The sequence below is a fragment of the Cryptomeria japonica genome, chromosome 6 (genome assembly GCF_030272615.1).
Source record: "Cryptomeria japonica chromosome 6, Sugi_1.0, whole genome shotgun sequence".
Taxonomy (NCBI): Eukaryota; Viridiplantae; Streptophyta; class Pinopsida; order Cupressales; family Cupressaceae; genus Cryptomeria; species Cryptomeria japonica.
In genome coordinates this window covers 108,184,094-108,256,182 of record NC_081410.1, presented here as the reverse complement: position 1 = coordinate 108,256,182, position 72,089 = coordinate 108,184,094, and the positions used below count along the sequence as shown (strand labels likewise).

The following is a 72,089-nucleotide window of genomic DNA, read 5'->3' as shown; positions in this document are numbered from 1 at the left end:
TTGTGTGATTGTGCCTCTTTTGTGCTCTTTCCATTCTTGTTGCAATGAGTCCTAATAAGTTTCCACCATTAACTCCACATAATTATGCATCATGGAAAATTAAAGTATGGAGTAAACTAATGGAAAAGGGTCTCACACACTACATAGATGGAACAATAACAGCACCACCTGATCCTAAGGCTGATCCAAATGCTCACTTAGAATGGCTCACTAAGAATTGCATGGCTCTTGGAACCTTACGCAAGTATGTATCAGATGACCTCATTTTCCACATTGAGAAGTGTAAAACAATTAAAGAGGCTTGGGATATGTTTCAGAAATTGTATGGACAAGTTGATGAAATCAGAGGCTACCAGATTGATAATGAGCTCACCAACTTAGATCCCAAGAATTTTGATACAATCCAAGATTATGTAACCAAAGCAAATGAGCTAAGAGCAAAGCTAAAGGATTGTGGAATAGACAAAAAGGATGCTCAATTGATATTCAACTTGTTGGACAAGCTTGCACCAGAGTATGCAGCATTTGTATCAAGCTTCCAAACTCATCGTTTGACAGTGGGGAGTTCTTATGTTATGCCTTCTTTTGAAGCTTTCACAGAAATGTTGATATTGGAACAATCCAAGTTGTTGAACATGGGGCTTCTCAAGTCTTCAAAGTCCAAGGCTTTGGTAGCAAATCAAGGAAATCAAGGAAGTCAAGGCAAAAATTCCAACAAGAAGAAGAAGCAATCTAAGTCTCAACCACAACAAGAAAAGGGACAATCATCCTCTCCATCACAAGGCAATCAACAATCCTCTTCCAAGAAGGGGACAACACCTAAGAAGGATAAACCAACTTGTGCATATTGCAAAAAGTATGGTCATGATGAGCATCGATGCCACGCAAAGCAAGTTGATGAGTTAACCAATCTTCTCAAGAAAAACAACATCAACTTGCCATCCGCCTACACAAAGAAGGATTCATCTTCTTCCTCCTCACAGTCAAAAGGAAAAGGGCAAGCATTTGTGGCTAAAACAGGTTCTTCACAGCAATGGATACTTGACTCGGGTGCCTCCTATCACATGGGTTCTACAAAGGAGCAGTTTTCTTCATTAGAGCCATCTAAGGTACCTCACATTTACATAGGTGATGATACACAAGTAGAGGTTGAAGGGAAAGGTTCAGTTGACATGGATGATGGAACATTTGAGAATGTTCTCTATGTTCCTAACTTGTCTACCAACCTTCTCTCCATCTACCAAATCACTCACTATGGGAATGGGAAAAAGGTTGAGTTTACACCAGATTCGGTTGTGGTAAAAGAACTTGATGATGATGCCTTGGTAGCAGTGGGACAAGTCAATGACAACTCAAGGCTTTACTCATTTTCCCACTTTGTGCCATGTTCACCTTCTAGGGCCTTGCTTACTCATTCAAATTCAGAAAGTAAGCTATGGCATGAGCGGTTTGGTCACCTCAACTACCGCTATCTACAGCAGCTCAGTACTAAAGACATGGTCACAGGTCTTCCTCGAATCAGCTTTTCAGAGGGTGTATGTTCAGGATGTTCCATGGGCAAGCATCCCGAAGAGAAATTTGATAAAGAGAAAACTTGGAGAGCTTTGGAAGTTCTTCAACTTGTTCACAGTGATGTAGCGGGTCCATTTCCAGCACCTTCATTTAGTAAGGCCCGCTATGTTCTTACCTTCATTGATGACTACTCCCGCTTCACTTGGGTCTACTTTCTCATTCATAAGAGTGAAGTATTTGACAGATTTCAGGACTTCAAGGCTCGTGTGGAAAAGCAATCAGGGAAAGTGATCAAGATTCTTCGTACAGATAATGGCAGGGAATATGTGAACAAGAGACTTGAGGACTTTTGTACATTTGAGGGGATTGATCTTCAGCATTCTGTTGCATACACTCCACAGCAGAATGGGGTTGCAGAACGCAAGAATCGAACTCTCAAAGAAATGGCTAGCTGTATGATTCATGCACGTTCTCTTGATCCCGCCTTTTGGGCAGAGGCTATCAGTTGTGCCACACACATCCAGAATCGGGTTCCTCACAAAGCTTTACAAGGTATTACTCCTTTTGAAGCTTGGGTTGGTAGAAAACCGATTGTGAGACATTTCAGAGTCTTTGGGTGTCCAGCATGGGCTCGCATTCCGCCACAGAAACGCAAGGCATTGGAACCACAGAGTCGGCCTTGCATATTTGTTGGATATCCTGAGGGTGTTAAGGCATACAGATTGATGGATCCAGAGACACATGAGGTATTCATTGAGAGGAGTGTTCACTTTGAGGAAAGCTCTCCTAGCTTAGCCTCTCTTCCTCCTCCACCTTCCTCCATTGTGGATGGAGATGTTAGTGATTCAGATGATGAGACTCCCTCAACTCCGACTCGCAGGGTTACACCTCCGCAGGGTCCATTTGTAGTTGAGGTGCCTCATTCTCCACCTCCACCTAGACCTCGTTGGGCTCGACAGACACTTGAGTCCGCGGGTTCTCTTGTTGGGGATCCTTTGGATACACGGAGAACACGATCACAACATCAGGAACATCCACATGCATTTATTGCTACCGCTTCCGATCCACAGACATTCAGGGAAGCATCAGGGGTTCCTGAGTGGGACCAAGCTATGGAGGAAGAGTATAGTTCCTTGATGAGGAACAACACATGGGATCTAGTACATCTCCCTAAGGGGAGAAAGATGGTTCGATGTAAGTGGATCTATCGAACTAAGTTTGCAGCGGATGGTAGTGTGGATAAGTATAAGGCACGGCTTGTTGCCAAAGGTTTCTCGCAGGTTGCAGGTGTTGACTATACTGAGACCTTTGCACCCGTAGCTAAGATGAACTCCATTCGTTTGACACTTGCTATAGCTGCAGCTCATGGTTGGGCTGTACATCAGATGGATGTGAAGAGTGCCTTTCTTCATGGTGATCTAGATGAGGAGATTTATATGGAGCAGCCACAGGGTTTCATCCAGGATACTTCTTTGGTTTGCAGATTGAGGAAATCTATCTATGGCCTTAAGCAGGCCCCCAGGGCTTGGTATGCCAAGATGGACTCCTTTCTACTCTCTGCAGGTTTCACCAGGTGTCATTCCGATCCGAATGTCTACATTTTGCGACAGGATGACTCTCACTTGATACTAGTACTCTATGTTGATGACTTGATCATTACAGGGAGTACTGCATCCATCATTAGCAGGGTCAAATCTGCTTTGCATGACAGATTTTCTATGACTGACTTGGGTCTTTTGCACTACTTTCTCGGGATTGAGATTTCACAGTCATCTTCCGGGATTACTCTATCGCAGCCCAAGTATGCTCTTGATCTACTTGCACGCTTTCATATGGCTGATTGTAAGCCTGCCCCGACTCCCTTTCTTTCAGGAGTCAAGCTTGAGGCTCAGTGTTCTTCTCCACTAGTTGATGCCACTTTGTATCGTCAGCTTGTGGGTAGTCTCATCTACTTGACTCATACACGCCCTGATATTTCATTTGCAGTTGGCATGGTTTCCCGCTTCATGCAGGAACCACATGAGCTTCATTGGAAAGCCGCCAAACGCATTCTACATTACATCCAGGGTACACATCACTATGGGATTCACTATGCAGCAGGCATAGGACTTCGCTTGGTTGGTTACACAGACTCCGATTGGGCTGGCGATCTAGTTGATCGTAAGTCTACTTCTGGTTACAGTTTTCACCTTGGTTCAGGCCCCATTTGTTGGCAGAGCAAGAAGCAACATGCTATTGCTCTCTCTTCGACTGAGGCTGAGTATCGAGGCGCTGTTAACGCAGCGACTGAGACCATTTGGCTCCAGCAGATTCTCACAGAGTTTGGGTTTACTACTCCACGGCCGACAGTCCTATATTGCGACAATCAGAGTGCCATTGCCATCTCGAAGAACCCGGTCCAGCACCAGCGGACCAAACACATCGAGATTCATATGCACTATATCCGAGAGCTCATCCAGGAGCAGGTCATTGATTTGCAGTATTGTTCTACAGCAGAGCAGGTTGCTGACATATTCACCAAACCTTTCACCGAGAGTAAGTTCCAGCAGTTGCGAGCTCTCTTGGGGGTGCGGGATGTGTCATTAGGGGGGGTCAGCTGACCTCTCCTTCCTATCTTCTGGGGGGGACTTTTTCCTCTTTGAGGTTTTGTCCTTCCTCCTTGAGATTCTTTTGTACATTCATCTCTCTTTTGGGGGGGAGTTTTTTCCCACTGGGTTTTCTCCTTTTCTCCGGTTGTGAGAGATTGCATTGCATTGTTTTGCTTGCATTTGCATGTTGTACATGGGTACCTATCATGGCCTTGTAGCCGGGACCCATCCTGCTTAGTTGCATTGTAGACTTAAGTGCATTCCCCTAAGTTGCACTTAAGGGGGGGTGTTGGTGTAAATAATTATTCATCATGGATATTATTACACTTACTTAAGTTTACTTAGGATAATGCATTTCATAGTAGTTTGGATATGAGACACTTGGGTGTTTGTGCCTCATTGGGATAGTGTGTGTAGGAGAAATTCCACCTCTTATGGTGTTGATCTTGTTATTACACTATCATATCCACTTATTGTGGAGTGATAATTCCACCTTCGGTGGGTGATCCACCTCATGTGGAATATTATATTATTTCTCCTACCTACCCACACCTATTTCCTACCTACCCTTGTTTCTCATTGAGCCACTTGTCATATTTGTGTGCTCATACATCCACATGGCCTTGCCTATATAAGCAGGCCTCTATTCATTGTATTGGTTAATCCAGTTGATCATTTTTATATTGATGAGAATACAGTTTGTTCTTGTCATTCTATTGTCTCTTTTATGCTTTTCATTGTGCCCTTGATCTTGGCAAAATCCAACAATACCATCACATGTCCAATAGGGTTTGGATCTTCATTCTTCTTATCTCCATTGATCTTGCTTGATATATTTGCTCTCAGATTTTATGTGCACAAGAGCTCAACAAAGAACGGAATGTGGTTGCAAGTAGGATCGCCTATGTTCAAAAGCATAGTGTAGTCAATTGATCAAGTAGTTAGAATGATTTATTAGCTCATTAGGGTTTGATAATGAAGTAAGCATCTCCTTATATAGAAGACACTATATGAAATGGAGGGATAAGATTGAGAGGTGTAAAAGGAGGTCGACTATGATTAGAGGGTAGGTAAAAGAAATAATAAAATAATGAAAGGGGTAGGTAGTGTATGAATTAAGAGATGAATGACATGTGTCATGGGTAGAAAAGGCTAATGAATTAATTAAATAAATAAAGATTTATTTAATTAATAGAAGAAGTGGGATCAATTAAATAAATAAGATATTTATTTAATTTAGGAAAAGGATAATTTAAATAAATAAATGTATTTATTTAAATGAGAAATAAGGCTAGAAGAGGATAAATGAATTAATTAAATAAATAAATATTTATTTAATTAATAGAAGAATTAAGCTTAGATAATTAAATAAATAAAATATTTATTTAATTAGACATGACAATTTTGGGTGTCTACAGTTGCCAAACTAGGAGATGTATCTATAGTATGTGTAAAGGCAGATAGGACCATGAAAAGGATCTGATCAAGCAGAGTAGTACTATTCACTAGATCAACAAACCCATGTTGTTCTCTAATAATTACAACAGTCAAATCCCTTAACCGGGTTAGCTCTGACAAGCTTAGTGTTATCTAAATCCTCTAACCAAGTGATCCATTAGCTTGGATTTCAAATCCTCTACCGAGGTTACTCCTAACAGGGTATTGCTTCTAATAGGGCATTATAGTCAATCCCTTAACCGGGTGGTCCCTAATAGGATTTGTTCTTAACAGGACTTATTCTAAAGCTTTAACAGGCTTGGCTCCTAACAAGGCAAACTTTAGAAGAGTTTAGAATACTTGTGGGTATTCATCCCCACCGTGGTTTTTCATTTGGGTTTCCATGTCAAAATCATTGTGTCAAGTGGTGATTTTTTTTGTGGTTATGTTTACTATGGTTAATTTGCTTAACTGCTAAATCCACTTAGTTATGATATGATGACCGACAACAATCTGAAATGTGCATTTACTTTTGTCAGTAAAGTATTTGGATGTTTTGGTTAAAAGGTTTTGAGAGTTTCAGAGTTGTTTTACTATTATTCGGTTATGACAGCCAACTGGTATACTTGACAGTGATATTGCAATTTGTTAGTTCATTATTTGAACCAGTCAGTTTTGAGTTTGACTTGAGAGGTTGTTTTTGTTTGGTGAAAAGTTTATGTCATTTTTCTATCTACTAATTCACTCCCCCTCTCAGTAGTTCACCAGATCCTTATTGATTCATCATACTATAAATTGGTATTAGAGCATTTCAGGTCCTCTAGTGTCTAAGCCTTACAGCTTGAGGTAAAGATCTTGAAGAACATGATGAAGAAAGAAGGTCTGAAGTTTAATAGGGAAAACTACATAATATGGAGTGATAGAATGAAAATCTATATCAAGGGTCTAGGAAGTCAATACTGGGAACATATTGAGTAGTCAATACTGGGAACATATTGTTACTCAATATGTTGCACCCAGTGGGACTATGTCTAATGATCAAAAGAAAGAGTAACAAAAAAATAAAGCAGTGGAGGCCATTATCAATTCATTGTCTGATTTAGAGTATGTTGATGTCCATGGTCTAGAGACTGCTTATGAGGTGTGGAAGAAACTTGAGGAAATCTATAGCGGTGGTGAGCATGTGAAGATTGTCAAAGAAGAGAGTCTGAGAGGTAAATTTGATGACATACAGATGGCTAAAGGTGAGAATATTCAATAGTATGTTCAGAGGATCAAAGAGATAGTTGGTGACATCAAGAGTGCTAGTGGTAAAGTGGAGAATGCCACAGTGGTTAGTAAGGTATTGACAACCCTTCTACCAGTCTACGCTATCACAGTTGCAGCCATTCAAGAGTTAAAGTCTATTGATAAAACTAAGGTAACTCTTGACTCAATCATTGGTAAGCTTACTGCATTTGAATTAAATGGTTATGATGGTAGTGCTCAGAAATCTGAATCTACATTTAGAGCTTCAGTTTCTAACCCTCCTATGAGCAAAAGTAGAGATGTTAGTCACACTTATGAGTCTAGATACAACAGAGAAGTTGATGATGAAGACAATCTGATCGAGCTTGAAGCATTGTTGGCCAAGTGGTTACCTAGAGGTATCAGTAAGTACATAGGTAAATTACCTTTGAAATGTTTTGCATGTAACAAGATTAGACGCATTGCAGCTAACAGTCCTAATGGTGACAATGAAAATAAGCCTGAGAAGTACAAAGGAAAACGCAAAATAGATTGTCTCATTGCAGTTGATGGTGGTATCACTGATGAGGAATATGAGAGAGATGCTAATGAAGGCATTGTATTTCTAGCCATTAAAGAGGATACATCTGATCAGAAGGCATTAGTTTCTCACATGGATAGTTTCGATGATTGGATCATAGATAGTGTTTGTCAACACCACATGACCGGTGACCGGAGTAAATTTCTTACTCTGAAGGAATTTGATGGAGGAGTTGTGAGATTTGGAAATGACTCACCCTACATGGTAAAAGGAAAGGGAACCATTTCTCTTAATGGAAAGAGCAGTGTAGATGATGTTTACTGGGTTGAAGGATTAAAGCATAATATTTTAAGTGTAGCTCAGCTCAATGTCAGAGGTTATCCATTGGAATTCAAGAATGGAATGTACAAAATCTATGGGAGAAAAGGTGAACTGATTGCAATCGACAAGCAGACAAAAGGTAACTTGTTTCACCTGAATCCTAAAGTCAACAACTATTTAATTGCTAGAATAGATGATAGTTGGCTTTGGCATCGGAGATTTTGTCATATAAATTTTGATAACATTTTTAAGGTCAGTAAGTCCAAGTCGGTAAGAGGTTTGCCTCAGTTGGACAAACCGGTGAATGCTCTGTGTAAGGAATGTCAGATAGGAAAGATGACATCCTCAACTTTTAAGAGCAAATATTTCTCAGGAGAACATTTGTTAGATATGGTTCATATAGACCTCTATGGACCAATAAGGACTAAAAGTATTCAAGGTGATAGGTATTTTATGATCTTCACTTATGATTGCTCAAGAATGATGTGGATCACATTCTTGAAGGACAAAATAGAATCCTTTAGTAAGTTCAAGGCATTCAGGGCCTTAGCTGTAAAGGAAAGTGGTAAGAAGATAAAGTGTCTAAGGATTGATCGAGGTGGTGAATTTACTTCAGATAAATTCACTAGATATTGTAAAGATAATGGAATTAAAAGGCAACTTTCTGCACCGAGGACACCACAACAAAATGGTATTGTAGAGAGAAACAACCGGTTAGTTGTTGAAGCTGCTAGCATGATGCTTATACAAGGAGGAGTAGCAAAAAATTTCTAGAGAGAAGTTGTTAGCACAACTATCTACACTATGAACCGGATATTAGTAAAGAGAGGTAAGGATAAAAATCCTTATGAATACTGGTATGGTAGATCACCTAATGTCAGTTATTTTAAGATTTTTGGCAGTAAATATTTATCAAGAGAGGTGACTATGTTAGTAAGTTTGCGGCTAAAAGGGATGAAGACATATTTCTTAGTTACTCCACCAAGAGTAAGGCCTACAAATGTTACAACAACTGGACACAGAGAACCATTGAAAGTGTTGATGTTCGAGTGGATGAGTGTCCTGAAGTTTCAGGAGAAACTAGTAAGGAAAAGAAGGAAGATGAACCTTGCATTCTGATTTTGGAACCAGAACCGATGAAACCAGAAGCTGGTGAAGTGAATGTTGTAGTACCAGTTCAATCGGAAATAGGTAGATTCAGAGAAGATGATGATAGTGAGGAAGAAGAACCTGAAGGTAATTATCATGTCATTCCAAGGTATGTGAGACTCAATCATAATCTTGACCAGATTATTGGAGATAAAGATGCTGGAGTGTTAACTAGAAGAAGAATTAGAGAGAATTATTGCATGATCTCCACTATTGAGCCTAGAACTGCTAAGGAAGAATTTGGAGATGATCATTGGATTAAAGCTATGGAAGAGGAGCTTGACCAGATTGAGAAGAAAAATACATGGACCCTAGTACCCAGACTGGTGAATAAAAATATGATAGGTACTAAATGGGTATTCGGGAACAAACTAAATGAAGATGGAGTAGTAGTCAGAAACTAAGCTAGATTGGTATGCAAAGGTTATGCACAGGAAGAAGGAGAAGACTATGGTGAGACATTTGCACCAATTCCTAGATTGGAAGGTGTTAGGACTCTACTTGCATTTGCAATATATAAGGGATTCAAAGTATATCAGATGGATGTGAAGTCAACATTTCTGAATGGAATACTGGAAGAAGTATACATTGAACAGCCAAAAGGATATGCTTTGACTGATGCAAAAGATATGGTGTGTAAACTACACAAGGCACTATATGATTTGAAGCAAGCATTGCGAGCATGGTATGAAAGGATACATTCACACCTGATGAAGATAGGTTTTCAAAGAACCAAAGAAGACAACAATATATATCTCAAATATGAAGGAGATAAGATACTGGTTAGTGAAGTGTTTGTAGATGATGTCATATTTGGAGGCAATGATGACATGAGTGATGATTTTGCAAAAGAGATGAAAAGTGAATTTAAAATGTCTCTAGTAGGAGAGATAAAATTCTTCATAGGTTTGCAAATTCAGCAAATGAAGAGTGGTATTTTTATCACACAGTCTAAGTATGTGAAAGAGGTATTGAAGACATTTGGAATGAGTGTCTGTAAACCAATTGGGACACCAATGGTTACAGGTTGTAAACTGTCTAAGGAGGATGAAGCCGCATCTGTTGATGAAAAAGAGTATAGATCAATGAAAGGGAAACTGCATTATGTTGTTCTCAGCAAACCAGATATTGCTCATGCAGTTGGTTTAGTTGTCATATTTTAGAAGAATCCAAAGGAGACACACTTGATAGCAACCAAGAGGATATTTAGATATTTGAAAGGTACTATTGACTATGGATTATGGTATCCATATGTAAGTAACTTTGATTTGAAGGTTTATACGAATGCAGACTGGGAAGGTAATGTTGATGATAGGAAGAGCACAACTGGTGGTGAATTCTTTCTTGGAGGAAGACTTGTATCATGGAGCAGCAAGAAGCAGAATTGTATATCACAGTCCACTGCTGAAGCTGAGTATGTTGCAGCATATATGAATTGTACCCAAACAATCTAGATGAAACACATTGTGGAAGGATTCAAGCTGAAGATTACAGAACCTATAAAATTTTTATTTGACAACACCAGTGCAATAAATATTTCAAAGAACCCGGTGTTGCATGCTAGAACCAAGCATATTGAGCTGAAATATCATTTCTTGAGAGATAAAGTGCAGAGTAAAGATGTGTTATTGGAGCATGTATCTACCAAGGAGCAGCTAGCAGATATCTTTACTAAACCTCTACCTAAGACTACTTTTGAGTATCTTAGAGGTCAGCTAGGGGTCGTGCCCCTACATGAGGTCAATTGAGCAAGATGTGGAACACATCAGTCCTGGAGCTAATTGAAGAATCTTGTAGCAGGATTGGTGTAGAGTGGAGTTATTCCACAGGGGGAGCATCAAGTTGCATATTGTTAATGTAGAACAATGAAGTATGACACTGCATGTTTTACTTTCACTTTGGCATTGTTGTCAAAGAGGGAGAAGAACTATATGATTATGGGGAGAAGAATTGTATGATTGGCAGAGAGAAGATCTATAGCCAGTTACCAGCTGAAGATATGGAGACTCAATTGAAGGAGATTACATGGTAAAATGTATACCAGGATTCCTATTCACAATCATAACAATCAAGGGTATTGATACTTGTATTGGCATCAATGCCAAAGGGGGAGATTGTTGACATTTGCATGAAGATTGCATTGATGAACTATTATGTTGTCATTGATGTCAATTATAACTGGTAATGATGTTGTAACAATGTTGTTTTGCAACCGGTATTACTAGAGAAGAAGTGAGATCAATTGGTAACCCTACCTATTGATGTGCCAAACCCTAACCGATGGAGCTTGGTGAATCGGTTGTATTGGTTTATGATCAAATGATGAGTGGTAATGATTATGCCACATATGCATGTTGTATGTGAAGAATTTCAAATGGTTTTTGGCGCGTAGAGATAACGACGTTATCTTGGGAATGAGCAAGTACATTGCATGTAATGGAAACCGTGTAATGAGTTACAAGGATCGATGAAGCGGTGATCTAGGAGTGGTCTAGGTTGTCTTGAATGATGTGCAATGATTGCTAGGTAATCCAAAGGTCATACTTGAACCAATTTGTTTGTAATCTCTATTAGATCTTAGGTTTGTGATGTGTTATTGACCTGTTGTTTTGCTTATAAGGTCGATGAGTTGTTTTGTTGTAGTGTTGGTAATTTTGGTTGAATGTAAGAGGGATTGGTTTCCAAACCAAGAGATGTGTCTACAGTATGTGTAAAGGCAAATAGGAGCATGAAAAGGATCTGATCAAGCAGAGTAGTGCTATTCACTAGATCAACAAACCCCTGTTGTTCTCTAACAATTACAACAGTCAAATCCCTTAATCGGGTAAGCTCTAACAAGCTTAGTGCTATCTAAATCCTCTAACCAGATGATCCATTAGCTTGTATTTTAAATCCTCTATCGAGGTTACTTCTAACAAGGTATTGCTTCTAATAGGGCATTATAGTCAATCCCTTAACCAGGTGGTCCCTAACAGGATATGTTCTTAACATGACTTATTGTAAAGCTTTAACAAGCTTGGCTCCTAATAGGGCAAACTTCAGAAGAGTTCAGAATACTTGTGGGTATTCATCCCCACCATGGTTTTTCCCATTTGGGTTTCCACATCAAAATCATTGTGTCAAGTGATTAATGTTTTTGTGGTTATGTTTGCTATGGTTAATTTGCTTCACTACTAAATCCACTTAGTTATAATATGATGACCGAAAACAATCTAAAATGTTCTTTTACTTTTGTCAGTAAAGTATTTGGATGTTTTAGTTAAAAGGTTTTGAGAGTTTCAGAGTTGTTTTACTGTTATTCAGTTATGACAATCAACCGATATACTTGAAAGTGATATTGCAATTTGTTAGTTCATTGTTTGAACCAAACAGTTTTGAGTTTGACTTGAGAAGTTGTTTTTGTTTGGTGAAAATTTTATGTCAGTTTTCTATCTACTGAAACACCCCCTCCCCCTCTCAGTAGTTGACCGGATCCTTAATGATTCATCATACCATCAAATGCCAACATAATGATCAATTGATGAAATACATCATCATAATTATACATGGAGCCACATAAATCTCCAATATGCTCTCATGCTCCATCATGATACCTTTAATAAAAATAGTTACCACCATCTTAAGAAATAACTCCTCTCATCCTCCAACATGCCACCTATGTAAGGAAAGGAACAAGCCAAGAAAAATGTGTACCAATCTAAGAACACAAGCATAAAATCTAATGTCATAACAAAGGCTCCAATTTGTTATCATAAGGAAAACACCCACATAATTGGAATGACATCCACAACACATGCCAATATATCTTGTGGAATTTTTACAGTAGTTGGTTTTCTAACTTCAAAATATGAAAGTAGTAGCAACTTTCTTTTATCAACTGCAATGCATGGTGAGTTATTCTCCCACACAGAATAGTCACACTTATTTAAAGAAAACACCTCACTGCCTACCACGTGTCACAACCGTAGGGAATTAAAATCATCTCATGGAGCTCTTTTAAAGAAGCCTCATGGCTCTCCACATGTCTTTGCCATAGAGAAGGACCACCAAGGCCCACAACTATTAAACACACGTGTCAGTTACATATCCACCATTGGCGAACAATGATCCTCAACCATTAAGATACGACAACCATGCAAGATCAGTTATGGTAATAAATCAAAAGAAAAGGCACACATGCATGAATTAAGAATTTTTTTGCAAGCAGTTATCCCTCAATCATGACCTAAAGCACATATGTTTTCCATGTCAACAATCAAGGAAATATCCACAAGTCAAAGTTCTCCAACGTATAGATAGTTAGTAGTCCCACTCTGGCCTCGTCTTTGCAAGGCCCTATTGCCAAGCAATGATGCCTCTTGGAAATAGTTATAAAATTCAAATGATGATTTATAAAAGGGGTATTTTTATCGGTGAGCACTTTGGGATGCAATTATGAAATCTTCTTTTCTAGACTTCCAAGTAATGAATTCCAAGCTTTTATGAATGTAATATTTTCAAGGGAAAATAAATAATTCCCCTTTTCGTATTCCTACATGAACAATGATCAACATTGGAGCCTTAGTGTTATTTGTCAATGACAAGTTGTGTCTTTGTCACCTTTGGTGTTATTATAAATGATACTTGGTGTCGTTTATGAATGCATGGTTATTTTTCTTAATTAACACTTTTCTAGTTCCTCTATTTATGAAGTATGGATCATGTACATCAACTCTTCCAGTTTTATAAAAAATGGGTGATGGATTATGTCGTTTACATAATATATGAAAATGAGCCATTTCAGAATAGCTAGGTTATCAATTTTGTTTGGATTTTGCGAATACCTTCCATAGGAAGATTTGAAAGTTATGTCCTATGTTTGAGCCACTTTGTACATTTTGTTCTCTTCCTAGTGATCAAGGAGTTCATAATGTATTGTGCCTAATCCACAAAATAGGTAATCCATGTAGCACGCTTCCCAAAGGACAACTAAACACTGGACAAGATTTGCATACATTGAAGCTTTCTTTCATTTTCCTCAAAGTCTATCAATTTGGATATTATTTATCTTCTCCCCTTTCCATCCCTTCTAAAATTTGAAGAATCATCTAAAATCTTGAAGTTTGTTTTATAAGTCGCATTAGATCCCACACTTGTGAAGCTTCTCAAGTGCCCTTATTTAAGGAAAGAGCCTTATTAGGGATCAATAATATTTTTTGGCACACTCGTTGGGACCTGAGTTCTCTTTCTAATAGAGGATTTTGTTTGCTTGATGATGTAATGGATGGCTTATTTTGCAGACACCCACAAATTGTCACAAAGGATCCATTTATGATACTATGGTTTGAAGACCATGCCTATCCAACAATAAGGGAATGATTACACACCTTTCAAGGAAAGTTGGAGGTCATTGAGATGGAAAAGATGCAACACCAGAACCTGTATGTGTATCATGCCCAAGTGCAACAACAATATATTGAAGGAGAAAAGAAGGGAGAAATGCCAACCTTGGCTTCCTGATTCATGAACACAAAGGATTCAAGTGAGGGGGATTATGTCCCTAAACTAACGAACCTTGTCCAAGATTGGCATTTCCCTCTTCCTTTCTTAGAGATATTTCTACCATCTCAAGTCCCTTGTCTTAAAACAATCTCACTATACATAGGTGGGCCCATAGTTTAGAGTTCAAGTTGTTCTTACAAACAACAAGAGAAGACTCTACAATTTGACATTATATTAGAGACCCTTGTTGTAGATATGATGCAAGATGAGTCATTCAAAAGAACCACCTACCTAAACCCACAAAAGATTTCTCCCCAGAAACGCATGACAGTTTTTCCCATAAGCTGCGACAACTAGCAACCTTACAAGGAAAAGGAAAGGTTGCAAGATCATCAAGCTAATAAAGTAGATGATGATAATTTCTAGGATGAGTTGGAGCCTTTTTTCTCATCTCTTGAGGTTGAGTGTCAACAAGAGTAGATAAGATGCTATCAACCCCTTGGGAGCAATATCAAAGAAGAGAAGTTTGAAACGTGCCTAAATTCAACCTACGAAGAAGAGCATACTCTGAAAAGATGTGTCTCTTATGACAAACCTGTGGCACGTTATATTCAACCCTCTCGTGGGTGCCTAAGAAAATACCTCGTGCAACAAAAAATGAAACAATTAATCTTAATTACCACCTCTTCCGTTTGTGGTCAGGATTCTTTGAAGGTAAGGTCATCTATCTTATCATCTCTAGGAAATGTTTTCTCTATGTTTATATATATCGATATCCCTAGTATGTACAAATTTTTGTGTGATGAATGTTTATCATCTATCTCTCTTCCCATGCAATTCTAGGAGCGTGAAAAGAAAAAGGGGTTGGGGCATAACAAAAGTTATTTTGAAAACCCAGTAAATGTTTTTGTTTAGCATGCAAATAGTTGTTGGTTGGGGTAGGTTAGTTTAAAAGTTTTTGCTTTCAAAGAAGCACTATGACACATTCACTTATCCTTTTGGGGTAGGCATGTACAACCTTGTTTTCCCTAAGTGCCTTGTGCACACATTTTGTTTTGGTGGAAGCTGGCATTTTTGTAGGACATCTTAGGTGTGGTCTTAGATACCTTGGATTTCTTCAAAACAAGAAGTAATGTGTAATGTAACATGGTGTGTAAATATCTAAAATTACTTGAAAAGCATAAAAATGATTGTGTGTAACGGGTATTTCCTTCCCATTCATTGGTTGTTGTATACAGTGGATGGTGACCATTATTTCAATTAATTGTTACATAGCATAAAAAAGAAAAACAAGGGATAAAAACATGATCTAAATAAATTTTTCCTTATGCACCATCTTAATTTCAACTCATTCTTCATAAAAAATGTAAAAAAATCAAAGGAAATGATACCCATTTAATAATTTGTTAAAAGTTGTGTAAGATTTGTTGGGAAAATGGTGTCTCAACCTTGCATTTACATGAGGTTACTATTTATAGTAAGTTTTTATTTGAGCGCAAAATGGTGTGAAATTCTACCCTAAGCTTCAGGTTGGCTAGATAAGCATTATGGTAAAGTTACATCGCAAGATCACAACTAGTTTTGAAGATATTAAATTTTCCATTTTGGAGGGGTCTAATGAAAGGTTTAAATTTAATTTTGAGGAATTTAGAGGCCCCAAAAAACTCTAAAAAGTGGGAATAAATGGAATAGTTGTTTATGAGGCAATATAGCACTTCATGAGCTTTCTAACGCTTCAAACGGTTCATCAATCAGACACACGGTTCAAGGGTTATGGCCTCCAAAAGTTTGTACTCCTGAAATAGGAAATATAAAATACATCGAACACATAAAGGAGCTGCAAAAGGGAGGGACACGTGTTGATATGTGTTTTACCACGTCATAAGGCATCTAGAAGGGAGATAAGGTCAGATACACCTTATTAGGTGGTTTTATCCCATGGTTTTGTAATATCGTTTGATGGTTTCTTGTATTGTATCTCCTATATATGAGGTGTGTGAGATAGAGGTTGTGTGTAAGAGTCTTATGGCTATTGAGTTACCTCTAAATCTCTTATTAGTGTTACTCCTGCGAAGAGCTTGCTCTGCAAGTATATTGTAATCTATTTTTTATTGCTGAATAATATATTGGGCGGCTTTTGGAGTGTGGGGTTTTTCTCCCGAAAGGGTTTTCCCCGGGTAAATCATTATGTTATGGTTTGAATGTTATTATATCTATTTATGTTTTCTGTAACTGTTGTAATGATCTGTAATTTTTTTTGCATTACCCTGCTCTAAAGGTTAGTGTAGGAAGTTGTTCCGCTACTTAACTTCCTTACAAGTGGTATCAGAGATTGATCACCTTTTGTTTCAGTTGTGGGTTGTTAGGTTTTTTGAACTAATCCAGATTTGAAAGGGAGCTTGTGTAGAAGACACTTTTTGATCTTGTTGTAGAAATTTTCAGATGATAAGTTTGTCAAGGAAAATATAGGTGGAGAAATTTAATGGAACAAATTTTGAGATATGGAAGTTGAAGATGGAAGATTTGCTAATAGATCAAGATCTATGGGATGTTGTTGATGTAAATGTCCAAAGGCCCTCAGATCCTATTACAATGACTCAGTGTGATGTTACGGACCAAAAAGCCAAGGGTCTAATCTGACTGTGTCTGGTAGACTCTATTCTAATCAATGTCCATGAAGAAAACACTGCAAAGAAGCTACAGACTAATCTTGGTGAAATGTATCAAGCGAAATCTTTATTAAATCAGATTTTCTTGAGGAAGAAATTGTATTTCTTGAAGATGGAAGAGGGTGGATGAATTGCAGACCACCTGGAAGCATACAATATGTTGGTGGCTCAATTAGTATTCGTTGGTGTTAAGATGAATGAAGAGGAGAAATGTCAGATCTTTCTTTGTTCTTTGCCTGGGATTCTCTTGTTATGGCTATCAGTAGTACTTATGTTGTTTTGAAGTTTGAAGATGTGGTGGGTGCCCTACTTGGTGAAGAGATGCGGAGGAAGGTATCCCTCAGTTCAAAGGAAGCCCTAATTGTTCGTAAAAGACCTAAGGAGAAAGGCAAGAAGAATGAGAAGCACGATAAGTCCAAATCGAGAGGGAGATCAAAATCTCCTAGAATTTCAAAGTCATTTGCTGGAATTGTGGTAAACCAGGTCACATCCATAAGGACTGCAAAGAAGAAAAGAAGAAGAAAAAGAAGAAGATTGATTCTAATTTTGAGTCTAAGAAGGAAGATGGTGATGCAAATATTGCAACTTTGATGACTCATGCAGGTAATGATGCTTGGTTAATTGACTCATGTGCATCTTTTCATATGACTGCCAATAGAGTGGTTTTTTTAATATGATGAATTTAATGGAGGTAAGGTGTACTTCGGTGATGATTTACATTTAGATATTGTTGGTCGAGGTAAAGTTAGAATAAGGTTTTCTGATGGTAGAATAAAAAAGATTAATGGTGTGATGCATATCCCTGGTTTAAAATGAAATATGTTATCAGTGAGCAAACTGTTAGATGCGAGTGTGCAGGTAGCCTTTTCTGAAGCAGGATGTAAGATGATTAAGGATGCTATGGTAATTGCAAGAGGTGTCAGGTTTGGCACTTTGTATAAGCTAGATGCATACACTGTTGAATGTAATATCACTTTTGTAAACGGTAAATTTGTGGAAGATTTGAGGGTTTCACCTTCAGCAGATGGAAATACCTTTTGGGTACCTAAGGGTGCTCTTTCTTCTAAAACAAAGTTACCTGCAAAGAAGACTATGTTATGGCATCAGAGGCTTGGCCACATTGGAGAAAAGGGTCTAAAGACCTTGAAAAATAAAAACCTTGTTGAAGGTTTGAATGATTGTAATCTTGATTTTGATTTATGTGAGCATTGCATTTATGGAAAACAAAATCGCATTCAGTTTTACTCAAGTTCTCATAAAGCTTATGGTGTTTTGGATCTTATTCATTCTGATGTGTTTGGTCCTGTAGATGTTCCTTTGACTGGAAAATCCACATATTATGTTTCATTTATTGATGATTTTAGTAGGACATGGGTATATTTTCTAAAGAGTAAATCTTAAGTTTTCAGTCGATTTAAAGAATTTAAAGCAATGGTTGAGTTGCAGATTGGAAAGAAAATTAAATGTTTGAGGACTGATAATGGCGGTGAATTTTGCTCTAATGATTTTGATAGATTATGTAAAGACTATGGCATTAACAGATAGAAGACAAATCTGTATTCTCCACAACAGAATGGAGTTATAGAAAGAATGAACAAGACACTAATGGAGAAGACTAGGAGTATGTTGAGTGGTGCTAGTCTAGAACAAAAGTTTTGGACTGAAGCTATTGCCACTACTTGCTACCTGATTAACACATCTTCTGCATTAGCCCTTGTTGATAAAATGCCTATGGAAGCATGGTCGAGTCACAAGCCTTTATTGAGACATCTTAGAGGTTTTGATTGCCAGGCATATGCACATGTGCCAAAGGAGAAGCAAAATAAATTTGGAGAACAAGGTTGTGAAATGTATCTTCATTGGGTATGTTATGGTGTGAAAGGATACAAGATTTGGGACCCTGTTACACAAAAGGTAATTCATAGTAGAAGTGTTATTTTTAGAGAAATTGTGTTTCCTTCTATTACATTGTAGCCATAACAGACTAAAAAGGAAGATGTGATTCAATTTCCTTCTACACCTAAAAGAGTTGAATCGAGACCCCTAGATAGGCAAGAAGTTGAGGAGAGCTCGTCTAGCTCTAAATCTTTAGAAGAGGAGGAAAAACCTCCAACTCAGCTTGTTTGAAGGTGTACAAGACATAGACAACCACCTAAAAGGTATTCACCTGATGATTGGAGGTGTAATTTTTCTTGCATACCAATATGGATGAACCAAAATCTATAGAAGAGGCATTAGGCATGAATGATGAATAATCTTGGAATATTTTTATGGAAGAAGAAATGGTAGCTTTGAAAAAGAATGATACATGGGATCTTGTACCACTGCCTGAAGGACGGAAGCTTGTTGGTTGCAAATGGGTGTTCAAGAAAAAGATTGGTTCAGATGGAAGCATTGAGAAGTATAAAGCAAAGTTGGTTGCAAAATGCTACTCTCAAGTAAAAGGTATTGATTATGGTGAGATATTTTCTCTTGTTGCCAAAATGACAACCATTAGATTTTTGCTTTATGTTGTTGTTGCTTATGATTTAGAGGTTGAGAAAATGGATGTGAAAACTACTTTCCTTCATGGTGATTTGGAGGAGGATATTTATATGACATAGCCGAAGCACTATGTGGTGAAATGTAAAAGTAATTTGATCTGTAAATTAAAGAAATCCTTGTATGGCCTCAAATAGTGTCCTAGGATGTGGTACCAGAAATTTGATACATATTTGTTGAGTTTGGGATTTGAGTGTTCCAAATCAGGCCACTGTGTTTATTATAAATCTGATGGTGCTCATTTCCTATACATTGCATTGTATGTTGATGATATGTTATTCATTCGTAAAGGGAAATGTATGATTTCAGAACTACAATCTCAGCTCGCTGCTAAACTTGAATGAAAGATCTTGGTGTAGTGAAACACATTCTTGGGATGGAAATTAAAAGAGATAGAGTGAATAGAAAGCTATGGCTAGGCCAAAGTAAGTATGTGAATTTAGTGTTATAGAGGTTCAACATGCAAGATTGTAGACCATTGTGTGTTCTTTTTATAGTTGGAATGAAATTATTTGTTGTACATTGTCTTGCATCCCCATCGGAGATGGAAGACATGAGCAAAGTGCCTTACCAAAGTACAGTTGGAAGTTTGATGTATGCTATGGTATGTACTGGACCAGATATTGCCCAAGCAGTGGGAGTTCTATCTAGATATATGTCTAATCTTGGTAGAGTTCATTGGGATGCAGTCAAAAGAGTCTTCAGATATTTGAAGGGTACGTCAGAGTATTCTTTGTGTTATCATGTTATTTCACTTGGAGATGTGATTTCCCTTGATATTTATGGTTATGTGGATTTAGACTGGGCAGGTGATATTGATAGCAGAAGATCCACCAGTGCTTATGTGTTTACTTTATTTGGTGGTGCAATTAGTTGGATGAGTAAGTGACATGTTGTGGTTGCTTTGTCCACTACTGAAGAAGAGTATATCGAAGCTACTCATGCTTGTAAAGAGGCCATTTGGCTTAAGAAATTGTGTTTAGACATTGGAATAAAACAAGGAGCCATGACAGTTTACTGTGACAGTCAGAGTGCGATCTTCCTAGCCAAGAACCCGACATTTCATGCTCAGACCAAGCACATTGATGTTCAATATCATTTTGTTAGAGATATGGTCGAAGATGACATGGTGAAGCTAATTAAGTTAGAAACTTTGATGAATGTTGCAGATGCTATAACTAAGGTTGTGAGCATAGAGAAGTTCAGATGGTGTTCAGAGTCTATGGGCCTCATGGCCCCTAGCAATTGATTCATTGTGTTGATACTCCCTTTGCTTTTGCAAGGTGTTCGACAAGTGGGAGATTTGTTGGGAAAATGGTGTCTCAACCTTGCATTTACATGAGGCTACTATTTATAGTAAGTTTTCATTTGAGCATGAAATGGTGTGAAATTATCCTCGAAGCTTCTGGTTGGCTAAATAAGCATTCTGGTAAAGTTACGTCGCAAGATCACAACTAGTTTTGAAGATATTAAATTTTATGTTTTGGAGGGGTCTAATTAAACATTTAAATTTGATTTTGAGGACTTTATAGGCCTCAAAATTTCATGAAAATTGGGCGTAAATGGCATAGAAATTTATGAGGCAATAGAGCACTTAGCGAGCTTTTCGACGCTTCAAACGGTTCGTCAATCGGACACACGGTTCACAAGTTATGGCCTCCAGAAGTTTGTACTCCTGAAATAGGAAATATAAAATACATCAAACACATAAATGAGTTGTAAAAGGGAGGGACACATGTTGATGTGTATTATAGCACATCATAAGGCATCTAGAAGGGAGATAAGGTCATCTACACCTTATTAGGTGGTTTTATCCCATGGTTTTGTAATATCGTTTGATGGTTTCTTGTATTGTATCTCCTATATATGAAGTGTGTGAGATAGAGGTTGTGTAAGAGTCTTATTGCTATTGAGTTACCTCCGAATCTCTAATTAGTGGTGCTCCTGTGAAGAGCTTGCTCTATAAATATATTGTAATCTTATTTTTATTGTTGAATAATATATTGGGCAGCTTTTGGAGTGTGGGCTTTTTCTCCCGAAAGGGTTTTCCCCACATAAATCATTATGTTATGGTTTGAATGTTATTATATCTATTTCTATTTTCTGGAACTGTTGTGATGATCTATAAAAGTTTTTGCATTACCCTCCTCTCAAGGTTAGTGTAGGAAGTTGTTCTGCTACTTAACTTCTTTACAAGATTTAAATATATGTATTTTTTTTTACCGGTATTTACATAACTATATAGGTTGTTTTCCAAAAAGGCAAAAATTACAAAAATATTTGTTATCTAGATGGTCTTTGGTAAAAGAAACATCCAATAGGAGAAGTCGGACCCTGAGTTAGTCGAATGAATCTTATCCTCATCCTCATCCTCATAGTCATCCGACCACTCATCCTCTTCAAAATCTCGATTTTGATAAAATACCATGGCCTTGAACCCTTTTATCCACTCCATGTCTAGTGTTGCATCCTCTCCTAAATGCCTCTTTAGAAATTCATATGTGGGGATGGAATAGTCTTGATGTTCCTCAATGCACATGGTAAGAAAATTTCCAATGAAGGGAAGACATGGCACAATCGTGTCTTTCTTCACAAAGGCCTTTAGGTAAGTAGCAATAGGAAGTCCAACTCCATACTGTGCATGCTTCAAAACTTGGTCCTACCTGCCAACAAGATCTCCTCCAAACAGGCCCTGGGTCATTTTAGCTATAATGGGCGTTGATTCACCCAAATCTAGAAGTGACCCTACGAGTCGAGAAACAATGTCTATGTCCACCCAATACCAATCCTAGTTGTTGAGGAAGTCTTCTCCTAGCACCCACTTCACCACCGCAATGACCAAGTCATTATCAGTCCCAAGCAAGAATTCAAGGTGAATGTTGCTAACCTTTCCCGGGAAGGCCTGCTAAACCTTCTTCATCATCAACCTCACTTGAGTTTCCATCTTAATATAATGCGATGAATTTTCTCTCTGCTAGTCATTTCACAAGTAACCTAATTTGGGATGATCTCAAGATTAGCAAAAACTTGATTTTATAGACAAGCAGGCTATTTCGCACAAGTATACCTTTACTTCGAAGCTAATTTTAGCAAGGAACCATTCCCAAGGAAGAGGCGTTGCACAACAATAGTCCTAAGGGTGGTGGGTTCCCAATGCAAATATTCCTCCAGTTGGCAAGGATGATGAAAATCGTACACCTCGAGTTAAGAGAGAATTAATGAATATAATATTATCTTTACGACATAAGCTTTGCTTTAATCTTTGTGATTTTCTCAATTTCATAATTAAGGATTTTGTTCTTTTAGAATGTCCCATCATGTACAAGTGAAGTCTCCACAATAATTTCACATTTAATACTAAAGGCCACTCCTGCTACCACTATGTTTTCCAGCCTATGAAAGTGGCCTAAAATCCTCAATTAAAGTAAATCAAAAGGTTAAAGCTTGTTAAAAAGGGAAAATATATAACAATAAAAGTAGATGATGCAAACAACTTTATCGATGCTATAGACACCTATTTGGCAATAGAGCAATGTTCTAGGGAAACTAGAGCAATATCCTTGTCGGGGTTATAAATGCCTACTTGGCAGCAAGGCTATATTCAATTGGCTATGGGAGGTAAGGTCCATCTATGTAGCTTAATCTATTTGTATATTTTTGTGCCTATCCTAATTTGGAGAGGAAGCGATTATTCACACGCACACTCTCAAGTGGCAACGTCTCCTGCCCTAACGTGCAAAATTCGAAATGTGTGGATCTTTAATTATCAAGTTGAAGAAATTATGAAAATTTTCAATCTTATATAATAAATATAATGTTTTGTTCTTGACGTTTTCTTTTTTCTTAAAATGCAAGGTTTATATTATCTCTTCTTCTAGTGGAGTGCAACATTTTCTTCGAGAATTTTATTCTCTACAGACAGTTCTCCTGGGGCCTGATTACTATGAACTTGTTCATTATTATTTTAGAATGTTTTGAGCTACCATTCGGGGTCATTCAATGAAAGGTCTGATTTTTCCTTTAGTTTTGTATATTAAATGGTTTTCTTATTTTTAAACCTTTCTTGATCATAGGAAGTTTTATTATCGGCAAGAGGTCTAAATAAGCAAGCAAATCGAACACCCCCAGAATTTTCCTTATCGAATTCCATCACCAAAATCTAATCAGACATATCTAATATGGACTACCATTAAGCCTAGCAATGGATAAAGCATCTGGTCTACGGAGCCTGAGATTTTGAGTTCAACCTCTACAAGTGAATATTCCCTATGAGTTGCCAGAACTGTAGACTTTTCTACAACAGTTGGTTTTTTGACCTTGTAATATGAAGATGGTAGCAATTTTATTTTATCGATTGCAATGCATGGTGGGTCCCACTCCTGCACAAAGACCAGTCACACTTCTTTCAAGAAAACACCTTGCTATTTGCCACACATCACAACCGTGGGAAATTAAAATCATCTCGTGGAGCTCTTTTAAAGAAGCCCCGCGAGCTCTTCACCTTTCTCTACTGTGGAGAAGGACCGCCAAGGCCCTCGACTGTTAAAAATGTGTGTCGGTTACAATTCCACAACAAGCAGAAAATGATCCTCAACCGTTAAGATACGCCAACCATGCAAGATCAATGATGCAAATGAATCAAAAGAAAAGGCGAGCATGCATGGATCAAGAAACTTTTGACAAGCAGTTATACCTTCAATCATGACCAAAAGCACAAATGTTTTCCATATCGAAAGTCAAAGAAAGATCCACGAGGCAAAGCTCTTGGGGCAAAGATAGTTAGTAGTGCCACTCTGGCCTTGTCTCTTGTAGGGTCCTCTCGCCAAGCAATGATGCATTTTGGGAAATGGTTCTGAAAGCTAGAGGGTGATTTATAAAAGGGGTCTTTGATCTTTGAGCTTTTGGGATCCAATTATTAGATCCTCTTTTCTAGATTTCCAAAGAATGAATTCCAAGCTTCTATGAATGTAATAGTTTCTGTACAACACCCCTTTTTCATATTTCTATACGAGTAATGATCAACATTGGAGCCTTAGTGTTATTTATGAATGAAAAATTGTGCCTTTGTCATTTTGGTGTTATCATAAATGATACTCTCTGTCGTTTATGAATGTATGGTTATTTTTCTTAATTAGCGCTTTTTTGGTTCCTCTATTTATAAAGTATAGATCATGTACATCTACTCTTCCATTTTTATAAAAAATAGGTGTTGATTATGCAGTTTACATAGGATATATGGAAAGGAGCTATTTCAGAATAGTTAGGTTATCAATTTTGTTTGGCCTTTGCGGATACCTTCCATAGGAATATTTGAAAGTTATGTCCTATTTCTGAGTCACTTTGTGATTTTCATTCTCTTCCTAATGATCAAGGAGTTCATAATGTATTGTGCCTAATCCACAAAATAGGTAATCCCTATAGCACGCTTCTGAAAGGCCAACTAAACACAAAGCTTTGCTCACATTGAATCTTTCTTTCATTTTTGTCAAAGCCTATAGGTTTGAATATTATTTATCCTCTCCCCTTTTCATCCCTTCTAAAATTCAAAGAGTCAACTTTTAAAATCTCAGAGATTGTTTCATAGGTTGCATTAGGTCCCACACCTACAAATCTTCCTGACTGCCCTTATTTAAGGCGAGAGCCTTATTAGGGATCAACATATCTAACCATCCATACCTCCAAGGTATAAATGACATTAATAAACTCATGCCAATCAAATGCGTTAACCCATAAACCACAATCAGAATCTTTGTATCAAAACTGTGTATGAAGAGCATACATATACTAGAACTCCCACTGCATGGACAATGTCAAATCTAAAAATAAGCTTGAAAAGTATATCATCTACAATCAATGCTCATATCAAGGTGTGATGAATAATCAAAATAATGTAGTACTAGGAACAAATACAATGATCCACATGCAAGACAAATAGCTACAAACTCTCTCAAACTATGCCACCATCCTCCAAATCATGTAATCATGAGTCTCATGGAAGAAACCATAAAATGAATAGAAAAAACTTGAAAATCATAACCTAACCTTCTATCAACACCACAAAGGAGCAATATTGTGTCAAGTTGATCTCCTCCCAAATACCCCAATTGAACAACCATAACAACACCCAACCATTCAATCTCTTAGACCAAAAAAAACTATGTATCATGTATAAATTTTAACATGGATTTAAGCCTCTCTAACCAAGGAAATCAAACTCAAAGTAACCATTCCAAAAATAGGAATTTCTCCCAATAAAAAAATATCCTAAGATCCTCATAATGAAATCATAATATCAACTCAAATCCACAAGGAGATAACTAATGCAAACATATCTTAGAACGAATCCTCCAAAAATGACCATCTATCCATAGCTCGAGATCCATTTTTATCAAAGATAAAGCATAAAAGATAACATGTCTGAAACAAGGATGGGCAAATACTTTCAAATGATAAATTTCCAAGTAGACCAAGAGTGGGGAATCAAAAACCTCTACCAAGATAACCAAATCATCATGAATTAGTTAAAGAACAATCTCCTCTCAAGTCTATACCACGTGAAAGCTCCTCATTCTTCTTGTTCAAACCACCAACTATCTCAACATATGTCTTTAATCACAAGAGAACACCAATATAACCTAGGTCTTTGAGTATGCACGAGCACCTACAAATAATCAATCTATGTTGATCCTCAAATGTAATATCTGCATCATTGAAGCTCCAATCAAATGATCAATGTACTCCATACCAAGAGATCCAAATAGAATCACTATCAAAGTTCCAACCATAGAATTAGGTACTTAAACATGAGATCATGATGTAACCATCTCCTCCTAAGATATCACACATAATCAATGCAAGCATTGTAGTCACAAGAGAACCTATATCATGTCAAACCTCTAAGCTATCATCAAGAGTAAATCATGACACACTACCAAACACGCTCTACACGAAGAATCAAAATTTCCAATCACATGAAGATAACCATATCCTGATAGTGAGCATGTAAATGTGAAAGAACTCTTTTGCAATAGCAAGATCCAAGGGCCCTTCCAAAACATTTGCAAACACCAAAGAAGATCATCTACCATCAAATGGTGAATCCACATTAGTACCAATAACTCTCATTGAACCGTGATACCAAGTCACACAAGAAATCATGATAACCATCTCCTAAATGAAGATCATCCAGGTCTACAAACATAAATGAAATATCAATAACGTTAAGTGAGAATAAGATCTCCAATCTAAGAAGATACAACCACCAGCAAACCACCAAGAATCAATCCTACACTGCTAATCCATCACTATCAAAATCTCCTACAAAAAGGTGTAACAAATAAAATATAACCCAACTATCATTACATAGCAATAAACATACTACAAGTCCCAACAATCAGCTATCCAAGTACTCTTATCATCCATTCTCTAATCTCAAGTACAACATATCAATGTACGAATGACCATAGACAAGGTCAACTAATAAAGTTTGCATCAACATTGAATCAACTTGGTGCATATAGATAGTCCACATTTGAGTCATCGCACTATAACCAAATAGGTCATTAGCCCACACAACTGTATAACTCGTAGATCCAAACATTGAAACATAAAAACTAATCATCACATTAGTAAACTATAAATTGAGATACCAAATAAGATAATCCCGTAGACCACATGATTCAAACATTAAATCAAGCTCAGATCCGATTTTCCAAACGTGTTCACACCCAAGTACCATAGTTAAGGAACCAAAACAAGCATCATAGAGATAGTAACAACCTCCTAACATCAATCCAAATCACCACCAACCACCACAAATATGATCATGTCATGACAATGCAAAAATATACCTACATAACCATGACACCATAATCATCACCAACGTTGTACCTGCACTCAACTATGACCCACACAAGAATCCAAGTCTCAAAACCATGTCCAAACATATACTTAAAATTGAAGACAACTTGTGTAACTACCACCATCAAAGTCCAACTTTGGAAAACACTTGTAAATATACCAAGAAGCATCAAAACTAATAATCAATTGTACCATCATAAATATCACAATGAAAAAATGCACTTCCTCAAGGTTTTTCCTCTTGACTCATTTAGATACTCACACATTCACACCTTGAATCTCATGCACCTACAAGTCTTGAAACAAGTACACAAATCTCTATGCTCATCAATTTGAAATATAGCACCACCACTGTGAAGTACAATACCCATGCTCTCCAACACTTGTTCAAATTTGAAAAATTGATTTTGTATGCAAAAGTTATACTCAAAACCATGTAATAGAGAACATGTAGCTTCCAAGTCCCAAAAACTAATGAAAATAGAAAAATCAAGGAACCAAACTTTTACCACTGTGTAGTGCTTGAAGAGAGCTTTACGCAAACTATAAGAAGTAAAAAAAGCGGCTCCCCAGATGAAGTTTATACCATTTAAAAAAATAACCAATTTTACTATATATGCAATTTTAAGCAGAGCCCACATACTATTCAAACGGATTTTATTTTGCAAAAGTTCAAAAAATATCTCTCACGTAGACCTGATGGTATATATATATATATATAATATTTGATTTTTAATTTCAAATCTTTAAATGGTGGGCGGGAGGCGATTAAAAGGGTTTTTGATTGACTTTTGATTTTATTTCCAATTTTTTAAAACAAAACTTTCAATGCCTTTTTTTCTTTGAATGTGGTGCTTATCATGGGATGTGGATGGATGTATCCCAACCCCTCCTTCCCCCACCTACAACTATATTATATATATTTGTTTGAAATTTTTTTGATTTAATTTTCAAAGGGCTAATATAAATTTTTCTTTTTTTGTGAGAAATTTTTAATATATTTTTTGCACATGCCCTAGGTTGTATGTTCATTCAACTCAACCTAGGGCATTTTTCATTTTTTTGGTTATCCTCTATCCTATGGTGAGGTCCATTTTGTTTCACAAGGTCATCTCAAAAATTCCCCATAAATCTGCATTTGAAAGGACATCTAAAAAATCTATTTGATCCAACATTTCACAAACCCCAAATCTATAAACAACACATTATAGTTCAATAAACCCAAAACCAACAAATCTACAATATAATAACCTGCAAATGTGTTTCATACCTTGTAATTTTCCAAATATTTTTTTGCATAGCCATGGCTTCAACTTTGCATCTAATATACTCAAGCTAGGGTTAGAACTCAAAATCCAACCATAATAGCCCTAATATCATTTGTTAGGAAATAATGTGTTGATACCTATTTAATTTACTCTATTTCTTATATAACCTATGAGAGAAAAACATGCATGCAAGCTTACAAAATAATCATTATTCAAAGATAAAATAGACAATCCACAAGGTATTTGGAGGATCAGGTTGAGCTCACTATAATTCTTAGGGGGTAGAGTTTGCAACTCCCTAAGGAAAGATCATCTTTTGGCTTGGAGTCCAAACTTGTGAGGGATTTACTTTGTGGTTGTAGGATATTGGGAACTTGCTAGACAAAAGAATGAGTTTGATGAAGTTCCTTGGTGGAAAGCTATGTGGTACAAGTTTGTGTGATCAAAATGTAAGTTTTTCCTTTGGCTCACAACTCTTAATAGATGCCTTACTTGGGAGAATCTCAAAAAGTGTGGATTTCGAGGATTGTTGATTTGTGTTCTTTACGAGAAGGATGAGGAGAGATCTCCCCATCTTTTCCATTAGTGTGGCTTCTCAAGTACCTTTGGCATTTATGGTGGAGCACTTGGAAGCAGGCTTGTGTTCATGCCTCACCTTTGACAGAGTTTTAGAGGAGCATGAGAAGGCCACCCACCAAGGTTCTCTTTCTTCAGGTGGCTTGGCCCAACTTGCATATTTTGGCAAATTTGGTTGGAAAAGCATTAAAGAATATTTCATGGAAGAAAGATGGTAGTGCATTAAATTCGGCAATGAATTGTTGGTGTGATTTAAGAGACAATTTACAAATGGATGGCCATCTAGAGCCTCCAGAGATGGAGGTGACAAAAGTTTTGGGTTTAGCTGCAAGTAGTTTAAGGGTGAACTATATAAGGAGGAGGTAGGTTTGTGGTAAAAAAACTCGGTGAGAAGGTAAGTGGAAACCACCATCCCCTGGATTAATTAAGATTAATATTGATGGCTCATCTAGGGGTAATCTTGGGCATGGTAGAGTAGGAGGTATTGGGAGAGATAGTTATGGTAAGGTTCTTTCCTTCTTCTCAATTTATAAGGGATACTAGACTAACAATCTTATTAAGGTTCAAGTGGTGCTCATTGCCTTAGAGAGGTGTTGTGAGTTGGGATGGAGAAATGTCATTTGTGATATAGATACTCAGATTCTGGTTAATATGTTAAATAAGCAAGAGTTTGGTGAGGCGAGTTGGCAATTGGCCTATGTGGCTAGACAAATCTTGTGGTTGAGAAACTCTTTGGAGTTTGTTTCTTTTGTTTATATTTTGCGAGAATGGAATGGTGTTGTAGATTGCTTGGTTAAATGGACCTCATAATATATGGGTGAATGGTGTGTTGTTGGATGGGAGAATCTCCCTTTGGAGTATTCTTAAAGGTTTGAGAGGTTAATTCTTGAGGATAATCAGTGATTGTTGAGTGTTTTCCTAGAATTGGTTCTAAGATTGATTGTGGGTTCCTTTGTTGGTTGGTGGTTTCTTCTCTATTGTACTAATGAATCTTTCAATTAAGAATTTTTTACCCCTTATTCATTTATAATATGCTTAATAAATTGTAAACGAAAAAAAGATGTTATTAAAAAAAAATCACAAATTTCAAATCTCCAAAAATATAATAGATACTTTTATATAATAACACAATTAAACACCTCACACATAATAAAAATACCCTATAATCTCATAAACCATAAATGAGTCACTTAGAAATTAAGAGCAAAAGAGTAAGCTTAAAACCAATTAAACAACAAATAAACACCAGAAGCAAAGATATTTTCTGAATCGTTTAAATGTCAGTCCGCGCACGCGGATTTACACAACCCCTAAGCAGAAAATTGCTTGAAGATGAGCTGCACAGTTAGCTTCAATGCAAGCTTGCAGTTTGTTAACAAGAAGTCCGTAAATTTGCATGGAATCGACTCCCCAACCTCCCGCTGCACAAAATCGTCAAACAAAAGCTTTAAGCATTTCAATACTAATAATAGTTGCCTGTGTCTGAGCAAGGAGATAAAAGTAGGCCGTAAATTGGTTGTGGTAAGAGCATTTTGGAATTGGTTTGAATCGACTGAAGATAAAAATGGGGAAGATATTTACATCGAAGAAATTCCAGAATTTAATTCTTTGGCAAATTTTACCAAGCTCCGCAAAAATGAAATCGGTGGAGACGATTTGCAGACCGCGATTGTTAGTTATGGCAAGAAATTTCTGTGGTCGATTCTTCAGCCCGGAACCCAGGTTAAAGAATTATCATTTTTGCGTTTAACAGAAAATTAGTCTGGTTTTCATATTTGAAAATATAATTCGTCTTTTCAGCTCATAGCGAATATAATTTCTTTTTAATTTTTTATATATTTGAAATTTTTATAATTAAAATTTTTCTAGTTGCCCTAACATGGTTTTCATTTATCTCCAGGTTGATTTGGTAGCTGTTATTCACATTGCTGATAAAGAGTAATTCTTGAACTTGATTTTATATTTGGTCATTTTTAATGAAATGGAATTGGCAGTTATTTTATTTTCGTGTTTATTTTTAATTTTAATTTAATTGTTTGGGAGAAGTCCATGTGGGGTAAACATGAATGAATGTAAGATTTTTAATGATGTCTATGAGATATCTAAGGGATCAAGAGACACAAAATTAATACATTTTAAATTTTTTTTGGGATGTCAGCTTTTCCATTATGAATCTTGACCAAGAAACACATTGTTTCGTGAAGTCTTGTTTTATCAAATAGCTAGTTCAAACTGTGCACCTTCAAGTTGTTTTCAAACGGAATAAGAATATCCTCTTAAGCAACACACTGAATGATGAAGTGCCATTTGATTTCAACCAACCCTTTGTTACAAAAGGTGCAAGTTTTTCCCAATCTTCCTTGGGGACTGCCCATCTACCTATTTCACATCTAAGATGATGAGAACTGGTCCTCAATTACATGATTAAAATTTTAACCTTTTCTTTAGTTGTAGCCATCAAATAGGCTTTTTCCTCATGCTTCCACCTAGGGTTGAATTCTTGACATAGTGTACTTTTTTGTCCAATCTGTTTTGTCCACATGACATCCCTGAATTTTTCCAACACCAACTTTTTTTATTTCCTCATTAGTATTAGGACGTTTTTGCAAATTAACGTTCCATTTGTCCATCCATTTGTTGTTTTACTTCCTCAAAGTCTTTTTCCTATAGTTTAATTCCTCCTCCATAGCCATTTTTGGCCAATGATGCTTAGCCACGTTTTCTACCTTTCTAAGTAGCTTAACAAACGAATTATCACTGATGCTGCCATCAGGAACATACCAGCCTGCTAAAAGGATCTCATAGGGGATTGTTGATTTGATTTTGAGATTACTAGTGCTTAGATGTGTTTGATTTCTTTCTAATTGGCTCCACTTGTGGTTTGACATGCTACTCCCCCAAACCTCACAACCATAGAGGATAACTGACACAACCAACAAATCAAAAAGGATTTTCTCGGTCTTCCAATCCCATAACTCCACAACATTGGAAGGCTCATACTCAATGATGTGATTCATTAATGCCACATAGCCAGGAAACTTTTGTGGTCTTTTGCTTTCTCTGAATGTGCCTCTAGGAGCTGCATACTTTTCTGCATCTTGCATAGTCTAGCTAGCCCATAGAGGTCTCTTTCGACCAATATCAATATCTCTCGAACCATCAGTAGGTTCCAAAGGCTCAACTGGATCAATAGCCTCTTCAGGTTCAGTAGACTCCCTCTGGATCTCGGGAGTATGATCAACATCCATGTCCTAAGGAGTCTCTTGGTCTTCATTATCTATCTTCATGTATGAACCTTTAGATCTTTTGAATGCAACATCTTCTTCAAAAGAGACATCCCTGCTGATCTCTATTTGTTTCTGTCCTGGAATGTAAATCCTGTAGGCTTTTGAAGATTCACTGTAACCCACAAATATTCCTTTCTTGACAAATGGTTCTAACTTAGATCTCTTATCTTTAGGCACATGAATATAAACAAGACAACCAAAGATTCTCAAATGACTAACCTCAGGTTTCACACCTGTAAATATTTCTTCAGGAGTCATACTCTCCAATATTCAATGAGGGCTCTGATTCTGAACATGCATTGCAGTTCTGGATGCTTTTGCCCAAAGGAAGGTTTGTAAGTCTTGATCATGGATCATAGATTTGGCTGCCTCAACTATGGATCTATTCTTCCTTTCTTCAACTCCATTTTGTTGGGGATTGTAAGGAACACAAAACTCCCTCTTAATCCTTGCCTCAATACAGAAATTACAGAAGCTTCCAGAGATGTATTCTCCTCCGTTATCAAATCTCAGAACCTTAATCGTTTTCCTGGACAAATCTTCTACTTGAGCCTTAAATTCTTTGAATTTCTCAAGCACTTCTTCAGATTCCTTAGACTTTAAAAAATAAATCCAAGTCTTTCTAGAGTAGTCATCAATGAAAGTTACATAATACCAAAAACCACTCAAGGATGCCACAGGCATTAGACCACACAAATCAGAATGAACAAGATCTAGAATACATTTTGATCTACTTTCACTACTATGAAAAGGACCCTTAGTATTTTTACCCATTGCACATCCTCTACAAGTACCATTATGCCTTTGATGGAGATTTGGAAGGCTGGTAACCATCTTCTTCATGGATGGAAGAGCTTTGAAGTGAAGGTGAGCAAGTCTCCTATGCCATAGCTCGCTTGAACTGGTTGTTCAAATTATGTAGCAATGGTCGGATGATTCTAAATGTTCAAATGTCTAATTGGCATAAACGGCCTTAGACATTTGTATGAGTATTCCTTATTTCTATCCTTGATCATACTTAAGTGTAGATGATAATATTATATTATGATCGATTTAATCATGGATATGACAATCAGTTTATACATACCATTGATTCTATGTATAATCAGTAATAGTTTTATATTACTGATTATACATAATATCAATTGTAGTTGTATATCGATTTGTATGTGCTATGATTAAATATTGTTATGATAATCTAATTATCCGATTGCATATTGTTTGGTTTTTACGTTGATTATTATTATCAGTGGTTATCAATAAACATGGCTCCACATAGGAGTCACGACTCTATGTTGACCGTCTTGCATATATATAATATCGACTATCACATTCGGTCGATATGATGAAAACAACGAACAATATACAGAGTGTGCAGTCGACTTACAAAGGTCGATATTAATACATGTGCGAAGACAATATCATTGAGCAATTTGGATTACAATAAGTCTGTGATACTGTTGAATGATATTGTGTGATATGCAGTTACTTAATCAACATAATTCGAATTGTGGATATTTCGATTTACAGTGTAAACAACTTTATAAGAATTCTAATATATATGCTACTGAGTATAATTCAACATTATTTGCAATCTGAAAATTATCAAGACATCAGTGATCTATATATCCTGCAAATTGAATTATATAGGAATTTGTAGTATTAGAATAAAACTAAGTGACAATAAATTTTTTTAAAATACCATATATATAAATCTGATCCAACTTTAACATGCTATCAGAGCCAGGTTAAGGAAAAGATCAGATCAGATTTACAAAAGCGAGATTATCCTTCTGCTACCATCTTCAAAATCATCATCTCCTATCAACATCAAGATGGTGAATGTGATTAGAATTGAAGACAGACTCGAGGGAGCATCTAATTTCGTATCTTGGAAGTTAAGAATGATGCTTGCCTTGAGTGAAAACGAATTAGATGGATTTGTGAAGAAAGCCATACCGGAACCAGAAGAAGAAGATGAAAAGCTTCAATGGATGAGAAAGAACAATAAAGTCATGAAGATGTTAGTTGACTCAGTGAAAGATCATATTGTGCCAATTATCTCCAGGATGGAGACTGCCTATGGCATGTTCAAATCATTAGAGAACATGTATGAGATAAACAACACAAGCCGAGGTCTTGCTCTAAAGCAACAACTGCATGTCAAAATGACAAAAGGCGAATTCATCACCTCATACTTCATGAGGATTACTGAATTGAAAGATCAACTCTCTACTATAGGTCACACAATGGAGAGCAAAGAGTTAACCATGCTGGAACTAAATGGTCTCCCCTCCTCATGGGAGGCATTTATTCAAGGGATAAGTGCAAGATCAAAACTTCCGAAGTTTGATCGATTAAAGCAAGATTGCATTCAAGAAGAGTCAAGATTGGCTATAAAAGGCATTGGCCAAAGCTCCATAAATGAAGACATTCATGTTCTTGCCTCTCACTCCACAAAGATGAAGGGTAAGAAAGGACACTCCAAAAGAAAGAAAGATGAGGAATCAAATGGTGCTCCTACACACAAAAGAAGGAAGGACATTTCAGAAATCCAGTGCTTTAGATGTGACAAATATGGTCACTACGCAATGAAATGTCCAACTGGGACTATGCCTCAAGCCTCCATTACGAATGTTGGTGAGACTATTCGACAAAAGGATTCAGATGGATTCATATTCTGATTTGAAAGAAATAAGTTTTCTTTTTGGATGAATAATGTTCATGAATTTAATATGTAGTTTTTTGTTAATTCATGCAATTACATTATGCGTGTTATTTGTGAAACAACTTTGTCAGTAGATGTTCGCTTACGACAAGCTGCATTTGGATATCTTGTGTTTTAAATTTCTTCAATTTACTATGAGAAATTTGTCCCTTATATTTAGGACATCTTTAGAATCACAATCCGTTGCTTTTTAGGCTATAGAGTTTTAAAGTTCTATTTGTAATGAAGGGATTGAAATTCAAGAGAAATATGCAAAAGACTTCAGTGGAGATCTTGAGATTTTGCTATAGAAGTGCAACAGTCCACTGGAGAAAATTATCGAGGCATTTATGAAGATGATGATAGCATCTAGGGTCACAAACAAAGTTAAGACAAGAGGGCTCTCCCAGTGAGAGGGAGCATACTGCAAGGATATCTTGTTCATATACTTTTGTTATAAAGGGAGCAACTAAGAAGATGTGCTTCGATTGATATCTGAGGATCTTGATCATATTGATTTAGAGGGAGTGGACCATGTCAAGATGGTTTCTAGTGATCAATCAAAGGACTATGATTCATGGGATGGAGTCCCATGTATATAGACTGGAAGACCTTTCTGCTGACTCCTAGGTCATGAGATTTTTGGACAGATGAATACTTGGTGAGCCTGGAATACACCAAGAGTGATGCAGACTCCAATCTTGTATTTCATGAAAGGTCAAGGCATGTGGAGATCAAGTGGAAAGGCATGATATTCAGTTAAGATACATTAGTACTAATGAGCAAACGAAAAACATTCTCACCAAGCCTCTCTTCGAAATAAAGTTTGTGTACTTTCAAGGTAAGCTTGGTATGGTAAAGACTGAAGCCCTAGTTGAGATTGAGTCTCAACATCATTGATTTAGTTATATGTTATACTAATGTATTCTTCTATTTAAGCAAAGATGTTTAATGTGTAAAATCTTGTTAATGCATTTCTCTTTGAGAGAGACTTAAGGAGAAAACCCTTATCTACACCCTCTGATATGGTCCATGGTAGATGTCATGTGTGTGACTCCATGACAATTTTGGTTTAGTGCTTGATGAGCCCCTGTGAACATTATTGTGAAATGACAATCTCTCAATAATGAACACTTGTACATCTGATCATTATCGTAAGGTGACGATCTTACGATATTGATTGATCATACCATTATGATGGATATCTTGAGACGTGATATCTATGGACATGTCATAATGGTTTATATCTCTAGTAATAATATCTATGGATATGCCATAATGGTGGATATCAGGAGACGTGATATCCATGGATAAGCCATAATGGTGGATATTACATAAAGAGATTCTCATGGTGGATTTCATGTGACGTGAAATCCGTGGACATGCCATGAAGTAATATCTTTGGATATGCCATAATGGTGGATATCATGAGACGTGATATCCACGGATAAGCCATGATGGTTGATATTACATAAGTAGATATTCATGGTGGATATTATGTGACGTAATATCCATGGACATGCCATGAAGTAATATCCTTAAAATGCCATAATGGTGGATATCATGAGACAGGATATCTGTGGACAAGCCATAATGGTGGATATTACGTTATATGGTTATGGTGGATATCATGTGACGTGATATCTGTGGATATGCCATAACCCTTGATATCATACTGAGGTGATATCTTTCTCTCACACAATAAATGGAGCTATTGTGTTCACAACAAGGTGTTATTACTTATTGAAAGATAGAAGGAATTCCTCCCTAGCTAAGAGGGAGTGTTCAAATTATGTAGCAACGGTCGGATGATTCTAACCCTTCAAATGTCTAATTGGCATAAACGGCCTTAGACATTTGTATGAGTATTTCTTATTTCTATCCTCGATCATACTTAACTGCTTATTATATGATGACCCGATTTAATCATCGATATGACAATCAGTTTATATATACCATCGATTCTATGTATAATCAGTAATAGTTTTATATTACTGATTATACATAATATCGATTTGTATGTGCTATGATTAAATACTGTTATCATAATCTAATTATCCGATTGCATATTGTTTGGTTTTTACGTTGATTATTATTATCAATTGTTATCAATAAACATGGCTCCACATAGGAGTCATGACTCTATGTTGACCGCCGTGCATATATATAATATCGACTCACATTCGGTTGATATGATGAAAATAGTGAACAATATACATAGTGTGCAGTCGACTTACAAAGGTTGATATTAATATATGTGCAAAGACAATATCATTGAGCGATCTGCATTACAATAAGTCTGTGATACTGTTGAAGGATATCATGTGATTTGCAGTTACTTAATCAACATAATTCGAACTGTGGATAGTTCGATTTACAGTGTAAACAACTTTATAAGAATTCTAATATATATACTACTGAGTATAATTCAACGTTTCTTGCAATCTGAAAATTATCAAGACATCAGTGATCTATATATTCTGCAAATTGAATAATATAGGAATTTGTAGTATTAGAATAAAACTAGGTGACAATAAATTTTTAAAAAATACCATATATATAAATCTGATCCAACTTTAACACTAGTGGAATCATGCATCAATGCTTGGATTGAACGAGTGGACAATCTATATAGATTCTCTTGACAAACACCAATCACTCGGGCTGTTTTAGTGCTAGAGTTCTTTGGCCAAGCAAGGACTTTTCCCTCGGAAAATGCAACTTGATATCCTCTGTCTTCTAAAGCTGAAATTGATATAAGTTTCCTTTTGATTCCTGGCACGAATAAGACATCACTTAAATGAAGAGGGATGCCAGAATCTAGGCGAAGAGAGGTGTTTCCAACACCTTTTACTGAATAGCAAGCATCATCTCCAATTATCACTTGAAGGTGAGTTTCTCTTTCTACTAAATCTGAGAGATGTTCTCTATAACTTGTAATGTGACGTGAAGCGCCACTATCAATCAACCATGTGGTACTATCGGTTGGAACATTGCTTGATAGGGTAGAGATGAATAGAAATCCACTTGAATTATCTCTTGATTCCTTCAAAGGAGAGACATCATCCACATCCATAGTAGAGGCATGATGATTTGATCTTGCTGGACAATCTTTAGCATAGTGACCATACTTGTCACATCTGAAGCATTGAATTTGAGAGAGATCCTTCTTCTTCTTTGATTCAGGAGCAGCATCTGATTTCCTGTCTTTATTCCTCTTGAAATTTGCTTTTCTCCCTTCTCTTCTTTTCCTCTTTGAAGTTTGAGTAGCAAGAACATAATTGTTTTCATTGTGAGAGCTACGACCAATACCTCTTGCTGCCAACCTGGATTCTTCTTGAATGCAATCTCCTCTAAGGCAATCAAACTTTGGTAGCTTAGATCTTCCACTGATATTTTGGATAAAAGGCTCCCAAGATTGAGGAAGACCGTTAAGTGCCAAAATGACTAAGTCCCTATCTTCAACTATGTCTCCAATGGTATATAGTTGATCTTTCAATTCAGTAATCTTCATAAAGAAGGAGATGACTGAATCTCCTTTAGCCATCTTGATGTGATGAAGCTATTGCCTTAGAGCAAGAGCTCTGTTGGTGTTATTGATCTCATACAATCCTTCCAAGGTTTTGAACATTTCTCTAGCTGTCTTCAACTTGGAGATAATGGGCACAAGGTGATCTTTTACGGAATCGATCAATATCTTCTTGGCCTTCGTGCCATTCTTTCTCCATTGTGTTTTCTCAGTCTCATCGGAAGGCTCGGGCACTTCTTTCTCCATGAACTCGAGAATATCGTTTTCTTCTAATGCAATTAGAACTCTAAACTTCCAAGAGCTGAAGTTAGAGAGGCACCATCAAGTCTATCTTCAACCTTGAGTCCGTTCACCATTCTCGATGCTAAGGTAGATGTCCTAAGGAGAAGAGAAGAGTATGCTGATTAAATAATTCTGATCACAATCTTTGCTTAAGCCTGCTTTGATACCATGTTCAGTTTTGGATCAAAAGTTAAAAATTACAGAAGTATAGAAATTATATCTTTGATATAATTTAATTAATACAGAGAATTTTCCTTAATTTCAAGGCCGATATAATGAAGTGAAGGCTCCTCACTCAAGGCCGAAATATCTGAAGCAATATGTCAATGTATAGAAGATGTTGAATATGCTGAAATATCGAATATGCTGAAGATATCGATCCTTTCTTTAATTGCTAGGTTTTTTTCAATGTATTTGATTCACAAATGAAAGAGAATCGCATTAATATATAGACCAATCAAGGTGCCTCTTCAAGAATAGACAACCTCAAGAAAGACGTCTTTTCAAGCACGAAATGAGGTGACTTTCCTATCAAGTCGGCAATCATGAAACATTTATTTATTAATTACAAGGAGGCGTCACACACTTGTGTCGGCCTCATACATTTAAATATTTGTATGGAGATATATGCAAAGAATCTCCCGCCACTACAGTAACATCAACAAGTTGTAGCCATCAAATAGGCTTTTTCCTCATGCTTCCACCTAGGGTTGAATTCTTGACAGTGTACTTTTTTGTCCAATCTGCTTTGTATACATGACATCCCCGAATTTTTCCAACACCAACTTTTTATCTCCTCATTAGTATTAGAACGTTCTTGCAAATTGATGTTCCATTTGTCCATCCATTTGTTGTTTTACTTCCTCAAAGTCTTCTTCCTACAGTTTAATTCCTCCTCCACAACCATTTTTGGGCCAGTGATGCTTAGCCACGTTTTCTACCTTTCTTAAGTAGCTTAACAAACGAATTATCATTGATGCTGCCATCAGGAACATACCAGCCTGCTAAAAGGATCTCGTAGGGGATTGTTGATTTGATTTTGAGATTACTAGTGATTAGATGTATTTGATTTCTTTCTAATTGGCTCCACTTGTGGTTTGACATGCTACTCCCCCAAACCTCACAACCATAGGGGATAACTGACATGACCAACAAACCAAAAAGGATTTTCTCGGTCTTCCAATCCCATAACTTCACTTTCCTACACCTATCCCGGAGAAAGTAAGAAGCTCTCCATCCTCCTTGAATCCTTTTGGACCACATTCTTTTCTGTTCTCTTGGGTAAATTTGATATAACCAAGCTTCTTAAATCTCGTGTGTGGGTAAGCGTGGACTGCATTCTTTTCCGTTCCCTTGGTTTTTTGCATGGATCACATTCTTATTCCACAATCGTAACTACACAAACCTGTTTTCTGTGTTCTACCTTAACGTAGTATGATTCGATGGTGATGTTCTATATGCTCTATTGAAACCATGCTGCTTGTTACATAAGTATTCATCCTATTAGATTTGGTGGCAGCTTGTGGGTCCAATTTGGCTTTTGACTACTTTAAACCGACAGGGAGGGATGCTGTCACTAAGTCTGATGGGTGGACTTCAGGGTAATGGTAGTATGTGTGATGCTCTATATGCCATATGAAAACCATGTTGCCCATTCCATCTGTATCCTGGGATCCACCCTGTTAGATTCTGTTACATCACCAATCGTTGTGGGTATTATTTGGCTCTTGGAATACTTCAAACCCATGAGGAGGGATGCTGCCGCTAAGTCTGATGGGGTGGAATCTAGGACGATAGTAATATGTGCGACTTGAATGGGACATCATTGTCATGTTGTAGTGATGTCATGGGCTGCCTTTACAACTGTGCAGGGTAAGCATTGATCACATTCTTACACCAGAACCATAACTGCACAATCTCACCATATGTTTGCTGTTATTATGACCTGCTTCACTCATTGCCATTATATTACAACCAGAACCCCACAACCTCACCACTTGTTAACTTCTTTGGGGTTATATGCAACCCTACTATAGTTAGGGGGATATGAAACTAGATCACACTCTTATGTCACCTTTATATCAGAGACCTTTAAACATGTACAGGGGTTTTTGTTATGTTTACTTTGTGGTTCATATTAACTAGTGCAAAACCTTAGCAAGCAATTGTCCCAATGGCTATTGAGAATAGAAAAAAAATTCAAATTGAAGGAAATCCCAGTTTTCTCCCTTTTTTAGAATCTTGGATGTATATGGGAAAACCTTGTTTTTTTGGGAGACAATGATAAAAGTTGGCATACTTTCTGTATAACTTTCATTATATGATGAAAGTTCTATGTTCTTTGGGATTGTTAATTTTATGATCAGATTAATAGAATGCAGATATAAAACAATTCAATCAAATTTGCACAGCATATACCCTGGGAAAACCCTCCAACGTGAGGGAGAAAAACCCAGCAACAAATGTCTCTTATTATATTAATCAAATAGCAAGATGTCTTTACAAAAAACCGCTTCACCCCTTGAAGCTAGATGTATGAAACAATCCACACTTGATGTTACATGAACTGCTGGTGGTGATATTAGATCTGCTGTGTAAGATTGGACTGCAGTGAATATTATTTGAACTACCGTGTATGATATTTGATCTGCCTTGAATGTGCGGACTGTGATTGTGTGTGCATATTGATTGCCAAGGAGGCGAGAATCAATCTCCCTTTATACCCAAGCAAAGGTGACTCTTTATCAAGAGTCGGTTCCCTTCGAACCAAGACCACCCTTCTTTAGAGCACGGTGACCTTTCATAAGGGTGGCGGACTTCTCCAAAAGTTGGCCCCCCTTAATAAATATATATTTGTTTTCCAAACAAATGCATTTCACTTTATTAATTATCGGCCAACTCCAAATATGCAAGGCTGATGGCCAATTGCATATTTGGTAAAATCGGCAACAGGGACTATGGTTCTTGTTGAAGCGAATATGATCTAGTAGTGCAAATCTGTCCTAGGGCATCCAAACCTCATATACTCTGCCAAATTTCTGTTCTTGTGGCTGGGCGAATTAGTATGGAATCTGAGCTATGAATCTACCTTATATCTAGGCGAACTATTGATCATTCTGAGCTCCATTCCAGAACTGAATCTGATCACCATTGTGGAGCAGACTTGTGCCAATTATGGGTGACTATGCTGGGCGATATTGAGTTGTCCAACTCACTAATTTAGAGCAGCGATCATCCTCTTCTGTGGTGCCAAAACCCTACTCGTGGGATCAACGAATTAGGGCCTACACATCAGTGATTTAGATTGGGCGAAGCTCTGCCCTAGGTTGATGACTGAATCAGATAAGTGATCTGATCTTCATTGTACTTGTAATTTGCTCATAATTAAAGGATTTTGATCTGGACTTGATTCTGGGTTTTTCCTGCAAGAGGGAGGTTTTCCCAGGGTATTCTTGGTGTCTTGTCTCTTTTGTGTGATTGATTTGTGTTATTTCTAAGTTATTCTAAATCTGATCACTAAAATCAACATTTCCCTCATGCTTCCTCCTAGGGTTGAATTCTTGACATAGTGTACTTTTTTGTCCAATCTGCTTTGTCCACATGACATCATTGAATTTTTCCAACACCAACTTTTTTATGTCCTCATTAGTATTAGGACGTTCTTGTAAATTAACATTCCATTTATCCATCCGTTTGTTGTTTTACTTCCTCAAAGTCTTCTTCATATAGTTTAATTCCTCCTCCATAACCATTTTGGGCCAGTGATGCTTAGCCACATTTTCTACCTTTCTTAAGTAGCTTAACAAACGAATTATCACTGATGTTGCCATCGCGAACATACCAGCCTGCTAAAAGGATCTCGTAGGGGACTGTTGATTTGATTTTGAGATTACTAGTGATTAGATGTGTTTGATTTCTTTCTAATTGGCTCCATTTGTGGTTTGAAGTAAGTAGTTAGATTACTTGATTCAAAATGAGATGTTTAAGTCAAATGTGCATACCAAGAAGTTCAATGAGAGAAAATCTAATTAAGGAAAAGCATGGCAGTTTAGCAAGGCACTTTGGAGTAGACAAGAAAATTGCATTGGTGAGCAACAATTGTTTTTTGCTGCAAATATACAAGGATGTCAAGAAATTTGATCAAAGTTGTAGGACTTGATAGTTCGAAAAAGGAAGTATTTGAAATGTTGGTTTGTAAAATGTATTAGCCATTACCAATACTGGAGAAACTTTGGGAAGAGTTAATATGGACTTTGCATTAGAACAATCAAGAATATAGTGAGGGAATAATTCAATATTTGTAGTAGTTTTTCTTACATGGCACATTTCATTTCATGTAGAAGAACAATGATGTAGTACATATAACTGACTAGTTTTTTAAGAAAGTTGTGAGGTTGCATGGTTTGCTGAAGAGTATTGTTTTTGATTGGGACACAAAATTGGTTGAATGTTTTCATGAACAAATTGTGGAAGAAGACGAAGACTTATGAAATTCAATCACTATATCACTCATAGATTGATTTGTAAACATCAGTTTAGGTGATTTTTTAAGATGTTTAGTAGGGGAGAATATGAGAATTGGGATATGATTCTACCATAGGCAGAGTTTGCATACAATAATTCAGTGACTGATATATAGGTAAAACACCATTTGAGATTGCATATGGCAAGGCATGTGTTTGCGATAAGAAAAACCAGTAATGAAGACCAGAAATGTAGAAGCAGTAGAGTTTGTAGAACATATGGAGCAAGTTCATGTGGAAGTAAAGAGTCACTTGGAAAAGATGAATGGTAGATATAAGGAAAAGGTTGATGAGAAAAGGAGACACAGGAAGGTTGCATTGGAGACAAAGTGATGGTATGTTTGAGCAAGAAAAGATTTCCACTTGGAATATACAATAAGTTGAATATGAAGAAATTTAGTCTTTGTAGAATTGTTGAGAGATTTCATATAGAAAATGGAAATGGAGTTACCGAAAGGATTGGGCATATCTCTAATATTGAATGTTTCAAGTCTTAATCAGTATCAAGAAAGGGAGTCAAAAAATAATGATTGGTAGTACAATGGCAAACTCAAATACCTCAACAACTAAAGGAGGAGATATAGGAGATTTTGGATGGTAGGGTGGAGATTTATAAACCTAGTAGGGGATGTTTTACTGCCTGTTCTTGTAATGCCCCCTTTTGGGAATTTTCTTAATTAAATCCTGAAACAACAATTTCAACTTAAGTTGAGAACTGTAATACAAAATTTATCCAAACTGAAGACATTTTATTATGATATTTAACTTAAATTTTAAGAATAGTTCAAGGATAGGACTCATCTTGATAACTTTCTCTGATCTACGGTATACTTGAGATATATACCTCACAGTTATACAGTGCTGCTGCTTAACTGAACCTTCAGATTAGAGTCATAATAAGATAGATTCTTCACCTTTTAGGCTCCTTTTCATATACCTTCTATTTCTTAGAGACATGCTCTTTAGAGTAGATTCTTTTTTAAGAGTCATGTCCCTTGTATCTTTAAATCATTTGACCCTTCCTTCCAGCAACAGTGCCTTCCCATTATGAAACTAGTCACACATCTTAATCATTTGTTTTCACTTTCTCATACTTTATTAGTTATTACCCTTGTGCCATCACTAATTATCGATTTAGTTAGATCAATGCCACAACAATATCAATTCTTTGCTTATCATTAGTTGGGTGATTAGTCAAATGCTACCATCTAATCATGGTTGCCAACTTATATTAGGCTCGATAAATTATTATCGATAACTAGTTGCCACTGTCTAACCTCAAATTTCTGTTTCTATATCAATTGTCTTCTTCACCCATAATTGTGTATCTTCATGTCATCGTTGTCTGAGGCATAGTAATTGATCGATGGGGTTAACTGGTCTTTGATCTTCGATGTCTTATTTCCGAAATATTTGCTGATTGTATGCAGTCGCAGCTCCTCATAATCCCTGCTTGATTGAATTTGTTTGACACCACCTTATACATTGCAAGTGGATGGGATGTCTCCAAGAGTCATGTTTGATGTCCCTTAGAATACCAATTAGTTATAACTTGTGAGCGCTGTCATTAGTCACAAAACTCGTGTCTCTTCCATTTATTGATAACTTAATATTATTACCGGCAACTAATCCTTGCCTTTAACTTGGTAATATAAGTTGCTGTTTACCATCTACGTGTGGCCTTAGTTACTTTTGGATTCTGCCAGGTCATTGTTTACGTGGCTGGCAATACATCTTTGTTGCACTTGATTATGTTCTATATGTGCTTGCCTTGCATTGCACGATTCACTACATAATTCCAAACGAATGGGCATGCTCAGAAAAAGGCTCAATAAACTCCCATTTATATTTGTCAACTTGATTTCCTTGTTTGATATTGTTAATTGGTGTTCTTGTATGATCGCTGTACATGGATACATTATATCTTTTATTATTGTTACTATGCTGATCTGTATATCGTATTGTTGACCTTTGTTGGATACAACTAAGATCGATGATCTTTGATTGACTTATAGCTTGACCTTCGGTCTTCGTGTGAGCTATTGTTCTCCTTTACTTATTCTTTATTTTACATATCATGCTGATCATGCCTTCATAGTAATCGGTTTCATGGTATTGATGTGTAATGACTAGTGATATTTGTGTTCCAACATCTTTGTGACTTCTTGGTCCATTCCTCATAATGATAAGCAATGCAGATTGTCATTGATGATAGTTCTCTGATATGCTCACTTTTCTTCATTTAGGGATGATTGCTTGATGGCTAACTTGTAGTTGTTATGCTGATATATTTCAGGTCTGATTATTGTGCTGACTTGCTTACTCAGATCGGTTTAGATGTATTACATGATTCTGTTACCATTCTCATTATCTGAACTGGCCAAATTTATAGATCCTCTTGGCTACTTCATGAATAGATATATGTATACCTTCCAATGATGTGCACCATTGTTGTCTTGCTGATGGGTTTGGAAAAAATCCTTGAAGTTATGTATCTATCATTGGTTAAGTTGATCAATGGTCACGATTTCGTACGTGTGAGAGTTGTTTCACCATGAGAACTTGGATGCTTGCAAGTCTTTATGACTTTGGTCTTATTGACTAGGACCATATATCCAGATTGTTCACTATCCCTTATTCATATTTATAAAGATAATACAAGGTGCTTTCTTAGTATTAACAATATTGGATAGGGTCTTGTTTGGGGACATCACAGTCTCCCCCTCTTGGAAAATGCTTGCCCACAAGCATTCTTAAATTTTGTCATGAGGGTTCTTGACTTTGAAACCTTGTACTTAGATGAGTGAAGTTTTGTAAGGATAACTTGTAATTACATTATTAACCGCACATGCAAATATACATATATACATGTCCCATTGTAAGGATTAAGCAACTACATCGTATAATATAAGCATGTTAGAGTTTGGGAGGAAGAGATGGGATGGGATTGCTTGGAGCCGTTTCTATACCAAGGCCAAGGGAGGTTGCTTCTAACCCCCTTGCTCAACTTGGAGGCTCCTACTCACTGTCCCATCAAGGCCTCATCTCCCTAAAACACTTGCCATCTTGTGAAGTTGGGGGGAGAATGTAACCAGGTTACTTGACTCTTCAATTGTAAGGACTCACTTCAAGGTTACTTACGAGCCCCTCACAACCTCTCCGTTGCATCTCAAGCCCACAACACAAGATGGGTTTTATACAATCAATCTTTATGCATTCCCTCTTGCAAGATAGGGGGGAAGACGTAACGGGTGACTTGACTCCTCAATTGTAAGTACCTGATTTTAGGTTACTTACGAGCCCCTCGTGACCCATCTCTTACTCTTCAAGCCCTCTCCCATAAGAGGATTACAGATTGTATTTCGCATGCATGTGAAAACATGAAGTGTACATATGAATGCATGAAGACACCGATCATACACAAAGTATACACTTGTTCAAACACAAAGCATACATTTGAAAACACAAAGCATACACATTGGATATATGTAGGCACGAAGCATACACACAAATATTCAATTGTTAGATTACAGACTAGAATGATTTATTCATTCATCTTTTACGCTACAGGGAGGTAGGATCATTGCTCTGATACCATTGTAATGTCCCTTTTTAGTAAAAACCCTAATTTTTGCTCTAAATCACCATTTTCATGTAAAACAATAAATGGAACGAGAGGCATACCTGACTGAGATCCTACAATAGGTTACGAAACCATTGGAATGTATATAATTAATAATATGAATCTTATAAGAAAGACAATTAAGCCTAAATTCTCAATACTTAGAGATAGGAACATTAACTTAACTATAGTTTTTGTTTAATTCCTTATCGAAACTCTACCATAAGAAAGTGCGAGTAAGGAGGAACAATAAAGTGTAGAAGAGACCCTCTACCCTGGGCCCAATAGCGGTGTGAAAGCTAGAGCCCCCTTGTCCTCATGGGACCATTGGTCGACTACCATGAGGTGGTCTACCTAGTGAGGTATCTGTTGGTGTCTGTTTTATTATCTACCAAACATTAGAATAAAATACCACAAGGTGACTCTATCCTCTCCTGAAAAACCACTGCTTATGTTAAGATTGTGAGAAGATCATATGGTGATTCCAAGGTCTATATGTGCGAACAAGCGACTTTAGTGGGATAGCTTCTTGGGTAGTGTATGTTGAAAATCTCAAGGGGGACTTACGCTTATCAACTGATATCATTCAAGTTGAACTTAGTTAGATTTAACAATTTATGCTCTACGTTTTTGGATTTTCTGGTTTAGGACTTCAAAAAAGGATAAAAGAGGATAGGGTTTAGGAATTCTAATTATTCTAGGAACTCAAGAGATGGTGTAGACTGGGTGAGACTAATAACGATACTCTGTTTCACCACACTTGTGACAACTACGCAAAGTATGTGCAATCTTTTAGGATCGCGCTTATTATTTTCACACTTACGAATAGTACCAAGAATTGAACAATATTATTCCAAGTAGAAGTTAAACATCCACATTAAAGGCTCAGGCTAACTTTACACATTGAATGGAAATCATCCATCCAAAGAAAGTATGAGCAAAATCTCACCAATCTATACTATCAAATCTATCATTCATCTAACAACTTCAAAGCAAATAGCTTAAGCAAATTTAATCTAAGTTTTGAAGGGAATATGCAACCATGCAACCATTTAGCAATAAAAAGATTTCAAGACAATACTGATAATGAACTTTTATTACTCAAATACCTCTAAGCAACAATTTCATAAATCTCTCCACACTGAAATGAAATGAGAGAATGAGTTTATATAGAGTTTCTGAAAACAAATGAATGGTCGAGATCAATCTAAAATCAACGGTCCAGATCAAGACAACCTAACCCTAATCAAAATTTCCCAAAATAAGATCAAGATCAATTGCAAATGAGACAAGTGGCGCAAGATACTATCTTTTAGGATTGCACCCCCTTCTTTTGATATTCGATGAACCTAGACACAATTTGGTCAACTTCCTCCATTGTGACATGTGGCAACATGTTGATCCTGAATTCTAATCCTTCCAAGTCCTCTGCACATAGGGCAAAAATGATTTCCCATTCTAGTTCTTGCTTCCGAAAAGCATCTCTGATGGACAGGAGGCTCAATGCCTTAGCCAAATTTCTCTTCAAGATTGGTCCTATGATGGCAAAGAAGGTGTCTTGTGTTATGACTTTCAGATTCTCCAACTGCATGTCCCTTTCTTAGATAGTTTCTTTCCCAAGTATCTCTGTGACTATAAGGAAAATCTTGTCTAGAATTGCTTTTGTCTGTTCTTCTATTCTATCAGCATCAACCTTTACCTTTTCCAAGACTTCATTTCGTGGGACCAGTGTCCAATGCCAACTATTGAAGTCATAGGCAGCCCCTGCTTCAATTATCTTTCCATTTACCAATTCTTGTGGTGGGACTCCTTTTAGCTCTCTAAGGCATGGGATAATTCTATCTTGGATATCCTGGAAATCAGCCCACGCTTCTGCCATGATCACGATCCCGGAAAGTAAAGAAGAGGTTTGTTTATATGCTGATGATATTCCTTCCATAAACATGGCTGCTTCTTTTCTTGTACTTTCTATCCAATCTTTAGTCTCTCTGGTTGTCACTACTTCTTCCAAAGTGGAAGAGCTTCTGGATTTGCTTGATCAAGTGGCCTAGTAGTCAAATGTTGAATGTAATCTCTCAGGCGCTCAACTTCTCTCTTATACTTATTCTTCTTTCCTACTTCCCTATCCAGTCTTGCTTTCATGGAAGCAACTAAATTGTCCAGGTTTTCTTTTACTTGGGTCTTTGTGCTTGGCCCCAAGTCAAAGGTGGTAATCTCATACTCATGGGGACCAATATCTCCCTTTGGCTTGTCTACCTTTGTCACTGCAATCTGTACTGTTCTCCTGATGGTATGACGAAAGAATAAGGATCCGGTAAACTAGTGAGAGGGGGGGTGAATCAGTAGATAGAAAACTGATAATGTCTTTTCACCAAACAAAAATCAACCTCTCAAAGCAAACTCTAAACTGGCTGGTATAAACATTGAACTTCAAATGCAATATTACTGACAAGTTAAATTGGTTGACTGTTATAACAAACTAACAATAAAAAAAAATCTTTGAAACTCTCAAAACCTTTTTACTGAATCATTCAAATACTTTACTGACAGTAGTTAAAACATATTTTAGATTGCTGCTGGTTAACATAACATATCAAAGTGGATTTAGCAGTTAAGCAATTTAACCATAGTAAACATAACCACAAAAACATTCACTACTTGACACAATATTTTTGACGTGGAAACCCAAATGGGAAAAACCAAGATGGGGATGAATACCCACAAGTATTTTGAACTCTTCTGAAGTTTGCCCTATTAGGAGCCTAGCCTGTTAAAGCTTTACAAAAAGTCCTGTTAAGAACAGATCCTGTTAGGGACCACCCGGTTAAGGGATTGACTATAATGCCCTATTAGAAGTAATACCCTGTTAGGAGTAACCTCGGTAGAGGATTTGGAATCCAAGCTAATGGATCACCTGGTTAGAGGATTTGAATAACACTAAGCTTGTTAGAGCTTAACTGGTTAGGGGATTTTACTGTTGTAATTGTTAGAGAACAACAGGGATTTGCTGATCTGTTTGAATAGCACTACACTTGCTTGTTCAGATCCTTTTCATGCTCCTATCTGCCTTTACACATACTGCAGATACATCATCTGGTTCGGCAACCACACTCTCTTACTCTCAACTACAAATTGCCAACACTTCAACAAAACAACTCATCGACATTAAAAACAAATCAATAGGTCAGTAACACATCACAAACCTAAGATCTCATAGAGATTACAAACAAATCGGTTAAGTATCACCGTTGGATTACATAACAATCATTGCACATCATTCAAGACAACCTCAATCACTCCTTGATCACCGCTTCATCGAACTCTGTAACTCATCATGCGGTTTCCATTACATGCAATGAACTTGCTCATTCCCAAGACAAAAACCGTTATCTCTACGTGCCAAAAACCATTTGAAACTCTTCTCATACAACATGCATGCGTGTCATAATCATTACCGCTCATTGGGATAGGAGCCAAGGTGGGTTGTTGAGTAGGAGCTTCTAGGAAGAGAAGCATTGGAGGCCTTGGAGCTATCTTCCCAGCCTGAATCAAACAATTTTCTGCTCTTATGGCTATGTGATATGCGCCCAGTAGAGAGGCTCCACCCATTGATTGTACCATGACAGCTATATCGCTGTTGAGAGCTCTAAGATAATACAAGATGGCATGATTTGGAGATGGCTTCACTAGAGCAGGAATTCTATATCATGTCTTATGGAATCTAAAATTGAAATCTCCCATGAACTCGTGGGGTGCCCTCTTGATCGTAGTCAACTGCTCCACAAGTGATAGGTGATCACTTTTGTCTTCAAAATGGTTGCACAACCTCTCCCCCAATTCGTCCCAATTGTGAATGAGCTAGACGACAACCCTCTATACCACTGCAAAGCTTTGCCCATTAAAGATGTGGCTAAGAGTCTAATAGCAACATCATCCTGAGTGATATTATGGACGGAGCAGATGTTTGCAATGTCTTGAATGTGCTCAATAGGCGTAGTGGCTGTTTCACCAGTGAAGTATGGTATACTCTTCAACGCAGCCACTGATATGTCATTCCATTGAGTCAAAATAAGGGGACTCCCCCCATTGAATGTAACAAAAACTTGATTTCTTGCCACGTGAAACAATGGTCTATTGATATGAGTGGTGGGAGCCCTTGATAGTAATGGTCTTGTAAATGGAGGGGTAGAATGAGACCTGGGAGATGGAGTGTTTACAACCCTGACCTCCCTAATTGGTGATAATGAAGGTCTACCTCTCCGCCTTCTAGAGTCTGAAGATAAGAGTTCTTTAAACTGGAAACTACCTCTAGAAGATGCCCTTGTATGAATTCTGGGCATGAAATCCGGAGTTGCAACAAGTCATGAGCAAGCAGACTGAACTGGTGAGCAGATACTTCAGAACCTGGGGATTCTAGAGTTGAGCACTTCGAAACTTCGAGACCTGGGGTTTCCGAAGTAGCGGACCTAGGAACTTCGAAACCTGGGGGTTCCGGGGTTGAGAAGGCTTAGTGACTTCGGAACCTGGAGACCTCAGGGTTCCGGAGTTAGCAACAAGTCATTTACAAGAGACTGGTCTTGTGAGTAGAGTTGCCAAGTGCTTGAAGATGATTGCCTCTAAAGGCTGAGATGCCAAGAACAACACTGAATCCTTAGCATGTAAATCGAATGAAGTCCCACCGGGCGTGCCAAAAACTGTTATCACAAAAGCTTGCACCCTTACTGAGCTATCGACTCAGCAACCTTGTGAAACATGGAAACAACCCTGAAGTGTGGGACTTGCGCAAAGGGGTTGAATCTCCGGAGAAGGCCAACTTCCTTCTCACTCCAGGTGCAGGTGTTGAACCATCTCAACACTTCAAAACTTACTCCTAAGCCTATCCTAACAACTTGCAGAGGAAAAGGGAAGAGAGAAATGCTTGAAATAAAAGGAGGTGATGCACCAAGAAGAGATTGTTCCTCTCCCCACCCAAAATGGCACAAGGAATCAACTGAAATATCCAAGAAATGCACAAACTTCAGTTGTATGAGTGACCCAAACGCGTGTACGGAGGTTAGAATTTGCTAAGTGTCAAGAGGGGAGAAGGATTCCCACAAGTCACACTCAGAAAAACAAGTTAACACAACACATATGGGAAGAAGAGCCACCAAACATACACTTATGATGAAGGTAAGGAAACATACACATCATGCATAAGTTGAAGGAAGGCAAGAATGCAATTTCAATTTATTCAAAGGCCAAAGGCCAAACTTACAGTTGCAGAAATGCAAAAATAATTACAATTCTTCAAGAGAAGAGAAAGAGCATAAGAAAGCTCAAGGCAGCAGGCAGATAACCCTTTACAATGAGGCTTAAAAGCCTTATATAGAAAAATGGTTACAAGAGTGATCATGACCCCTGCATGTCAGTCTGGGAGTGTAGAGAAGTGCATGCACTTGACTTCAGTACTTGCAAGCAACCTAGCCATATCCACAAAAGGCAACCCTGAGAAGGTGGATTGACTGACCTTCCAAAGTCAGAGTATGCAAACATGACATAAGTCACCACAACAAGCATGGCCTCGTACCTCCTTTGATGGAAATCTTGCCAAAAACATTAAATGCACCCCTGTGGCTCCACAAAAGTAGGTGCACAAGTCACCAAAACTATCGGAGCATTTAAAGCCTTGAGTGTCGATCACACCATCCGGAAGTGTCGCCAATCGAAAAGAAGTTCGGGGACTTCGGAAACTCGGGTTCCCGAAATGGGGAAGACAAGGAAGAAACTTCGGAACCTCGAGGTTCCGAGGAAGAGGAAGGAGAGCAGCAGGGAACTTCGGAACCTCCGGGTTCCGCCGTTCCTAAGAACTAAAAAAAGGGCTAAGGAAGGAACTTTGGAACCTCGGGGTTTCAGAGTTTCGGGGGAACTAGAGAGAAAAGGCAAGGAGGGAAGGAACTTCGGAACCTCGGGGTTTTGGAGTTCCGGGGGAACTAGAGAGAAAAGGCAAGGAGGGAAGGAACTTCGGAAGCTTGAGGTTCCGAAGAGAAGAAAGGGAAGCAAAGGAAGAGAACTTTGGAACCTCGGGGTTCCGGAGTTCCGGAGAAGGCAAGGGAAAGGAACTTTGGAACCTTGAGGTTCCGGAGTTCCGGGGAACTGAGAAAAAGGCACGGAAAAGGCGGAACTGAGCAAAGGAACTTCAGAACCTCGGGGTTCCGGAGTTCTGAGGAAGGCAAGAAGAAAAGAAAGGAACTTCGGAACCCCGAGGTTTCGAAGTTCTGGAGAGAAGAAAGGGAAGCAAAGGAAGAGAACTTCGGAACCTCGGGGTTCCGAAGTTCCGGAGAAGGCAAGGGAAAGGAAAAGAAGGAGAGGAACTTCGGAAACTCGGGGTTCCGAAGTTCCGGAAAGGAAAGGAGAGGCAGCAAAGGGAAGGAACTTCAGAACTTTGGGGTTCTGGAGTTCCAGAGAAGGAAAAGCGAGAGAAGGCAAAGAGAAGGAACTTCAGGGTTCCGGAGTTCTGGATAAGGAGAACAAGAGAAGGCAAAGGGAAAGAACCTCGGAACCTCTGGGGTCTGGGGTTCCGGGGAAGGAAGAAAAGGCCAAGGGAGGAACTTCCTCCGAACAAGGCAACACTTCACACGTCATGATTCTTCTGCTTTCTCCTTGATCAACTAGGGCAGTGCTGGTCCATGGATCGTATCTTTGATCGGTTCTTACTGATGGACCAAGGGTGTCATAAAATGACAAGAGTAACTAAACTTTCATGTGACAAAAGGAGGGCAACCAAAGACAACCCAGAAGTTTAAGTGGGTAATAGTGGAATGACAGATAGAGATTTTTCTTAATGGAGAACAAGGCCATCTTAAATATTGAGTCTCCAAGCAATGTGTGGAAATTTTCAAATTTGGATACCCATAAAAAAAAGGCTCTAAGCTCACTGGAAATGACGTTATTGTTATTGATTTGGGGTCAACAAATTCATGCGTTGCAGTCATGGAAGGAAAGAATCCCAAAGTAATTAAGAATTCAGAAGGTGCAAGAACAATGCCGTTTGTAGTGGCCTTTAATCAAAAGGGAGAGGTTCTTATGGGTACTCCTACGAAGTGTCAAGCTACAAATACTGTGTTTGGAACATAATGATTGATAAGAAGGCTCTTTGATGATCCGCATGTATAGAAAGAATGAAGATGGTTTCATACGAAATTGTTAGAGCAACCAATGGTGATGCATGGATTGAAGTAAATGGGATCTAGTCAGATTGGGGCACTACAAGCAGTTTGGCAGTTCTTGCAGGCTGCTTTAGTGCTCTGTTAGTCACTTTGATATTCAATTTCCTTCTTGAATGGAGTTCCAGATTCCTTTTGGATATTTGTAGCTATGTGTTGGCAATATTATAATTGTTGCGAATTTTTTTTATATTACGTGTTTGAGACTTGGGGCAAGATTCTTGAACAGATTGAAGCATCATTAAAATAACTTTTGTATAGAGAATGACTTCTTGAAGATTATCCTCTTCTTGGGAATGACAACGATATGAGACTTGTTAATCTTTTCCAGAAAGCATAGGTATGAAGAATGCCTGGCTTCTTTCACCTATAATCATCACTGTGGCATAAGTGGCAGAGGAATCCAACGAGCAATGTAGAAACACATGGACAGAAGTGTAAATGTCCCAGATTTTCTATCACCATCAAATGCATAGACATATATGGTTGTAGAGTTTTATAGGAAAAGCTCGAAGACAAGCTTTTTATCCCACCGAAGTTCAAATGTTGAATATGAAAATCCAATCAAAAGAATTGAAAGATATGATTGAGAGGCTTGCACACAAAGTATCATGAATAAATGAGACCAATGTCCATGCCATTGCTAGTACCATTTTAAGCTCCAGGTCTGGTATGATTAGAAGATAAGGCAAAGGCGATTGAAGATATGGATATGGTAATGGTGGATCCAAGGTACATTGGATATCATAGTGAAGATGATACTCCAAGGCGAAGTCGAGTTAGACCATTTATATTCTGTAGAATTGAAAATGAATCAAAGAAATGTGGTCTCATTGCAGAGATTCAAAGATTTCCAATAAAGCATGACAGCTGAGTTACATAACCACTTCAAAGAAGCATTCAGATGCGGATACGAGGAACTTTATCAATTGGAAGTGCTTGTTGCAAAGCCTAAATTACAGAAAGAGGTTATCCTTATACTCACTACTATGTCAATAATGCCAGGTGTGAAAAGTATTTTTATAGGTGATGCTGCAAGAGGTCAATGAAGTTTCTTGCCACATCCATCAAACTAACATGAGGATGCATTGAACAATGACTTTGTAGCTCAATGGATAAGGCATTGGAGTGTCCCAGAGATTCTGAAGTTCTCTCCATTCATATTTTTTCAAAGAATGCAGTCCCCAATCAGAGCCAATGTTACCTTCAAATTTTAGCAAATCCTAGGTAACCCTCCCATGGATATAATTTCATAAATTGTTTTGCATTGGCATTTATATTTAATTCTTTTAAAATTTAATAATTATAATATTATGCAAAGTAATTGAATGTCAAGTTGTATGTGGGTAAAATCAAGTCACATAGTTATTATCTTCTAGGTGAATTAATTCTTTCAAGATTTAATTATTATATGTAAAATGTCCACAAAAGTGAGAAGACGTACAAGGGGGGAAATTAATATTGGAAGATAAAATTATTGAAAAGGAAAGTTGGGTAAAAGGAAGTTACGGGTAGTTATCCAACTATTTCATGTGTGGGTGAATTTTTTAAATGGGAAAAAATTTATTGTAAAGAGGATTATCTTCTCTACAGAAAAAGCCTTGTAACCAATTTTATGCTATATTCACAGTTGAGATTTATACTCTGTCAAAATTATTTTCTTTCCCCATGAATTTTATTCTCAAATAGACTTTGTGCTGTTCTGAGTAAGAGTGGGCTGTGTGTCACCATTATGGAGGGATATTGATAAATTGTGCTTTATCAATATTTGCAAATATTTATTTGAAGATTTATAAAATTATTGACAGACTTTGTGTTGTCAGTATTTACATATATTTTCTATTGGCAAGTATTTATTTCATTTTCCTCATTATCTATAATACTAAGATTATTAATAGACTTTGTGCTATTTATAAATGTTCATATTTTATTTTGGCTGCAATTTTTTATTTCTTGGAGAGGAGGGATTATTTTAAATATAAAAATTAACATTTGAGGGAGCTGCTCCTCTTTGAAAGCAGAGGAAGATCATCCTTTTCATGATGGTTTATCCAATGTTGCAAGGTTTTGTCACTATCCATTGGGCAAATTGATGAGGAAAGCATAGTGACAAAATTATTTGCTAACAACCCCACACATGAATCCCTAGTGAAATCATTTCTGATCGGTTGTCTATATAGGGTCTACCAGTGCATAAAAGCACATCAAATTGGCATACAGAAAATAGTGCCAACACATGGGATAGATGGCACCACATTAAGGGCAAAAATCTACAATCTAGTATTTGATGTCAGGTTCTGAAGTACGTAAAAGCTTAATTGTTGTTGAATGAAGTTTGGCGAGATCTATTTTAATATAGTATCTGTGCATAGATGTTTATGGGTTTTTTCATAAAGTTTGGAGAGATTTATTATAACATGTATCTGTGCAATAGATGCTTAGGAGTTTTTTTCATAGTGACATTAGTTAAGCTAACTCAGGAATAAAATTTCCCATGTTGCCAGAAAGTAAGTGATTTAACAATTCCGATGCCAATCCAAATAATCTAATGACTAATCCATACATTATTTTCCTATATTTTCTTTTTGTGGATGAAAATTTGGAACTATAGCCCTAAATTCTTTAAAATTGAAGGCATTCTTTTGGCAACCCTTCTGTGAACTGTCTTATTTCTATAGCAACTTCAAATTTTCCAATTAGAGCTTTTCCATTCCAGTTAGAAATCTTACATCTGATTGTATTGATTAGTTCTCAATCACTAATAGTGGTGTTCTTTGAGTTTGATCATTTTGAAAGCTGTGGTTTGCTGGTTTCTGCATCTTTTGGTGTGCTTAGGTTTTTTTATCCCCATTCCATTTCTCTAGATGTAATTTGATTACCACCAACCGCTTCCATCAACCATTTCCTCTTTTGACCCTCTTTGTTTCTCCATTTTTATTTTGCAAGTACTCAATCTCCTTTTGCTTGTGCATAATATAAAATTTTAATACAAAACTTGGTGTGTTCCTCTGCATTTTCAGTTTGCAGTCCATAGCATTCCATAAAATGAGAAAATTTTATACTCTACAAAATTCATTTAGCAAAAGACATAAAAATGTTAACTTTGCCGGCTGAATTTGATGGTTTGTTTATCCATCAACTTTGACCTTATTTGCAAGTTGTCTTCGTTTAGAGGATATTTACACCTGTTAGTTGATTTTCAGGTATTTTGCAGACCTTCAGCAAGAACTTGCAAACTATGACAGGGTCCTATATGAAATGATTACAGATAAGGACCCTAAGCAATCAAATAGAAATCCAAGAACACGTTGGATACCACCTAAAAGGTTACCAGGAGTCCGCTATCAAGAGTTCAATATTATAGGATTTATTGAGCATTCAATGATATCTAGCCTTGGTTTACATTTTCAGTACGAATGTCTAGATTTTTGGAGGGATAATTGGTATCATGCAGATCTTGATTATCACACATACAAGCTGATGCAGGTAATATTTCGCTCTCTCGAAGTGTGTTTACAACTAAAGTTTTCCATGAGTTCTTTGTCTACTTCTCCTAGCCATATAGTCTTGTCTTTTTGCTCAATACTCAAATAATGAAGGGCCAAGGCACAATGTGGCGATAGCTATAAATGCTATTTGGATCATGACAGCAATCAAGGATGTTGGAAAAATGTGGCTTACTATTATTTCTTTTGTTGTATTTCTATCTGCAGCGTGAAAGAGGTGAGAACTTGTTCATAATTGCAAGGGAAACGAGTGCCATTTCTAGTAAGGAGATTACAAAGTCTACTTTTGAACGAGAAGATCTTGATCCATGGAAATCAAAGCTGTTGTGGGTGGCACGTTTTTTTCCTATGCCACTGGCGGGGTTGTTTCTAATAGAAAGCGTTTGGGGATTTTCATCTTCACCAATTGGTAGATCTCCAGAGATGAAAGCTTTATTTCACCTTGATTTGGCAACTGCCGTGAAACTGTTTTTGGCAAAAGAGATAACTTCAGAGTATGTACCAGGTTCCTTACCTCAGTTTGTATAAGCGGAATGATCTGAAAAATGTTTCTAGTTTATTCCTGCAGAATTTTCAACTGTTTTATCGCTAGTTTTTTCTTTTGTTTTTGCTATAAAAAGAATTGAATAAATTGCGAAGGCTTTAGTAATTCTGTAATACATTTTGAAGGTTTGAAGAAAAATCTGAGTGGGTGAAGAATTCTGTCATCATTGGGGAAAGGAACAAAGTTGTAATGGAAGAGTTGCGAGCAGCGATGAATGATGGCTGCCAGAAAATAGCAATACTATATGGAAGTGGGCATATGCCAGACATGGATGAACGTTTGCGGACAGAATTTGGCCTTTTACCTACCCAGATATCCTGGAAAACTGCATGGTCATTGAAAAATCAGAAGACGAGTGATCAGACACAGCTTCCTCCTTTCTTGACTGGAATTGTCAAGACAATTGGCTGGCAACTCAATAGATACCAGACCCTAGCATTGCTGATCTTCTCTTTGATCCTTGCAGTTGACTTGTGGCTTTGGGAGGTTGTCTTTAGTTCAATCAAAGATGGGTTAGATTGTTGGGAAAATGTAATGTTAGTGTTAACATGGTTGTTTAAATTGGTATTATATATGTTAATAATATAAGTTGTTGAGAAACAACTTAATATTGTTGTTAGTGGGGTTGGTTATAATATTATGTATAATGTTTTGAACGAAGATGAATAAGAGAAGCCTATTATTCTGTGTAATTTTTTTTAGATTTCGATAAACTTCAACCATATTTCTTATATGGTATCAGAGCTTGATCGTTTCTGTGCCTATCATGAGTTGATTCTTATATCATTAGAGTTATCTTATGCACCAATTATTTAACGATGAGGAGGAAATATTGGATTATTGAGTACCGTAAATATTGTACCACATCTTTCCTTCAGTGGTTATCAGTTGCCGAGGGCATTGTGTGGCGGCCCAATTTGGTCTGGGCGCAATTTATTGTTGAGAGCAATTCTTATTGGCTCAAGTCTTTTGTTTCTGGCCGAGGCTCTATGGTTGTTATGCCCTGATCACTGCCTGCAGGAGCCGTCTTTGTGATTGATTTCAGTTTCCATTTATCTGCATTTTTCTTGAGTTTTCTGCTGGGATATCCTTCTACCGGCACGTATTCCACTTCGCTGCCTATGTGAACAATTTGTTCATTGGGTGATAGGCAACTCTGTTGGTTTGTTTGGAGGATCTTCTTCCGCATCGGCTCATACCTGGATCGAAACCGATCCTTCATTGATTTATTCCAATATCAACGAATTTGCCACGATCCACATTGCCGTGCTCATTGCATTGAGGAATTTGGCTGTCGTGTCCTTTCTGTTGAAGCAATGTTTTGTTGGATCGATCTCTTTCTTGCAGATCATGATTGAGGCGTTTGCTGACTTTATTTTCCAAACCGTGAGTTTGCTGACGAGGTACAGGTCATGCTTTGTTATTGGCGACCCATACACAATCTGTTTTCTTTTACTTGCTTGAATTCACATCACTGGCAAATTTAGAATCGGGCTCATTGTTGGCGGCCACTTTGTTGTTCGCTAAATTTATGTTTCATGCGAGTTGGCTGAGCTTCCTATTCCCAAACAGCCTGTCGTGGATTAAGATTTCCTCTTTGTCCGCAACAATTGGAGTGGGTCTGTCTGTAGTTGGAGAGGACGTAGTTTGCAGATTGATCCTTGAAAGTGTTGGTGAAGATAAGCACCTAAAGTGTAGTTTCTATTGGTTAATATGATTCTTTAGTAGATCTTATAAATGAAGAGTTTGTAGAAACTGCACAGTTAAAAAATGAGTCTGAATTAATGTTCTCACATTGTAACTTTGAGCCTCAAAGATAAATTTGCTAATTAAGTTGTAAATTAAGTTGTAAATTACCAGAAGTTGGCGGCGCCATAGGCCGGAGGACACTCAGCGTCCTCTTGTCAGTTACTAACGACAGGGCCGCTTATCAACTTTGGTGGCACTTTATTTTCTAGTATGCAATATGATATGTTTTGTTTTTCAGTGTTCCTGCTTGTGTGAATAAGTGGAATTTCACATACATTGTGGGGGGAATATAACCAATGTTCCATTCTCATTTGTGATATGCATGGTGATTTCTATGTAACTTCCCTTATGTGCAAGCATAGTGGCAAACAAAAGCACTAGAGTAAGTCAATTCATGGATCTTGAAAGGGTTTGTGGGAGGATCCAGAAAACCACACGAAGTGAACAGATGAGTGGCGGTTCCTATTCATGTCAAGGTTTGTGGTTTAAAACCATGGGAGGAGAGAGCCTTTCTTTTGGATCAAGGTCATGAGTCACATAGTTGGACATGCCACAAGGGTGAGCATACTGCAAAAGAGTGTGAATGTTTTTCTACCATGTTCACACTAAGGGGGGGAATGTTGGGAAAATGTAATGTTAGTGTTCACATGGTTGTTTAAATTGGTATTATAAGTGTCATAAATATTAAGTTGTCTCTCAACAACTTAATATTGTTGTTAGTGGGGTTGGTTATAATATTATGTGTGATGTGTTGAACGAAGATGAATAAGAGAAGCTTATTATTCTGTGTAATTTTTTTAGGTTTCGATAAAATTCAACCATATTTCTTATATAGATGAGATTTAATGGTAGTGCAATTTCTTGCAGGGGGTTGGGGTAAATTCTAGTCCCTGAAAAAGGTTTGGTAGTCTTTCACATATCTGTAATATAAGTTGATATTAATCTAGTTTTAAGTTTTCCTCAAGGCAATTTTTATTGTACTCCTTTAATAGCCTTTCAACTGAAGTTCAGATTCATTCATTCTTTTTCGCATGTTCAATTGATTGCACTTTTGGGAGTTACACAAGAAAATATCAGGAGATAATTCTCTGTATGTTTTAAATTTTAGCCTTAGGAGGTGTTTGATAGACATGCTGCAAGGTATGCAGTGTAAAATAACGCTAAAGATATTATTATTGCCTTTGTTAAAACAAAAGTTGTAGTCGTGATATAATCACTTTTTCCAAAAGTGCTTTGATAATCTTAGAATAGTTTAGAGACTGTGAACTCTGCAGGACAAAATTGCAATCTTAAAAAAATGTGTTTATTTTAGGGGAGAGTCCTCAATAGTTGAGTACCCTAACTTCCCGCTTCTCAAAATCCTATGGAAATTTCAAATCACTCTCAATTTTTAACACCAACTTACTTGGCAAGTCCCCTGCTTATAACTAAGGTTTCAAGGCCACATCATCAAATATGATGCCACATCAACATACTTTTAGCCAAGGTGTCCAAAACAGCCAAAAAAAAGATGTGACCAATGGTTGTGAAAAGGGAGACCAATAGTTGTGCAACTGATGTGGCTTAATATGATTGGTTGCTTTTAACAACTATGGATAGTCATCGTTGGCAATAACAACTTTAAAGTCATAACTATTGGTGCAATGATTAAAAATATCGGACATTAAATCAATAAGTATCTGTCTTAAATAAACAAGTATGAGTATCAAATCAACAACTACTATCACAACTATTAGAACACGCTCAAGTACTCGTTCCTTTCCCCTATTTAATTTTTTTTGGCGAGTATGACTTCTATACCTCAAAAATAGTAAGGGAAGGCATGTTTTAGATCTAGGAAAGATGGCATCTACATTTTAAGTTTTTCAATTTCAGTTCTAAATTTGAAAAATATTCTTTAATATTTTCCTTCTTTTAAAGTTAGCCAATTCCATTTATAAAATATGTACCTAATGTAGAGTTGAAATTTATGCAATCATAATTGGTGTGTCCAAAATAAGTGCATATAGTCTAGTGCTGAATTTGTGTGTGTAATGTAATTAGTGTGTCTTGGCTACAAATGTACCTAATGTAGAGTCACAATTGGTGCATCTAAAATAGGTGCATATAGTCTAGTGCTGAATTTGTGTGGAATGTATTTTGTGCACCTTGGTAGTCGCTTTAATGTTACATCTAGGACTCCAAAAATCTTAATTGTAAATGACTTCTTGGTCGATTTCTATGGTTTAAACTTTAAAAAATAATTAATTTGATTGGAATCAATTTTATTTTTTCCTTAGTTGTTCTTTATTATAACATCATTATTAAGGATAGTATTTGGTAAAATATTTAATGTTTTAATATATGTTGTTTACATAATGTATCAAATTGAGTGAGATTCAAATATGCAATTTTAATGTAATCTTTGATTGATCCATATGTAATGAGGAGTGGTTCACAACGCATTTCTTATAATTATGAATGATCTACTTAACACTCATTAAATCTAGGCGTTTCCCAAATATGAATCCATTCTAGTAGGGCACCCGACCTAAGATTCTTTTAGGCTAAACACTTAACAATGAGGTTTTCTTACAATTAAATTCACTTAACTTGTTAGTCCATTTGATTAACCTTCCATATATGTTGTACTTTTGAATCTTGATAAATTAGTTTACTTATTAGCCCATTTGCAAAATTTAAGCAAATGTTGTCCTTGAATTTTGATAAATTATCAAACAATTTGCTGAAACATTTTACTAGTTTGCAACATTATCTGCAACATTATCCACTGTGAAAACATCAATAATATTAGATTTTCTTTGTAGAGGTCACAAATTCTTGTATGAGTATAAACAATCACTCACATATTCACATAAGGAGCAAAGTCTTAGAGCATAATAATTTACTAGATTGTGGAGTTCACAACATTTAGTGAACATTTAGCGAAATGGCTTTATGTGTGCAAGGAGTCAGAGGTTGTAATTGACACAATTTTGAGTCAAGACTCTACAAAATTTGTGGAAACTACCACCTATACCTAAGTGCCTCATATCTCTTCAACACTATCTTGGCCATATTTTGTATCGAAATTATGGAAACAAGTTAAACAATTGCAGTTGCATGAGAAGAAATTGATGGAAGAAAAAAAGAATGGTTACAAACAACAACATAAAAGAAGTTACAAAAGAAAGAGATAGAGGTTGCTAGATTGAAAGGTAAGGTGGATACCATGGCTTCTATGGTTCCTCAATTTATCAACCGTCAACCCCCAACACAAGTATATACATTATTTCTTATATAGTTGCCCACTTTTCATTTTGTGCAGTTGTATTTAGATTTTCCTTACTCTCTTGTTTCTTCCAAGGAATTCTTTCATCCTTTTCAATCATCCACCATAGAATTACAAAACACATTAAGTGAGTTTTATTTTCACAACTTTCTTGTACCGTACAATACTAATTGGAATCCCCTCCTATATGTTGGGGATATTCAGTTAAGGACCTTTTGTTTTGTATGAAGCATGAGGAAAACATGGGTAGACAAATGGTTACTTACAAAGAAGTTGCAAGAACAACCAACTTGTATCTCAGAGCAGAATCTAATGATGCAAATACTATCATCAATGATTGGGTGTTACTCACCAATCAACTTGTTGTCCAGTAGTAGATATTAGCACCTAGGGCTGAAGTCTATGTGGCAAGAACTCATAGATGATTTGAAGAAGAAAGAGCTCTATTCTTTATACAATGACCATGCAACCATTTGAAGTGCAAGGAAGTGCATGGATCTAGACAAAGCACAAAATTTGAAATGGATGTCACTCCTTTTCCAGCCTCCACTACTTTTATGGCCTATACCAAACTAGAGAGGGATTGACTAGTACAATGAGGAAGCTGAAGAACCAAGATGGTGTTGGATTTCACGATCTAATGGGTTCTATTGGAATACATTAGCACAAAATCTAGGTGTTGTTGCCCATGTAGATTTCAAGGAAATGACTCTTGCACATAATCAATCACTGGGACTTGCTTTGGGACAAGCAGGAAGTTAAGTTGGGGGGATGATAGGCTTATGTTTTGTCCACTTTTTATAAGTTGCATAATAGGCTTTAGTTATAGTTTGACTTATCACGCTATTAAGCCTTCGTATGAACACTTTTAATATGCCTATCTAATGTATCTAAATATAATACATATATGCCTATAATTGCTTATTTGATGAATTTGAATGGATGATTATTATGGTTTGCAATATTGTGTGTATTAACTTGATCAGTAAAGGGCATTAGCCAATATATTTATATATTAATATAAACGAGATATACATAATATAATTAAGAGTTTGAAGTTTGCAAATCCAAGACGAGATCAAAAAATAATTACAAAATGCCCAAGGACAATAAAGGACAGAGCCAGAAACACTAAAATTCATTTTCTGGAAAGGAAAATGACCTTAGATAAGAGTTAAAAACTACTAGCAGACTAATAAACGAGCTACCGCAAAAGATCAAGGAATACTGAAAGTGCTGCATAAGAAGTTAACCAATCAAAGAAGGGGAACTTGGAATGAGAGATGGTTCATTCACAAAACTGATTAGGGTAACATAAACATGACTACCCCATTCAATCTGCTTCGGCTTGGGGAAGCATTCAATCACTTGGCCTGGCTCATCTCCACTGTATGCCTAGATCTCTCAGAGCTCTTCCACCCAATTAGTTATATGCTCCTCTGAAGCAAACTCTGAGAACCCATGGAAATCAAGAAATTTTGCAATCCAATCTTCACTTTCAATTTTCGTCTGTTTGAAGAGAGCCCATAGGAAATTGGCATTCTTCTCAATAGTAAACCTTCTGTAGTTGAAAGTACTCATGTCCTTAATATATAGGATAGGGAACCTTGGTAGGTTTTTCCCATTTTTGAATGTCACCTCGAAATCTATTGGCAATGGGATTGTCAAATCTTCATCAATGTTCCACAGAACTTGATCTAGGCCCCCCAATAAGTCAGATTTGAACACTTTCCTGCATAATATCTTAGATTTTCTCTTGGAAAGTCCAAAATGAAGTAGAGTTGCAAGAGAGACCACATGAATTTTTGTATTCACCATATATTTGTGGTTAGTTCTCATAAAAAAGGTCGCCCAAAATCAACTTTACCACCCTGGAGATGACAAAATGATAATTCAACAAGACCTCCTGCATCCTTTTTTCACTGATTTGTCGTAGAAATGCCATTTCCCACTTTGAAGACTTCAAAGTTCAAACAAAGGGGGAATCCATAGCCATAGCACCTAAGCAAAACCTACAATTACCAAAAAACTTGAAAAGAGAACTAGCTTAGATCACGACTACAAGACAATACAGAAAATGGGAAGAAGAGTGGTGAAAAGAATAATTAGAAAGCTTGTTGGAGATGGAAGTTTCATGAATCCAAGAAAAAGGATGCCCTTTGCTCCATCCGCCAAGTCAATTTAATGCTATTTCTTGGAGAGAAAGCTCTGCCAACTTTATCGGCAACTAATTACATCTTTGCCAACTCTTGTCAAGTTAGCCATCCACTAGACAATTTGATTCTCTATTCTCATCAGTAGAACTAAATAATTCGCTCTAAACAGTCAAAACATCCCTCGCTAAGATAATTGATAACAAGTTATCTCCACTAGAAAGGAGGGAGTGAAAGGACAAATTAAATGACTGAATAATGAGAACAAATACCAAGAAAAAGCTTTTGCATGAAAAGAAAATCCACCCACCACGAAATAAATGATCATCCGAATTAAAAAAGCCTACCTTAAAGGATTATTTGAACCAACCCCTAGCAAGCAATCATTGAAGATTGAAGACAAGAAAATGATGACCTAATTTTGAATAAAACCATTTGTCTTTTTTATTACTGTTAGCTTCCAACCCATCTTGAAAATGCATTGTTTACCTCAAAAGTCCTTTTCACATTACCTTTATAATCAAAATTCAAAATTCTTTGAAATTTGAAATACTAATTACTTTAATTTTCTTTTTTACTTCAGCATTGCATCATTGACCTTATTCAACTTAAAGGGTTTTTATTTAAAAATCTCTTTGCGTCCATCTGCTTCTTTACGAATGTGATGTGAATTATAGATGACTTAAAAAATTTATTGATGACTTGAATACATTTTAATTTTAAATTATGAATGTGACGTGATTATCCAATTAAATGGGAGATTAGACTAGTAATTAGGCATTTGGTCTAATTAATCAAATAGTTAGATTATTTAATCAATTGGAGGAGACCCATGTAGGAAGTTAGTTTTATTACATAAATATGGAGAAGATGAGGAGATTTGGGCTAATGGGAGATTAGAATAGGATTTAGGGATTTGGTCTAATTAATCAAATAATTAGATTATTTAATCAATTAGAGGAGATGCATGTAGAATGTTTATTTAATTAAATTAATTGGAAGATAGAGGAAATGCTAGAAGATAAGCCATAGGTAATTGAATAGACATATTTAATTAATTAGGGTTAATATGACGAGTATGTGCTTAGAAAGAGCCTAGTACAATGTCAAAAGTGGCAAAAGTGGTGATGTTAGATTGTTCTTTATCTTAGATTAGATCCATAGCTTCATATTATATCTAGCCTATTTTCATAGGCACATATTTGAACTCTTTACTTCTATCAAATTTGTGTCCTATTTACCTTTTCACTAGCCATTATGAGTTTAATTAGCAAACTTTAAATTGTGTTCTTATTCATACATATAAATACATTCATACTCTCATTTGAGAATGATCAAGGACAACCTAAAGATTATGCAATAATTTGGTAGAGAATAGTATAGAAGAACTATAAGGCATATCATCCTAGGTTTGTTGTACTCTTGTTTGATGTCTTTGAACCTTTAGCTTGGAGCCATAAATTTGGCCCTACCAAGGGCCTAATTAAGAATAATGTGATCCTCACAATCCAAAAGATTCTCTAAAGGTGTTTATACACCATTTATAATTATAACAACTCAACATCATAGTTTAATGTGAGTGAATTACATTAGGAAACCTCCTATTAGTTCAAATTCACATACTTCAATTCAAATTTACATTGGAGATTAGATCCACATACATAAATATAAATCCAAATTATACCTAGTTAAAATTTTATATTAAAACAATATATAAAAAATTAAAATCTTGATGAATGAATTTTTAACACTTCAACAAAAACTTATGCATTAAAAGAAGAGTCAAATTCTTTTCTATTAATTCTATGATTTCTATGATTTTTGTGCTAGTGGAATGTAGTTAGTGTGTCTTGGCAATCACTCTAGCACTACAAAAATCTTAATTGTAAATGACTTGTTGGCCGGTTTGTATGGTTTGAAGTAGCTTTTTAGACTTTAAAAACAATTAATTTGATTAGAATCGGTTTTTTCCTTGGTTCTTCTTTATTATAACATCATTATCTTAGCACCTTGTTTTGTTGCTTTTATAATAAAAAAACATCATTTTCCACAATTGTATTTGATAAAATATTTAATATTTTTATGTATGTGTGTTTTACATAATGTAAACAATTTTAATTTAATCTTGGGTTGATTCATATTTCATTAGGAGTGATTCACAAGAACATATCTCTTATGATTATGAATGATCTACTTTTGACTAATTAAATCTAGTTGATGCTCAAATATAAATTCTTACTAGTAGGTCACTCAACCTAAGATTCTTTTAGATTAAGCATGCTTAGCAATAAGGTTTTCCTACAATTAGATTCACTTAGATTGTTAGCCTATTTGATTAACTTTTAGTAAATATTGTTCTTTTGAATCTTGATAAATTAGGTCACTTGTTAGCCCATTTGCAAAATATTAAGCCAATGTTTTCCTTGAATCTTGATAAATAATCAATCAGTTTGTTCAAACATTTAACTAATCTGCAACCTTATCCAATGTGAAAAATTTGGTAATATTAGATTTTATTTGTAGATGTCACAAATTCTTGTATTGAGTATAAACAATCACTCACATATTCATATAACAAGCAAACTTTTAGAGCATAACAATTTACTAGATTGTGGAGCTCATAAAATTTAGTGAGATAGATTTATTCGTGAAGGTCACAAAGTCTTGATCTATTATAAAAAAAATTGGTAAAACAGATTTCTTTTTGTGATCACAAATTCTTATATGAATAATAGAAAACACACACATTCATGTAGCAATCAAGCTCTCTAAATATAATAGTAATTGAACAACCTTTTATAAAAAGACTCACAAATATGAATACCAATTAATAATGTTAAAAAAAATAATCACAAAGAGCTTATAACTCATAATGGCACTTCCTAAGTACAAACAAATGATGTCCGAAAAATAAAAACCATTTTAAACAATAAAAAGAAGGTCAACCTTTGAAATAAATATAAATCATTCTTAGCATACATTTTTTATAAATCCCCCAAACAAATTTCTCCAAATTTTAGTTACTTAAATAAATTCATAAAGATGAAGATGATAGAGGAAGCCAATAAGTAGAAAGACTCCCATGACGAGGGAGAGGAAGAATTCATTAAGCTTTGGTTGAAAGTTGCTTCCTAACCTAATTTAATGTAATATTAGAAAAAAAAAATATAATAGGATTTGAATTGCTAAAAAAATAAGAAAAAAGTGAGGTTGACTTAACATCACCAAAAAATATTTCATTTATGGTCTTTTGCTCATAAAAAAAAACATCCTCAAAAAATAGAAAATAATTTTATTTTTTCGTATTTTTTTTTTCATATATGATAACTTCAATATTTAGTTCGTGAAATCATTGTTTTAGTTTTTGAGGAATATTTTTATCATAATAATTTCTAAAGTCAAACTTACTAGAATATAATAGTTTTCATATAACATCAAATTTTGTCTAATTTTTATATCATTTAAAAAAAAATCATACTCTTTTGGAAAATTCTCTCCTATACTATACTATATATTTTTCAATTTTTTTGAATATATTTTAATAAAAAAAAATTAATTTCTACTTTGCGAAATGTTTGATCATAAAATATGTTCTTACAATATTTTAAAAAAATCAATATTTAAATTAATTTTTTTTTATTGGATTCTAGACTTCCTGCTCTACAAAAGTGTATTTCCATATTTTCATGAAAGTTTCCCTAGCTAGACTAAGTTAGAGTTAATTTTTAAAAAAATTGCCCTAAAAGATTGGTTAAGTTGCCACATTGGCAAGCACATAGACAATTTCAAGCGAAAGAGTTTCACTGGTGAAACCCTTTCACCCAAAATTTTACATATAAATCGACCCTAATTCAAAATTTCCAAAGGAAAATTTTAGTTTTATGGTTTTGGTCGAAAGGGTTTCACTTGAAACTCTAGTGCCACATATATGCCACATGGTTTCAGGCGAAATCCTTTCAAGCTTTCGCATACTCTTTTATTAGAAACTATTTGTCAGCCAAAAGTGTGACACATGTTGTGCTTTTACCCTACTCCCTACTAGCAAGCATGCTCATGATACCAACAAAGAGATTTATCATCTTGTTAGTGTCCTTGTGCACATTAACAAAACTTTGCAAGCTGTGTTTACCAACAAGTCAAATCAACTATGTAGGAATAGAAAGACCCTTTGTGAGGCTTTTGATGAGAAGCATGATATCCATAAGTGAGATTCCAAGAGAGCTCTCTATTCAAGCCAAATGTTGCAATTCTTGAGCTATGAGTAAGGAGACAAGGGAGGTTGTTGGTGGTGGGGACCCAAGTGTGCCATTTGCAAAAAGTAGTATTGAAGGGTCTAATAGTGTCTAACCTCATGTGAAGGGAAGGCTGGAAGTCCTAGGTAAATTTGTTCAAAGATAAGCATTGCTCACTTGCGTATCTTATTAACTAGGAATAGTTTTGGATGACAAGTGAGTTCATCTAAAGAAACTCATGATTTAGTAATTCAAAGATTGTCTTTAATGCAAGATAACACACTTTTTGAGAATTTTCTAAGTTGTAGACCAAAAATATATGTAGTTAGAAGATGGGTGTAAACAAAATAAAAATTGTGGGGACAAGTTAAGAATATTGTTTTGACTAAAGGTTCCTTCTTGATCTCCTTTACAAATTGCCAAAATGTGTCTAATCTCTCTTAGATGGTCCTTGATTTTTGAGAAAAAAATTCTAAGAAAATTATAATAAATTTCTAATACAAAAAATTGAATGCATTTATATAGTCCCCACCTAGGTTAGGCTTTCAAGATTACCTAAGTATTGGGAGGACGAGGTTATGATCTTAGAATAGCTAAATGTTTCAAACAACTCATTACTTTTGATGTAGTTATGTAATCTAGACCCTTTTGTTGTTTGCAAGATTTTGCATAAAGGTTGCCAAGGATATAATTATCTCAAATCTTCTATCTTGTCCTCTACATATGATGTCTTGCTAGAAAGATTGTGTATAAGTCTCCTCTATTGTCACTAGAAATGTCATAAACTTGTTCGCTCTAGCTCTACTTTCCTAGTCAATAGGAGGAATCAAACTTTTGGAGAAAGAAGGAAATTAATGAATTGAGTTTACCTTGAGAAAATGAAGGGATGATTTCCTCAAATCATCGAAGGTTAAGGAAGTTAGCCACAAATTGGAAAATAGAAAAGTATAGTGCAATATTTAGGAGTTTAATTATCTTTCTTATATTTTAATCCTTATCTTGGAGAGGATTTCCCTTTAGAGGTTTCTTTGGAGAAGTTGAGAACTGTAGTAACTCCAATCTTGATAATAACACCCTAGGCTAGGTTACTTCTCATTTCAATCTTCCAAGGAAGGATAGTAGGAAGGAAAGTTGTTAGAAGTGAATTAGAGGGACCTTTCATAGAAGAAAGTGATACCTATCTTACTAGGAAGGGCCATCTTTCAATCATATTATCAAGCATGGAAGAAAAAGAAAAATAGAGGATTCGGGACATAAAGATGGTAAACAAAAATGAAAATTTTAAATATAAACATTGGGGTAAAGAAAACAAATTTCCTCATTTTTATTTCCCATTTCAACGAGTGTAGGCTATCTCATCCTCCATATAAAGAGAAAATCAGTGATCAATCTAGTATGATGACTTCTAGAAGTGTATGGACCACAATAATGTCAAATTAATATGATCCACAAAATACACATAGTCAAGCATGAATTAATGCCACATGTTCAAATATATATTATTAGAGATGTGGAATTACATTTTGACATAAGAATTGAACACATAAGCCAATAGTAAGGAAGAACATAAGGAAACATATACCTTTATAATACAATGAATACATTGGGAACATATCATGAAGACCTTCTTGACCAAAACTCCCAACATTTGTCTCCCTCAAGCACATCACATGCAAGAACATTGTCAGAGTCCATTTCCACCCTATCGCAAAGTAGTTAAACTTTCCTAGAATCTTTCATGACTTGAAAGATACCTAGCCCAACACGAGAAAGATTAGGAAAGCCATATTGGAAAGTGTAATGAAATTTGTGTAGCATGATATATCCACATTCTAACACTAATGTAATGATATCATGGGCACACAATATGCATATGGCATACATATGAAGACATAATCAACAATGCATCATCTCGACAATAAAGTGTTGGCAATTGACACTCATTTGGTGGTTGTTGATGCTTGATTAGGTTTAGGGTTGTCATTGATGGCAACTCTTCATGAGATTCCCATCCGGTAACCACGGATCATGATATCTGGAAGCAAATGTTAACCGGTAGCCAATTAACCGGTATTTCTGAGTGAACATAGCAGTTTTGGTTCATAAGCTTTCCGGTGATTGCGATGGTGAGAATCGTGTATAGGATGATTAGGCCGACATAGAGACATCATTTTATCATCGTTTTGGTGATTCGCATATATCTTCGGTGATCCAGTCAAGCTGACATACGACTACACATTACATTAGCAAGATGACTTGGTGGATGATCTATTTTATGATTGCAGATATATAAGACCAATGTGGAAGATCTT

General features: G+C 36.5%; 1 protein-coding gene across 1 annotated transcript; it reads left to right on the top strand.

Moving 5' to 3' along the window:
* The first annotated feature begins 30,404 nt into the window (after positions 1-30,404).
* On the top strand, positions 30,405-59,064 carry LOC131030546 (uncharacterized). Its single transcript, XM_057961409.2, has 5 exons — positions 30,405-30,892; positions 31,071-31,108; positions 57,526-57,808; positions 58,036-58,322; positions 58,498-59,064. Exons 1-5 carry the CDS (start codon positions 30,503-30,505, stop codon positions 58,958-58,960), a joined length of 1,461 nt encoding a protein of 486 aa, XP_057817392.1. The 5' UTR covers positions 30,405-30,502; the 3' UTR covers positions 58,961-59,064.
* Positions 59,065-72,089: the final 13,025 nt, after the last annotated feature.

Coding starts and splice junctions, on each gene's coding strand:
- LOC131030546 (XM_057961409.2), top strand. CDS start 30,503: ATGAGCTGCACAGTTAGCTTCAATGCAAGCTTGCAGTTTGTTAACAAG. Junction 57,809..58,035: donor ACACATACAAGCTGATGCAG/GTAATATTTCGC, acceptor TTCTATCTGCAG/CGTGAAAGAGGTGAGAACTT. Junction 58,323..58,497: donor GCAAAAGAGATAACTTCAGA/GTATGTACCAGG, acceptor TACATTTTGAAG/GTTTGAAGAAAAATCTGAGT.